The 72,089-nt window shown below is 34.2% G+C and overlaps 5 protein-coding genes across 8 annotated transcripts; 1 reads left to right on the top strand and 4 right to left on the bottom strand.

The window, feature by feature from the left end:
* Window positions 1–18,258: 18,258 nt before the first annotated feature.
* On the bottom strand, window positions 18,259–21,330 carry LOC126700622 (TMV resistance protein N-like). Its single transcript, XM_050398839.1, has 5 exons — window positions 20,353–21,330; window positions 19,953–20,237; window positions 18,765–19,844; window positions 18,530–18,688; window positions 18,259–18,435 (listed from the first exon to the last, which is right to left on the bottom strand). Exons 1-5 carry the CDS (start codon window positions 21,328–21,330, stop codon window positions 18,259–18,261), a joined length of 2,679 nt encoding a protein of 892 aa, XP_050254796.1.
* A 7,200-nt stretch (window positions 21,331–28,530) lies between these two features.
* Window positions 28,531–29,584, top strand: LOC126700620 (uncharacterized). The gene is made up of 2 exons (XM_050398838.1): window positions 28,531–28,626; window positions 28,706–29,584. The coding sequence occupies exons 1-2, from the start codon at window positions 28,531–28,533 to the stop codon at window positions 29,582–29,584; spliced, it is 975 nt and encodes a 324-aa protein (XP_050254795.1).
* A 10,292-nt stretch (window positions 29,585–39,876) lies between these two features.
* Window positions 39,877–41,118, bottom strand: LOC126700619 (uncharacterized). The gene has a single exon (XM_050398837.1). It carries the CDS (start codon window positions 41,116–41,118, stop codon window positions 39,877–39,879), a length of 1,242 nt encoding a protein of 413 aa, XP_050254794.1.
* A 4,178-nt stretch (window positions 41,119–45,296) lies between these two features.
* Window positions 45,297–46,670, bottom strand: LOC126699765 (zinc-finger homeodomain protein 2-like). The gene has a single exon (XM_050397731.1). It carries the CDS (start codon window positions 46,405–46,407, stop codon window positions 45,535–45,537), a length of 873 nt encoding a protein of 290 aa, XP_050253688.1. The 5' UTR covers window positions 46,408–46,670; the 3' UTR covers window positions 45,297–45,534.
* An 11,397-nt stretch (window positions 46,671–58,067) lies between these two features.
* Window positions 58,068–68,675, bottom strand: LOC126699081 (transcription factor IIIA). Of its 4 annotated transcripts, none has more exons than XM_050396635.1 (7): window positions 68,499–68,675; window positions 60,903–61,030; window positions 60,388–60,522; window positions 59,330–59,618; window positions 58,874–59,109; window positions 58,591–58,734; window positions 58,068–58,470 (listed from the first exon to the last, which is right to left on the bottom strand). In XM_050396635.1, the coding sequence occupies exons 1-7, from the start codon at window positions 68,515–68,517 to the stop codon at window positions 58,276–58,278; spliced, it is 1,146 nt and encodes a 381-aa protein (XP_050252592.1). In that variant the 5' UTR covers window positions 68,518–68,675; the 3' UTR covers window positions 58,068–58,275. The 4 variants fall into 4 exon arrangements, with proteins under 4 accessions (XP_050252592.1, XP_050252594.1, XP_050252595.1 ...); XM_050396637.1 differs by lacking the exon at window positions 68,499–68,675 and adding an exon at window positions 61,531–61,676; XM_050396638.1 differs by lacking the exon at window positions 68,499–68,675 and adding an exon at window positions 61,532–61,676 and having other exon boundaries at window positions 60,903–61,022.
* Window positions 68,676–72,089: the final 3,414 nt, after the last annotated feature.

The following is a 72,089-nucleotide window of genomic DNA, read 5'->3' as shown; positions in this document are numbered from 1 at the left end:
CATTGATTGACTGCATTGAATAGCTCCCTGCCTTCGTCAGTGATGATGGCTTTCTTCGTTGTTTCTGATTACCTCGTCATGGATGACTCTCCCGTCCATACTGTTATCTTCGTCAGTGGGATGTAGAGTCGTCATTCCCGTCAAAAGATAAAGCATGAAAACAAGATCTCTGGTCATCTAAAAATAGAAGTCGAAGTGGTATTGGTCATGCAATATATGAGATTGGTCTTGTTGAAGAAGAAGAAGAAGAAGAAGAAGGTGAAATTGATTGTTCATATAAACTTTTATTTTATAATCCTTCTTTTTTTTTTTTTTTTCTTCTTTCTTTTTTTTTTTTAATCTTTTGTTCTTATCAATTTTCCCCCAATTACAATTACTGTTTAATTCTTTGCTCTTAAAAACAGTTTTTTTTTTTTTTTTTTTTCCAATCCTTTGTTTTTAACATGTGATACTACGAGGCCGGCCACTGAATAAATTTCCTATAGAGATCATAGCTTACAAAGTTAAAAGGCAAAAACCAAAAGTTAGAATGCTGTTATTCAAATTTTGTAATTAATTGTAAATTGATTATCTAAAAGCAATTTTGGAGAAAATCGAGATTCCAATCATGGTCATTAATCATGGAAAGATGTACGCATTTTCTATATGTATACAAATTTAAAGCAACTCTATGTTATAGCAAGTCATTTTTCTCACACAATTCTACCTCTAGGCTTCTTCTTTTTTGGGTACATTTGAGAATTGTCGTTCTATTTTATTTTTTAATACACAATTTTTTTTCTTAAATATTTTATATGCTTTAGGTTTTTTCTTTACTTACAAATTCTTGGTTTGATCACCAAATTATAACTTAAATATCTTGGTCAAACCAAATCTAATTTCAAATTTCAATTTTATATTTGAGATACCATTTTGGCATGCTCTTCATTAGCAATGGAGAAATTGTGAGCCATCTCTCACTTCTTCTTTTTTGTGCCTTTTTTGCCACTTGCCCCGTTCTCTTTATTTTGTGTTAATCAAAGTCAGGCCATATTTAGTTTATGATTTCTTACAATTTTTTAAACAATTTTAGTTTCGTATGGAGATTTGAGTTGCGTAATGTGTAATGGATTTGAGTGATGGAGTTAGTAAAATTCTATATGGAGAGTTTTGCATTTTATTTTTGTTTATGTATCGAGTTCGTACATTATGTGTTGAACTCTGCATTTTGGTAAATTAGTAAGATGAGAATCGTATAATACTTAACACAAATCTTCAGAGTGTTTCACTTACAATATGCAAACACTTTGTTACAAGTAATTACAAATGTTGTTGTGAGATAGTCAATATATTAGATTAGAATTATAAAAGTTAACATCATATTAGAATTATAAATTTATATAATTATGCTCATTACATTAGTTATTTCTACATATTCCATAATTTTCTGACCTAATTTCATGATCAAAATCGTGCAAGTTTTACATCTTTGTTCAAGATTTAAATTAAAATTTATGAACATATATTATCTTGAATAATATTTAAAAAATATTTAAAAGAAAGTCAAAGGAATATACAACATCGAATTAGATGAAATTATCCATTATCTTATCTATTACCAAGACTTTGAATAATTGTTTGGTCTTTTGATTATTTATTATAATTTATGTTTTGATTTAGTAAAGTTTACAAATTACACATGTTTACCTTAGGTAATTCAATGCATAATTAATATTTTCTTCAAACAATAAAAACTCAAAAAGTTCAAAAAAAAATTTCAAAAAAATTTAATTAAAAAACATCTGTCAAAGCAGCTCGCCATGTGTGAACTTTTTTAAAATTCTTATTGAAAGGTTTTTCATGTTCAGCAAATGCTTGTGCATAAGTTTCTGTCTGTTTTCGCACCACAGATGGTTCCACGTCATAAAAAATAGGTAGAACTATTAGCCCCATATTTTTCCTGCAATCCATGATCTTCACAAGTTCATCCAAACACCATGTCGAGGATCCATAGTTTTTTGAGAGAAAGACAATAGCAAATAGTGAGTCTTCTATTGCTTTTAAAAGCATAGGTGAAATAGGTTCTCCTCTCTCAAATTTTTCATCATCTCTAAAGGTGTAGACACCCTTTTGATTCAAGGTAGCATATAAATGGTCTGTAAAACTGTTGCACGTATCCTCACCTCTAAAACTTAGAAATACATGATATTTCCACTAATGGGTAGAAGAAGAGGAAGAAGATGGGTTTATTGTATCCATGAAAGCCAATCTAAGTTTACGAAAAAAATCTTGAATCACAATACAGAATTATAGATACTCACCAAAATTTCATTCAATTAGATTTCAAGTAAAAATAAATAAATAAGGGGTAAAAGGAAATGATATTGAAATTAAAGAGTAAAACTAATGGTTTGTTTGGATGGAGGAGGGAAAGAAGTGGAGGGGAGTAGAGTAAAGTTGGTTAAAAATAAGTTAATTTTATGCTAAATCTATTCTACTCTACTCTACTCTCCCTCCCTCCCCCTCAATCCAAACGGACCATAAAGAGAGGAAATAACAGAGCATGTACAAGTGAGAACTTACAGATACTTATACAAAAAATTAAAAATAAAAAGTAAGAACTTACAGATTTTGGAGAATAGCAGTAATAATTGTATCATCGGTGAAGCTCTTATATTGTGTAATTGCTGGTTTAAATAGAGGAATTTACAGCGTGCAGTGCGTGAGAGAGAGAGAGAGTCTTCGGTTTATAGTCAAGTCTATAGGCCAAAATGGCCCATTAGCATTAATTTTTGAAATATTTAGCAACAGAGCACTGTTTTGGAAATAATTAGGGAAATACCACTTTTTCTGGTACTCGAGCTTGGTGAGCTCGAGTACCATGTTTTTTTAATCCACCATCGCCCCATATTCAAGGAGCCCTATAGTGGCGTTTTTAAGCCCTATAGTGTCGTTTTCGGGCCCTATAGCGGTGTTTTTAAGATCCCTACCAGGTTAAGGGGCCCTATAGTGACGTTTTCGGGCCCTATAGCGGCGTTTTCCTACAAATTTTTTTTATAAGTCCCCATAACAGGTTCAAGGGGCCCTATAGTGGCGTTTTTAAGCCCTATAGTGACGTTTTCGGGCCCTATAGCGGCGTTTTTTTTTTTGAGAAGATTTTTGACCAATGAAAAGATGGTACTTGAGCTCACCATGCTCGAGTATCAGAAAAAGTGGTATTTCCCTAATTATTTCCGAAACAGTGCTCTGTTGCTAAATATTTCAAAAATTAATGCTGATGGGCCATTTTGGCCCAAGTCTATATTTGTGTAATTGCTGGTTTAAAGTCTAGTCAAGTCTTTTTTTCCTTTTTTCTTTTTTAACTTTTGACTTACTTAACTCAATTTATTAATGTCTAGGTCTATTGTGTGGCCCTTGGTATTTAAAGTATCTTTATAGTATAAGATATAATGGAGAAAATTTCTTGAACTTTGCCTTGGAGATTCTCAAGCGGACTGAAGGTGGGATCCACATGTTGGTTCCTGCTGCTAAAGGCAAAGCTATATAAAATTCAAATGTGAGCAAAATGAAGATGAAATGAGATATTTTCTATAGTTTATTTTTTATTTACTTATCTAATTTAAACAAATTTATGCTTTGTTTTTTAAAAGAATTTATAAAACTAAAACTAAAACTAAACCGCTCTCATACACACCATCACAGGAAAGCAGGCCCGCAAAGGCCTATTTATCGAATTTTAGGATGCTCCCAATAACAAATGCTGGTGCTTCATCATGAACAAAGGCCTTAAGAATAGAGTAAACAAAGCTGACGACGTTACATTCTTGAGTAATGAATACTCATCGATTATCGGCCTAAGAGACTCAGCTAGGCATGGACATTATATTCAAGACTGGCTTGGCCAACATGACAAATCAATCATATATAGCATACATGGTACGCCAACGACCAAGCAAGCTTAATCTCTAATTAACAAGCATGTAAACCCCGCAGTACATGTTCCATATCTCCGAGCTAATCAAAATACGCAAAATCCAATATTGTCAATCAGTGAACCCAACTAATATCTACTCCAAATCTCTCTCTCTCTCTCTCTCTCTCTCTCTCTCTCTCTCTCTCTCTCTCTCTCCTTTTTAAGGCATCATTCAGTCCCATACAAGAAAACAAGCCCTCCAATAGTCCATTCATAAAAAATGAACCCAACAATTTATGAATAGTTCAAGCTTAACTCAAAAATATTTTTTTTTATGTTTTCTTATTTAGCAAATGAGTCCATAATTATGTATTTGTAAACAAACTCACAAGTACAAAACTTAATTTATGTGTGTGTATAACATTCTTATATAGACTTCATTTTAGATTGTATAATTAGTCTATTAAATGTAGTCCATTTTAATTGTAATAATTATTAAAGGTTAATATAAATCTGATTTTTATGAGTTTCTTAACGAAGATCATTCTATCTAATTAACTCAAATAATTTTTTTAGACTTTAGTATAAAAAATGGAATAAATTAAAGAGGTTTTTTTTTTTTTTTTTTAAGACATGATAAAATGTTATAACATTTTCCTAACAAATAAAGTATCAATCTATTTTTAATTTTGTGGTGTACTTTTGCGCTAAAATATCTTTAACAATTTGTTGTATCTTTAAACTTCCTCTTACAAACGTATATAACCTCCTCGCTATTTCCCTCAAATTCTCACGCAGGCTAAACTCAATGAAGGTGGGATCCACATGTTGGTTCGTGCTGCTAGCTTGCCTAAAGGCAAAGCTAAATAAAATGCACATGGGAGCAAAATGAAGGTGAAATGAGATAGATGCTAATTTGCTATATATTTTTTCCCTATTTAATTTAAACAAGTGTATAATTGTATTTTGATTAAAAATTGATAAAAAAAAAAGTTTTACATAAAATAAATAAATTGAGTAAGTCTATTTTTTTCAGCAAATAGGATAAGAATTTTCGAATGCAAAACTAAGGATAACTTTGGCGGAGTGGCTATCTACTTGTCTTCTTCCAAAGGTACTTAATTTCTATGAAGTTCTTTCGAACCTTTTCTCTTGAATGTTGAGTAAATTACAAGTTTGGCTTTTAATCTTTAGGTTATGTATTAATTAGGTTTCTAAGGTATCAATTTAATCCTAACATTTTAGTATTGGATGAAAGTAATTTTTGTCGTTAAGTGATGAATGGAAAATGGTGTCTAACTTTTGATATTGTCTACTTCTCTTCTTCCGTTTTTAGTCAAGTCAAGTTAATAAAGGGTTGGTCGAAAGTGTGACCCTTGCTTTTTAAAGTGTTTTTAGACTTTAAAAAAAAATTTTAAAAAAAAAAAAAAAAAAACTTTTGATGAGAACGTCTTTAGACTTTTTTTTTTAAATACTAAGTATTTTTAATACACATACAGGGAGAGGGGAGAAGGTTTGTTAAAGATACTTAGTATTCTCAAAAGAAAAAATAATGAATTAATCCTACATTGGAAAATGAGTGTGAGTTAAAAAGGTTTAAAGCATGTGTTGTATATCCAAGAGTTAGGCCCTTTTAGATATACACCACTATAAGTTTCTTTAGACTTAAGTATATTAAGGAGTGAATTTCTTGAACTTTATATTATAAACTCCCTGCTGTTTCCCTCGGAAATTCTCACGTGGAATGAAGGTGGGATCCATCTTTAAAAAAAAATAAAAAAAGGAATGAAGGTAGGATCCACACGTTATTGGTTCCTGCTGCTAAATAAAATGCAAATGTATGCTATTTTTTTTTTTTTTTTAAGAACTTATAAATTTTTTTACATAAAATAAATAAGGTAAAACTTAGATACAGTAACTTAAGTTCCTCTCTTAAAATGAAAACACCTAGCTACTTTAACAGAAGCATTAAACACCGTCAGGGATGGCTAATGTATTTAGGGACTTAAGGCGAAAACTAAAATTGAGGCTTTATATATATAAATATATATATATATATATATTTAAATATAACTTAAAAAATTAAATATTATTTAAATTCTATTATCTTGTTTTAGACACAAAATTTGTATTAATTAACATGAACTAGGTATAATTTTTTTTAGAAGGTTTATAGACAAAACAAAAAAACAAAGAAACAAACTGACAAAACTTTTTACACATGTTGGTTGTTGATGCGCTAATTTGATAGTGGAAAGTTTTCCAACTCAACTATTATGAAAAATGTTAAGAATTTTTTTGTGTATTGCTTTCTTTTTTCTTTTTTTTTTTGGAAAAGTGTTACTTTCACAATATTTTTTACAAAAAATCATAAGTGTTAAGTTGTTACTAGTTATAATTTGAACACATCACTAGAATTATTTTTTTGCCATCAATAACAGCCTGTAACAACATGTCACTTAAAATTTATTGCAAAAGTGTTGTGAAAAATTTTGTGAATGTAGCATTTCTTTTTTTTTTAATATAATTTTATTTATTGGCTAATATTTGGGCTTAATTAAATTAAAATTTGGGGCTTTTTTTTCTACTTGGGGCCTTAGGTGACCAGATTAATTGCTTATATAGTGAAGCCGGCACTGAACACCGTTAAAACTTAAAATACAAGATACTATACCTAAGTTTTGTCCAAATAAATAAATTGAGTAATTTATTTTGTGTGTAAATGGGGATTCAATCTCAAAATTAAGAACGATATTGGTGGTTATTTACTTGTCTTCTTTGAGGGTATAGTTTCTTTGAAGTTCTCTCGTATCTTGTTAGAAGATCCAGTCTTAGAATGTTTGTTTTGTTTTCATCTTTAAGAAAGAATCTTCTCCGAAAAAAAAATCTTTAAGAAAGAAAAACAAAACCGTTCTCACATACACCATCACAAGAAAGCAGGCCTGCAAAGGCCCATTCATCAAATTAGAAGCTGCTCCTAATAGGTAAGCCCATACAACACCTACACTTCCAGCTGCACTTCAAGACAGCGTTACTAAGCTTATTTCATCGTACCAATTGTTTAAGCCCAACATGTTACACAAAATCTATGTATCAAGGCCCTAAGAATGGAGTAAACAAAGCTGTCGTTACATTCTTGACTAATATTGAATACTCATCAGCCTAACTCAGTTCAGCTAGGGCATGGCTAGGCAGTGTTTTTAGATGCTCAAGCCTGGAAATAGAGCCTTGACCCACATGACAAAATCAATCATAGGATACATGGTACACCAATGACCAAGCATGCTCAATGTCTAACAAGCTTAATATATATTAAGCTTGAAAGTACGAGACTTTATTAATTAAGCGTGTATGTATATGTATTACATATTTCCAAATCTGTTAGACAATAATTATTAGCTTAGATTTCTAAAGGGCTAAAATTTAATTATTGTGTTTACTAAATAAGATAAGTATAAGTCAATCAAATAACTCATGAATAAATTCAACCGTATTTGAAAAGAAAACGATAGATTTCTTAGTTAGCTTGACATGATTGCGCATTAATGCGACATACACAAATAATATTGTCGCACAATATTAATTTAGCATTTGATGAACTTACATGTATATCTCATTCATTTACGGGCATGAAAAGCTAAATCCTAACCTTTTTTTTTTTTTTTTTTTTGGCAAATGCTAAGAGTGTGTTTTTTTTAATTAAAAGCCAAAAATATATTATTTGAATATAGTAAATTACAACATAGTTTATGAAAGTACAGCCTGCATAAATTGGAGGACTCGTGGTTGAGGATGTTAGAGAATGGAGACTCTTGTTTCTATCAAACTCCTAAACATGTATTTTTGTCCTCCTCCAAGATCATGAATGCATAAATCCAATTTTTATAGCTTAAATGTGCCATTTCAGAAATAACAAAGACTACAGCTACATCCTTGAAGAGAAGCGGTCTTCTTTTTTGGATGAATGAGCAATTCATTTAAAGAGAACAAACACATGTACAATCAATTCAAAATAAAACCAAACAATACAACACCAATACAAAAACGGCCTACACTACACCATAAACATTACAAAATGAAATTTCCAAATCTGCTAGTTCAAGGAGACAAGGACCATTAACTGCTACTATTCTGAAATACAGAACACCAAATACCCCCAAAGACAGCATATTCTCCTGTTTTGAACAAAATTGCAGTAACTGCTACATTCAACTCTGTTCTTCACTTCCCACCTGTTCATTTTGACCACAGCCTCTTAAAAAAACAGTCTTCCTTTGAAGCCAAATATGATACAGAGTATGCCAGTCAAGACACAAGTGATTTCTCATCATAGAACATAATCAGCTAACAATACTTTGGGTTTTAGGCAGCAACTCATTATGGTTCACCATATCCTCATCGAGAAAGAACAATCACAAAATAAGTGATCCATACTTTTAATTCTTCTTTCACAAACAACACTCTAAGCATCAAGATTAGCACATCACTAAAACATTCAATCTTTTGTAGACAATCCATTGTGAACCCTTAACCAGCCTATAAACACTTGTTTTGGAATTACTTCGGGAAACTAGATGCTAATCTTCACCATTTAACCTTGGGGCATTTCTTACTGATACAGTTCCATGCACCTGCACAAGAATGTTTTGCCATTCTCTCAGTAATCCAAATTAGCCTATCTTCACTTTCAATCCCAAATAGACTGAGCTTACTCTAGATGCTTATAACAAGCAATCTGGGGATGTATAACAAAGAAAGTGCCTCCAGTGATACGGAAAGCTATCCATTGAAAGCTACAAGTACCATCTAATTGCATCAGATTTTGTGGCAATTAGAAAGCTACAATAACATAGAAAACAAATAATGTGAAAGCCTTCAAAATGCATGGACCTGCCATAACTGAATTAGATCTTCAAATTTATTTATTTATGTATTTATTGGTTTAGTAATTTCTTATAGTAAATAGACATAAAATGCAGTAGGGAAGTTACTTGTTCTGATTCAAATTGCAGCACCAAAGTTAAAATCATGACTCTTTTTTTTTTTTTTTTTAAGAAATACAACCAATGTCTTTGCAATTATTTAATCACATTAGTCCAAGATTCAAAACTAACCCAAATTAAGCCTAGTACTTAAGCAATTAAAAAATAAAATAATGATAATTGAAATCCAACAAAACAAGAAGGGATAAGAAGATGAAAAATCATGGAGGAAAGTCCAAATAAAATAAAAGTTGAAGAAACCCAACAAGTTTCATAGCAAAACCAAAAGCAGAAGAAAATAGGTCTTTTTCCAAACTAATTCACACCCAAGTTGAGTATTAAAGAAAGAAAAGTAAAAAAAATAAGTGAACTCAATGAAGAAAGCTCAAGTGAATAAGCCAAAATTCAGTAAAAACAATTTATAGTCCAATATCTTCATGAGCACCTTGTAGGCAAACTGTCAAGAATATAATTGCATGAGTTAAGCATTTCAATTCAAAACCTCACTTACATATATTGTTAGAATATGTAAAATAGAAGTTTTCAAATTGAGACTAAGAAGGAAAGAGAGCAGAAGTAAATATTTTCATGGTTTAGCTAGACGGCCTACACGGCCTACACTTATATTGGAAAACCCTTGACTAACTACTTCTTTATTTTGTTAAATTGTATGTTAGAAAGAGTCCATCGAAGGGTATAAATAGGAATACATTAGATCTATTATGAAAATCTTAAAATCACAATAGCTAGTTGTATTGCAAAACCAAAGTATTCTACAAAAGCGTGATCTACTTGATTTTAGATATAGCCCATTGTATTCTAACATATATGTCTTCATCTCATTACATCAAACAAAGAAATATGATTCTATCAAACGAAATCCAAGAAAACGAAAATTGACAACAATGATGCATTCAGGTATGAGACCAAAAAAGAAAAGAAAAGGCACACTCACCTTTCATAGGATGGTTGTTCTGCCACTGCTTGCAACTATTTCAGGATTTGTTGACCACGAGTGAGATAGGAAAGAATGAGAAACTGCTATTGAGTGCATGTTAACATATGCGTCTTCATCTCATTACATCAAACACAGAAATATGATTCTATCATACGAAATCCAAGAAAACGAAAATGGATAACAATGATGCATTCAGGTATGAGACCAAAACAGAAAAGAAAAAGCACTCACCTTTCACAGACAGTTGTTTTGCCACTGCTTGCAACTACTTTAGGAGCCGCTGACCATGAGAAAGAGGGAAGAATGAGAAATTGCTGGTGTGTGCAAATATAGAGTTGCTGAGGCTAATATACTCAACAAAGCAAAGACAATGGTTAATTTGCATTAACTTTCCACCAAAACTAATAGAAAGTTAATAAGAATTTGGTGTAAACAACAAAAACAAAAACTAAAAACTTAAAATTTTAAAATAAAACAAGCAAGTGATTTTTATATGGTTTATTTGCATTAAATTTCCTTGTACCTTATTATCAAAAAAATTCAAAACTACTTCACTAAAATTTGGGATTTATTCTTTTAAGGAAAAATTTGTACAAGGTGGTAAAATGAAAATGGCATAGTAAGCATCTGACATTCACAGATTTAAAAAACTAGTAATGGCAATGACATTTTGACCAACAAAAAAAAAAAAAAAAATTCACAGACTATAGATGTCTTGTAAAAAATAGTGTGGACATGGAGGATTCCTTTGTATCATGGCCTACATGAAGCTACAGAGTCTATGTAACATGGACTTAACGTAATTTCTAAGCTTAAAAAATTCCAAAAACAAAAACAAAAGGTATATATGCCCAATAGGAAGCTACAGAGTCTATGTAATGATGACTTACCAGGCCCTTCATTAGAATCCTTGCAATCAGAGTTACCATGAGCTCATAAATTCTCTACCTTTCAATCCTCTTTAAGTGTGGGACATCGTTATAGCTGGCTTCACCACTTGCTCCAACCCCCTCATATTCATCACGGCTTCGCTTCAATTTCATTCCTTCTGTTGAATTGTCAAAATTATGATGAGCATCCAAATACTCATAAAGAGTGATGCAGGTACTATTACTGGATTGAGCCTATATCATCTCTTTGATATCTTCAATGTCTTGTTCGTATAGTAGACAAAACCCACATTTCTTAACCTCCAAGCAGTGGTTGAAATCCATTTGTATGAATCCATTCTAGTCAATTTGAGTCAATGCTGCTCTCTCATTCTCCTTAAACATTTGAGAGGGCACTTGAAAGATGAATGAGCAATCAAAAATAAATAAATAAAACAGATGTACAATCAATTCAAAATACAACCAAACAATACAACACCAATACAGAAACAGCCTACACTGCACCATAAACATTACAAAATGAAATTTCCAAATCTATTAGTTCAAGGAGACAAGGAAAAATAACTGCCACTATTTTGAAGTACAGGACACGAAATACCCCCAAAGACAACTCCTGTTTTAAACAAAATTGCAGTAACTGTTACATTTAACTCTGTTCTTCACTTCCCACCTGATCATTTTGATCATAGCCTCTTTAGAAAATAGTCTTCCTTGATGAATATTAGCATTCCTCTGAAGCCAAATATGAAACACAATATGCCAGTCTAGACACAAGTGATTTCTCATTGTAGAACATAATCGGCCAACAGAACTTTAGGTTTTAGGTAGCAACTCATTATGGTTCACCATATACTCATCAAGAAAAGAACAATCACAAAATAAGTGGTCCATACTTTTAATTCTTCTTTTACAAACAACACACTAAGCATCAAGATTAGCATATCACTAGCTAAAACATTCGATCTATTGTAGACAATCTGTTGTAAACCCTTAGCCAGCCTATAAACACATGTTTTGGAATTACTTTGGGAAACCAGATGATGATATTCACCATTTAACCTTGGGGCATTTCTTCCTTATACAGTTCCATGCACCTGCACAAGAATGTTATGTTGTTCTCTTAGTAATCCAAATTAGCCTATTTTCACTTTCAATCTCAAATAGACTAAGCTTACTCTAGATGTTAAACAAGCAATCTGGGGATGTATAACAAAGAAAGTGCCTCTAGTGATACGAAAAGCTGTCCAGTAAAAGCCACAAGACCATCTAATTGCATCAAATTTTGTGGCAATTAGAAGCTACTATAACATACAAAACAACTAATGTAAAAGCCTCCAGCATGTCTTCAAATTGCATGAATATGCCATAACCTTGATTTATTTATGTATTTTTTCTGCTTAATGGTTTTTTATAAATAAAAAGACATAAAATGCAGTCGATAGTTATACAGTTGGATTTAAAATGTAGCAGCAGCAATTTCTTTAGGCAATATAGCAATTATCTTTGCATCTATATAACCCCATTAGTCTGAGATTCGAAATTAACCCAAATTAAGCCAACTACTTAAACAATTAGACAAATTAAATGAAACCCAGCAAAACTGGAAGGAATGTAAAGATGAGTAATTACGAAGAAATTGGGTCACTTTCCCCACACACCAAAATAAAAACATTTCAAGAAAGTAAACCCAACAAAGAATGCTTATATAAATAAGCATAAATTCTTTTAAATGGATCACCTTCACGAGCACCTTGTAGGCAATCTGTCAAGAACAGAATTGCCTGATTTAAGCCTACCAATTCAAAACCCATTTACATACATTGTTAGAATTAGAATATGTTAAAATAGAATTTGTTTTTCAGAATTGAGAGAGAACGAAAGCAAGGACTTTCATGGTTCAGTTTGACGGCTTACATCTTTATCATGTTAGATTGGAGTCTAAATCTTCTATTACAAAGAATCCAATGAATAGTATAAATAGGAATACATTGTGCCCATTATAGAAAACTTAAAATCATGGTAGCTACAAAACCATGGACCATGGTCTACTCTATTAATGATATAGCCTATTGTATTTTAACCATGGTTTTAAAAACCGGACCGGACCGGCTGGTCCGACCGGTTCAACCGGGAACCGATCATTAATCCGGTCCGGTTATAATTAAAAACCGAAAAATAACAAAAAACCGGAATATACTGAAAACCGGATGGTTGAACCGTAAAACCGAAACCGGTATGGTTGAACCGGTTATTGGCAACTCTGTCTTTACGCTACTGACGAGAGCTTAACACTGGGACGGCGTTGCTAGGTTCTCAGCCTAACTGGGACAGCGTTGGTAGGTGGGTGGCACCATTGATTCATTGACATTTGCAAACTGGGATTGAAGGCATGAACACAAAGAGGAAGATGTTGAAACTTGAAAGCTTGAACAGAGAGGTAGAGGCTGAAAGCGTGAAACTTGAAAGCTTGAATAGAGAGAGTGTATTTAGAGTTTTCGACTTTAGAGATCGGAAAAATGAAAGAGTTAAACCTGAAGTGGGTACTAGGAACTAGGAAGACGTGATATAGAAAAAAAAAATCTTTTAATAAAATATTGGAAGACGTGGGAAACATAAAAATGACTGACAGTGGCTGACTTTTTTTTATAGTTCCAACGGCAAAAGGCTGGCTTCTTGAGTTTTGGGTTTCTAAATCCACAAGTTTCTAATTTTTTTAGTCATTTTTTACTCTTCCAGCGTGACCATCATTACCATTCCTTATTTAATGTTTTCTTGTCTTGTCTCAATCTTTTCTTTCCCTTTATTTTTTTTATAATTATATAGATAACTTATAAGTTCATTGAGTTAGGTAATTAGTTACTTTTTTATTTTATTTTTTTGGTTGAATCTAAACTAATTAGTTATTATTATCATTTATAAAGATGCATAACATATTATATGAACTTTCACCAAAAATTAAATTTTATAAACATTCAAGTAATATATATATATATATATATATATTATTAGATTCAGTCCACTACCCTACGGGTAACTTTTATATTTAATTATTCTTTCAATTATTAATAGTTAATGAATTATAGAGCATTATAGTTTACAAAGTATTTTAGTTTACATGTGTATTCATAAATTATTAATTAGTTTTAGTATAAAAAATTATTATTTATTTATATAATTTAAAAAATTATTAATTAAATTATTTATGACGTCACCAGTTTGACCATCGGTCGGACCCCGATCCGACCAGAAAACCGGTAATCAGTCTCTTTTCCGGTTCTTTCACCGTACCGGTTTTTAAAACCATGATTTAAACATATATGTTCAATCGAAAGAAATCCAAAAAAAAAAAAAAAGGAATAACAATGATGTATTCAGGTATGAGACCCCCAAAAAAAAAAAAAAGCACACTCACCTTTCAAAGACAACACTGCTTGTAACTGCTTCAGAGTCGCTCAGTGAGTGATATAGCGATGAGTGAGAAACCAATGGTGCGTGCAGTGCTTGAGTGACTGAGGCTGACATACTCAATAAAGCAAATAATTGCTCAATAAAGGGATGAAAAAAAAATGGAATATAAGGGAAGAAAAATGATCTCCATAAACTCAGCTATCTTTTCTGTTGGCCAATAAATTAATTTCCAGTTCATGTGTTTTCCATCCTACTGAACACAAGATTAAAGTTTTCCCTCAAAGTTTTCCATACATTCTTTCGGTGTGGTATTTGAATCCTCTTCGGATGTGGTACATCATTAGAGCTGCCTTCACCACTAGTTCCTACCCCATTGTTGTTACTTTATGTTGCCATCATTGAATTGTCAAAATCATGTTGAGCATTAACACCTACACCCTCGTAAGGATGATTAAAACTAATAAGACAAATAAAGCTTCTTATGTATTTTATTTATTTATTTTTTTTGTGAATTTTGAAAATCTAAATCTTGAATTTTATGTTCCTTATAATCTTAACATGGATATAAAATTTCACTCAAATAGGATGTTATTTACTATTCGATCAACAAACATATTTTTTATACACAATTTTAGATCATAAAAACTTGAAATTTTATCATTTGTTTGATGACATTGCAATTGATCTTTGATCTTCTTGAAATTTTGCAAGCATAAAAGATATAATAAGAATATTCAATCTAACGATTAGATTTTCAAATTTCACATTTAATACAAAGATATACGAGAAGTTTGTAGGGTTTCTCTTCAAACTAGTTTTGAGAGAAACTTTGTTCAAATAAGACACTGGTAGGACACATCTATTAAATAACTACTATTAAATATATATATTTTTTATATTTCTATATATTATATTATTTATTTTTTATATAATGTTAAATATATATCAAATTAAAAATAATAATGGATAATAAAATAAGGGTAATACTTAGATACAGTACTTAGGTACAGTTCTTTAAGTTCCCCTCTTAAGATTCTACTATGTGGATATTTTCTTATGGAATGAAAGTGTATTTTTTAATTAAGTAGCCACATGACAGAATCTTAAGAAGTGAACCTCTAGAACAACATCTAAAATATTGTACCTAAGTTTTGTCCATAAAACAAATTCATTACTATTAAAGATGTTCAAAAACTAGAATACAAATCAAGAATAAAGATATTTACTGATTTTCAAATGCACTATAACTATTCAAAGCATAAATTCTCACTTTGTTTTATCAAAATATATTTGATTCTTCTTGTTCTCGTGCTCTGGTTGTGTTCTGCAATTATTTTTTTAAATTTGTTCAACACTGCAAGGACGAAGCCAGACTTTAGATTTAAGGGGGGGCAAAACATATGCTAAAATAATTTCTTGACTTGTAACTAAATGAGACTATCTTATAAAAATTAATGTTCCAATAGTTCCTTTTGTTATTTATTTAATTCATTTTCACATGTTTCATTAATTTCAAATCTTATAGCTCTTCTAATTGAGAATTAAAAAGAATATGTTAACAAAAAGAAGATAAGAAAAGCCTATATATATATATATAGAAAAATTCTTAGGCTACTAAAAAAATCTTACAATTAGAGATTTTGTTAGTTTGTCTGTGGAGTGGCCATCAACCAAAGTGATGGGCTTATTTATTTTATTTCATTTTTTCTTTTTTTTCTTTTTTTTTTGGTTGGGTTCTAAGGGTAAATTTGTAAATTTTTGGGGAGAGGGGGCCAAGAGTAATTATCTTCAACCTAAATGTTAAAAAGTTCAGAAAATACAAACTATTATGATTTTAACAGATTCTGCCAGAAGACTCTTTTATAAGCATAAAATATTCGTCGCAAGTAGTGCATCTCAAATGAAGTATCTGTATTTCCTAGATTACGAGATATAGGCATTGCATGGGAACAGGGGCGGAGCTACATGTTAGGGTGGGGGGGCCATGGCCCCCCCAAAATTTTTGAAAATATTTTTATACTCTATAAAAATATTTAATATTTTAAAACTTAGCTCCCAAAAATAGGACTTGGCCCCCCCAATTATTTGAGTTAGTCCAATAATTTTCTTAAGAAAAATTGTCCAATTGGTCATAGTAGTTATAAAAAATGTATTTTTTCTCAAATTCATTTTTTGTTGTAAAATGTGTTTTTGTATCTTTTAAAGTTTTGGATCGTTCATGTCTGAACACTTATATTAAAAATGATAGACAATCAAGTAACTTATATTAAAAATGAAAATTTTAAGGATTTCACCATAGAATATGGTGAAAGATGAATTTAACTCTATAAAACATTTAATTTTAAGGATTTCACTATGAAAGATACTAAATTGTGTGTGTGTGTGTATAGATGTATGTGTTTGTGTATATGTATGGAAGTTTGTATAGACAACAAATTAGTAACACAAATTGGCCCCTCCAAACAAAAATTTCTAGCTCCGCCCCTGCATGGGAACTCAATCCCTCATGAGGAACAATGCAACTACTTTTGTTGGATTGAGCCATATATCATTTCTCTAATACCTTCAATGTCTCACTCAAATACCATACGAAACCCACATTTCTTAACGTGATTTGAGACCAAAATCAAAGCTAACCTCCACACAAACAAATCCATTGTCATCAGTTTGACTCAATTGAGCTCTCTCATCCTCAGAAAACCATTCAGGGTGAATATAGAGCAGCCAAAGGTGATCTGATTCAGTCTGAACAAATTTATGATTTAGGAATCCGAAACATCTGGAAACTCCAGATTTATTGACGGAAATATAACCACCCTTCATTACAACTTCTCCTGGATAAAAATTATGGAGTGAAAAAACAGTGCAAGCTAGCATTCCAACCCACTTATTATATGAATGAGAAGGCACTTGTATATTCACATTTTCTTCCAGATGAGTGACATGTCCAGTCACTTTAGTCCCCGCAGTCTGATGGCTAAACCATCTTGGAATTTCACTTCTTGGAATAACAATACTAATGGCAGAAGCCATAGATAAATTATAACGTGCCTTGTAGATTCCCTGAAACATACCGACCACGATGTTAGAAATATATATATATATATATATAGAGAGAGAGAGAGAGAGAGAGAGAGCTGAGCATATCCTGACAGCATTGTAAAGAACATGTCAGTCCAGCCTTGATTCTCAGCCAATCTAAAGCAATTGAAAAGATAAAGACGTGTCTGGTGTAATACATTTGGTAATGTTTCCAATGAGGTACAATCCTCCGCAAAAACATTTGCTGTGCTTGACGGAAGTTGTGGCAATGAACGAAGCCTCATGCAATTCCTCAAATAAATACAATTTAAATCAGATAGCTGAACTATACTTCTTGGAAGGCATTCAAAATTATTTCCACTTAGATTTAGATGTTGTAGAGAGGATAAGTAACCAAAAATGCAAGGGATTGTTAGAAGATTGCAATCACTCAGATCCAAAATCACTAAAGTACGCAAATCTGACAAGGCATGCAATAAAAAACTCATAGGTTGTAAGAAACTAGTAATGTATATATGGTTGATTTGCATTAAATTTCGTTCTAACTTATTATCAAAAAAATTCAAAACTAGTTAATTAAAAATTGGGATTTATTCTTTTAAGGAAAAATTTGTACAAGGTGGTAAAATGAAAATGGCATAGTAAGCTAACACTAAGCGGTTTAAGAAACTCACAGGCTATAGATGTCCTGTAAACAATGTTGTGGACAAGGAAGATTCCTTTGTATCATGGCCTGCTTTCTCTGGAGAAAAAAAAAGGGTTACCATAGGCCCAATAGGAAGCTACAGGGTCTTTGTAAGGATGACTTACCTTCATTAGAATCCTTGCGATCAGAATTAGCATGAGCCCATACATTAATTCTCTATCTTTCAATCCTTTTTGAGTGTGGGACATCGTTAGAGCTGCCTTCACCACTAGCTCCAACCCCCTCATATTCATCATGGCTTCGCTTCAATTTGATTCCTCTTGTTGAATTGTGATGATCATCCAAACCCTCGTAAGGAGTGATGCAAGTGCTATTGTTGGATTGAGCTGATAGCATTTCTCTGATGTCTTCCATGTCTTGTTCGTATACTACACGAAACCCTACTTGATGAAAACACATGTTTGGATTATCCCATCCAAATCTAACCTCCATCTGTATGAATCCATTCTCATCAATTTGATCCAATTTTGCTCTCTCATACTCACTAAACACTTGAGAGGGAATATAGGACATCCAAAGTTGATCTGATTTAATCTTAACAGATCTAAGGCGATAGCCTACATTAAAGCTTGAGACATGATGTTCATTGGATAGAATTACACAATTCAAAATATTCCCAAAATTGGGGCATGGCATAGGCAAAGCACACACAGTGATTCCAATCCACTTATTTTCGTTATGATGAGTAACTTGTGCAATGACTGTATCCCCCACACTCTGATGCGTAAACCATTTCGGAATTTCACACCCAGGAATCACAATATTAAAGACACCATCGTTGTGGAATTTTATAGATTTCTTGCAGATTTCCTGAAACATACAAACCATGATATTCAGAATTGATATATATATATATATATAGAGAGAGAGAGAGAGAGAGAGAGACCTCATGAGCTGTCAATAGCATTCCCAGCACGTTAGAAAACATGTCACTCTGACCAGCCAATTTGAAGCAATTGATGAGGAAAAGACTTGTATATATGTCATGTGATTTAAATCCATTTGGAAATGTTTCCAATGAGGTACAACCATTTGCTTCAACCTCAGAAATCGTTGATGGCAATTGTGACAATGAACGAAGTCTTGTGCAATTGTTTAAATCAATACACTTCAGTTTAGATAGTTGCACCATACTTTCAGGAAGGCAACTAAAGTGATTTTCACTTAGATATAAATTGGTTATAGAGGATAAGTTTCCAATATCATTAGGGATTTTTTGGAGATTACAGTCCCTAAGGTCCAATCTCTTTAAAGAATGCATACCTAAAAAGGAAGGCAATAACAAGCTCACAAGATTTATGCTTCTTCTTAGCATTAAATCCACGGGGAAAAGCTTATTCCATATATTAGGTGGTGGCCCTTTACATCCCCGAAGAGATAGTTCTTTAAGATTCTCTAACGTAACAACCGAGGAAGGCGGCTTTCTTAAAGTAATTCCACTTGCATTGAGCTTCTCTAGACTTTCAACATTCCATAGCTTCTCCGGTAGACCGTCAATCTTCAAGCATCCAACCAAATTAATATCTTTAAGTGACTTGAAGCTACAGATGATACTAGGAAGACACACAAGATTTTTGCAATCTCTTAAATGCAATGAATCAAGGTTAATCAAATGTTCAATTGAAGAGGGAAGTTTTGTAATTGCAGTGGCATTTAAGTGAAGTTTTGATAAGCGTTTCATATTTCCCATAAATTCTAGAATTCTCTTGATTTTTGAACAACCAGAAAGAATGAGAATTTCAAGAGACTCCATTTCAAACTTGCTTGGAAGACATCTAAGGCTTTTGCAGTTTTCTAGATCAAGAAGAGTAAGCCTTCTATGAACCATAATAGACGGGTGAACCTCACGTAACTTTATACAACCATTAAAAACTAGTTTCTCAAGATTGGGAACTTTGGTGAAGTCAGGGGTTGCAATGAGGTCTAAGGAATTGTTCAATTTAATGAACTTTAAATTGTCCAAGCACTGTTTAAATACCAAAATATATAGTAGAAGAGTTAGATTTAACAAACCTTAAAATTAATAGAAAATTAAAAACAAAGTTGTATTAGAGTACTTAAATCACAATCTTACCTTTTTATCTTTCCAAAGCCGTTCAATTTTACTATCCAACAAGTGAAGCCCAACAAGCTCATGTGGTTCAAAATTTGATGGCAAAGATTTTGAAGGATACCCACTCCAATCAAGAAGTCTTAAGTTATTAGGAAGATGTTTGGGGCCATGCTGAAGTTTAATATCATGAATCATAAGCAATTGAAGGTTAGGCATCTTTGAAAAGGCTTCAAGATTCCAATGTGCGTTTTCTAATTTATGTAGTTCACCAAATTTAAGGACAAGTCCTTGAGTTGCTTCCATTTCCTAATAATAAAGAAAAATGAATGAGTTAGTTGCAAGATATATGATTATTAGAGTTGTTCAAATTTCAACTTCTTTGAATAACACGATAAGGTATATTATCTAGACAATCTCTTACCGTATTTTTCATCAACACATTGCGAATGTCCTTGTATAGCCACAATTTTCTCCACTTTCCAGGTTCTTCGGGATAATTTCGACGAACTATGTCTTGTCCCATTTTTTGTAGTAAGTCATGCATCCAACATGTATTTCCATAATATTTTAAGAGAGACCTTTCATTGAGAACCTTTAATCCAATTTTAGGGTGAAGGCCAAGACAATCAAGTATTTCTACCATATAATCTTTTTGCTTCATATTGAAGAAACATACGATATGTAGAAATATTTCTTGTTCTGTATGCTCAAGTCCACCAAAACCTATTTCAAGTATTTCAATAATTTCTTTTTTAGGATGTTCTTTCATCATATCTAATGCATCTTCCCATTCCTCCTTACTCCTGTCATACAAAAAAGAACCCAAAACATCAATAGGTAAAGGAAGACCTTTAGCATAGTCTACAAAAGATGTGGACAAGTCTAGATAATCTTTGGGAGGATGATATTTATTGAAGGCCTTCAAACTAAAAAGATGAAGAGCCTCATAATCATTCAATTCTTGAGCCTCATATATTCCATGTACCTTATGCCTTGTCAACAAATGTTCATCTCTTGTTGTTATGATGACTCTACTACCTAAACCAAACCATTTAGAGTCCCCAACTAACTTTTCTAGCTGATTGAATTGATTTACATTATCAAGAACAAGAAGAACCTTTTTATGACATAACCTATTCTTGATCATATGAACTCCATCATAATCATCCCTTATATTCACACTATCCTCCCTCAAAATCTCACAAATAAGTTTCTGTTGTAATGGAAGTAACTCACATTTTTCAGATCCACCCCTAACATTAGCGATAAAACAACCACCTTCAAATTCATTAAAAACCTTGTCATAAACAACTCTAGCAAGAGTTGTCTTACCAATACCCCCCATCCCACAAATCCCAATAATGCGAACATCATTTGATCCTATGGCTAAAAGCGACATCAATTTCTCCACTCGAGAATCAATTCCTACTAAGCCGTTGGTATCTTTGGGGAACAACGAACTCAATTTAAGTGATATCACTTTAATAATACCTTGGATAAATTCTGACTCAGGCCTGCAAAGAAGAATGACAATTAAGCAATGTGATTTCATTTCCCCACATCCACTCCCCTGGGCCGTGCTTAAAAACAAAAAAAAAAAAAAAAAACGTGTGTGTCTATATATATATATATATTAACTATTAAAAGTTGACAGCTGATAGTTTTTGTTCAAATAGGGACTTCTAGTCGTAAAGGTCCTATAAGGGGAATAATAAGGTTGAAAGACGTTCACATTAGAATATATGTACACACCGTGTGATTGCATTTGGAAGCTGAAAGATGCATCATGCATGGTAATGTTCAATGGTAGCAAAAAGCCATTGTGTGTGAATTGAAATTTTGGGTTCCTTTTTTCAGTATAGTATCATTAATTTCAGTAATTTGAGTTTGTGAGTGTCACTTGTATGATTAAATTTCAGTAATCTGTATCTATAATAGTGGATTTTAGTTTTTATTTTATTTTATTTTATAAATTAGGTAGTTATAATGGGGAGGGGAAAATTAAACTATGGATGTTTTTGTTTGAATTATCAATGGTGTTAATTGAGTTATAAAGCTTATGACAATAATAGACTTTAGTTAGTGCTGCCCAAAGATGTAGACATGGAGTTTTTCAAGCTACCTTAACTTAACTATAATAGCCTTTAATCAAAAAAAAAAAACTATAATAGCCTTGTTTGGATATCCTAGTCTATTAATTACTTGTATGAATGCACTTATGCTATATGTAGTTGATTATTTACTTAATTATTTACTTGATTATTTACTTGTTATGCTACATGTAGTTCATAGATAGTTAGTTAAATTTATTGTTTCTATTCACACGTATCAAATACATGTGTGATAACCGTTTTCCTTATAGTGTGGAAGTTAGTTTCTTTATCTGTTACTATATAATGAAATCCTCTTGTACAATTTGATTCATTGGGTGAAATACAGATTTGATTCAAGAAATTTCTTGCTCTGTTTTCTCTCTAGCTCTTCAAGCTTTTCTCTTCTTTTCTTTCTTGGTTTTCCAAATCTTACACTTTCTATATGTATACAAATTTAAAGAACAACTCTATGTTATAGCGAGTCATTTTTCTCACACAACCTCTAGATTTTTTTTTTGGTACATTTGAGAATTATTGTTCGATTTTATTTTTTATTACACAATTTTTTTCTTAAATATTTTATATGCTTTAGGTTTTTCTTTACTTACAAACTCTTTGATTGATCACCAAATTATAACTCACATATCTTGGTCAAACCAAATCTAATTTCGAATTTCAATTTTATATTTGAGATATCATTTTGGCATGCTCTTCATTAGCAATGGAGAAATTGTGAGCCATCTCTCACTTTTTTTTTTTGTTCCTTTTTTTCCCCTTGCCCAGTTCTCTTTATTTCGTGTTAATCAAAGTTAGGCCATATTTATTTAATGATTTCTTACAAATTTTTAAACACTTTTAGTTTGCAGTGGAATGAATTTCGGTAATATCATTACCAAAATTCATTTTTTCTCCCTCCCAATCACATCACTCAACTTTCTTCTCTCTCATACTTTTTCTTACAACTTTAGCAACAGTGTTGCCAAAATTCAATCTCTCTCCTCATTGTGCTAAATAACTTTGAATAGTGCCTATAATAACAATAAACTCCGTTTTTTGCAATATTTAGCCAAAAGACTCATTTTAATGGGATGATAATATTATTTTAATGCAGTGAATGTTTTCCTAAAAAAAAAATGTAGTAAATGTTAAAACAGAATATGTGATGTATGATATATTATAAAATGATGTGTTAAAATAAATAAAGTAAAGTTTGGTATGTCAAAATAGCATTTAATTTGGCACAACGGATGCTAATGCAATGTACAGAAATAAAAAATATTCCTATATAAATTTGTGCTATTATTAACACCATATTTTCACAATAATTTCTTAATAATGCTTAATTGACAAGTTATTGATTCTCATCTTAATTCCATCACAACATCATTTTTTTTTTTTAAATCTAATAACAACTTGTCATATAAAATTTGTTGTAAAATTTTTATACAAAATGCTATGCGCGTAGCTTTAATCAAATTTGATAATTAAAACAAATAATTGCCTTTTATATATACATATTTATTGTCCTTTATGGTAATTTATACAACAAACAACAAATTTGATAAGTGCTAATCAAACACTCAATTTTTTCAAAAAAAATATTTTTTAATAGTTTTTACCAAACACTTACTTAAAAAATAAAAAATAAAAAAATAAAAATAAAAATAAAAACTTAATTTCATATCACACTATTTAAAATCGTCACTTTTTCCAACCCCCCCCCCCCAAAAAAAAAGGATCAAAATGCATATTTAACTTTAGGGTTTGTTTAAATACCGTTTATTTTACTGAAAACTGAAAACATATTTTTCTGAAAACTAAAAACTTATTACTGAAAACATTGTAGCAAAATACTTTTTAAATGGCAAAACACTATTCATATTGTGCCGTAGGTCTATGTTTTTCTTCATTTGTTTACAACAATTCCGTGGGTCCCATGCTTAAAACACGTAAACAATGCCTAACACTGCAAAATGCATTACCCAAACGCATGCTTAAACATAAAAAAGACCCCCTTGATTTGTCAGAGATTCTCACGAGGAATGAAGGTGGGATCCACACATTGGTTCCTGCTCCTAAGATCAGCAGTTTTATTTTAGCTTTCAACACAATAAAATAATACTAGTCTCTAAGCACACGCTCATGTGCGTGCTTAGAAACTCTTCTATTTTTTTGGGTAAAGTTTAATAATTTGCATCAATTATAATTTTAATATTTGATACAAACGCATAACACTCATCGCAACCCTAGATTTTTTTGTGATTGAAAAACGTAGTAATCCCAAATTATAATTGATGCAAATTTTTAAATTTACCCAAAAAGATGGTAACTTTTTACCATGGGTTTCTAAAATTAAAAAAAAAAAAAAAAAAAAAATTTAACGTGGGTTTAAAAAAAATTCAACCAATTAAAAAAATAAAGAAAGAGAAAAGTTTACACGTGAAGTTTGTTTATGAATAAGTGGGTTAATAGGAGAGTAATCCTATTTTGTAGGCAATGTTTTAGTAGGAGTTAAAAATGTATTTTTACTTTGTTGTCTTATAGTTCTGTCTCTACTTAATTTTGGACAAAAAAATTCGGTCCAAATAAGAAAAGCCCCTTAAATAATAATATAGATATATAACATAACATCATAAAATAATATATCTACTACAATAAAATAATATATACTACACATTAAAATAACATAAAAAGGTACAACAATATAAAAAAATATAAATAAATAAAAATAAAAAAAAAACAGCCCACCACCACACCAGTTAAACCACCACTTCACACAGCCCACTACCACCACCACCACTACCCACAGTCTACTCCTATTGCCACCACAACCACCAAAATCAGCTCACAACTGCCCAAGAAAATCAACCCACAAAAATAAAACCCAAGACAACATTATTAAAATAAAAAAATAAAAATAAAAACTACCTTCCAAATAACATATCGGAAACCACAAACCCAACAATCTAGAACCCATGAGCCCAAAAAAATTCCTGCCTTCACTGATCATAGCACCATTTTGCTATCCGCCTTGACTGAGCACAAAGCTTTGATGGGTCGGCAACTGGGCAAATTTTATGGGTCTGCATTGCATCTGATGGGTCAGCGGCTAGTGGTAGGGAAGATGGGTCGGCGAGAGTGGAGGAAGGCAGCGAGGCAGAGGAGATGGGTCGGCAAGTGGCAGGGGAGATTAGCGGCAGCAAGTGGCAGCGGAGATGGGTCAGCGAGTGGCAAAGGAGATTAAGCGGCAGTGAGCTCGGCGAAGGCAGGGAGGCAGAGGATGAGCTTAGCGAAGGCAGTGATGCACAGAGGATTTTCAGGGGGGGGGGGGGGGAAGAAAGAGAGGAAATGGGAAAAGAATGAAAAAATAAGGAGAAAAAGTGATTTTTTTTTTATTAACCATCAATGTGAACATAGAAATTTTATATATATATATATATATATTTTTTTTTTTTTTTTTTTTTCTTTTGCCTATGAGCTTTTGGTTGTGCAATGTAGTTGTGGAATCAAATTATTTAGCTTTAACTTCACTACTATAGCCATAAATTTATATTTAGTGATGTTAAAAAAATAACAATATAACTTTTTAGCACCACTAATACTAATGCTCTATTCCATAAAATAAAAAAATAAAAATAAAAATACTGATGCTATAAAGGCAAAGCTAAATAAAATGCAAATGTGAGCAAAATGAAGGTGCAATGAGATATTTGTTATGTAAGGACTGAAATCGGATTGGACCCAACATAGGATTGGGTTTTTAGCCCAAGAAACCCAAACAATAAATTTGTAGAGCGTGGATGAAAGAACTAGATCTACTCCAGAAGAAAAATGATAAAATTTGCTAATTTAAGGCTATTAAACACAAGTAAGATAAGAAAGTCTGTCCTCGAAGTGGCCTGAGAAGCTTATATTATATTGTCTTGTTGATCAACAAAGTTTTACAAGAGTTCACAGTCTTATCGTAAAAATTACAAGAGTTCACAGTTTTACAAGAGTTCACAGTCTTATAATATATACTACAATCTGGGTATCATCTCTACCATACACGTGTAGGTTAGATTCTGGGAACTCCTTCCTGTCCCATCCAACACCTCCCAGAACCATTAACTAGTAGCTGTAAGACTGCTTGACCACTGTTCAGGCATCACCTCCACATTAATGCGGCCAAAGAGTTGGTTGGGAGGCATTTAATGCGGAGATAGCAGCTTTTTGAAGATATTTGTTGCACTTCTCCTTTCTTACCCCTTGCCCAACGTCCAACTCTTAATTGCGATGTAATTTCAAAGAAAGTCCCTGATGATATGGCACTCTTACTGACCTCGGACCCTTGTTGCCGAGATGGCTTTTATCCTCGGACATTCGTTGGACTTATCTCATATTATCTCTACTCTTCTCTTTACTCCGTTCCCCTTATAATCTTATCTGGACATCTTCGAATGGTCTAATGTCCTTGGATTGGGCCATAGGCCCAATTAATACAACTTTAACAGTACCTCCTAATTAACTGGCCCCCACAATAGCCCCTCAAAATCTTGCTTTTCGACTCCTCGGGAGGAAAGGATGATTTTGACATCCTCAGCCCATCCTGTTTATGGTCCTATTCTGTATTCCTGACCTCCTATATGTCTTTTTACCTACTCAAGGCACGCTCCTGACGCTTTGGCGTCCAGAGCGTGCAATCATTAAATTTTGGCAGCGCCCTTATCCCCCACGTTCAACAGTAGGATGTAAATCATATGGTGGAAGATTTTTCTCGTTTTACGAGTGGGAACTTTCCCGCTCGTAATTTCTACACTGCTATAAATAGCTTTTCAAATCAATTCATTTTCCTACTTTCAACAATCACACAATCCTAGAGCTCATACACTGACCTTGTCTCCTTCTTTCATCTCCCTGTGCATCTACAAATATTAGAAATTTGTTCGAGGACCCTTTTTCAAACCTGTAAGTCTTCTTAAACCCTTTTAGCTTTCATTTTAAACTTGTTCATTTTTCTTCGAAACCTCTTAGAAAAATGGGTAAGTTCAAACGTTTGGTTGAGTCCGAGGAGGGTATGGAAAGTTTTAGAGCTAAATATAGGATCCCACCAACAGTAGGCATGAGGTACGCTGCCCAGGGAGAGTGGGTCGATGCTATGAAAACAGGAAAGGTGGTCATTCCCATGATTGCCTTCATAGAGGGAGGGATGACCATTCCCATAGGTACCATTACTAGGAATTACCTTAGGTTTTTTAGATTATCTCCCACACAGTGTGCCCCAAATATGTTTAGGGTCTTGGGGAGTATAGAAGTTTTAAATGAGAGAATGAACCTAAATCTGACCACCACGATGTGAATTGGGTATACAGTCTGCATAACCTGAAGGGACAGGGGTATTAACTTAAGTCGAGGCATCCCAAAGTAAGGTTAATCTAGTGTCTCCCAACTTCAAACTAAAACTTAAAGGATGATTTCTTAATCTTTTCTAGGGAATGGCACGATGGCCTACCCTGCCCAACTAAAGAGGGAGAACACGGTGGAGGTATAGCTGTAGATTTATGTGTCTTGGTTTGCATTTTATTTTTTCAATACTCCTAATTTAGACGAAATTTTGACTCTAATTCAATGATTTTGCAAATAGACATTCTACCAAGCCCAAGCTCAGCTTAGTTAACAAAGAGAGCTTGGATAGGATCTTGCAAGCCGAGGTGTACGTGAACGAAGCTGACGGTCAACTCCAAGCAGCCCACCTAATTCTTGGGTACACACCCCTTTCGCTCGCATTCCAAGCCCCTAAGTACGTAATCAAAGTCCACAACCCTTGGCTCCACCGTATCAGCGTTGCCTACCAAGGGTTCGTGGTTCCAGAGGGTGTCCCAATTCCTGAAGGTACTCCCCGTACTTAACCACTTTTTGTGGCCACTCCTTCAATAGGGGCATCCTCATCCCAGCTCGTTCTTAAGGAAGAGGAAGAAAGAAAAGAAGAAGAAGAAGAAGAAAAAAAAAGCCCAGAGGAGGTTGTAGATTTGTTAGACTCCTTGAACGAATTTGAGGTATTCAACCAGACTCCACCCCCCGAGGACATATTAGACGAAATGGGTGTCCAGAGAAAACCCCAGAGGAGTTTGATGGAGTTAATAGAAAATCAACCCGGAAAAAGTGCATCAGGGAAGTCCACATAGTCCCAGATTCCCCCTCCTCTTTTCAAATCTCCTCCTCTTGCTCCTCACCCACCTCAGCCTGTCAGACCTGAACCTACTGATCCAAAGAGAAAAAGGGAGCAGAAAGGGAAAGATGTGGTTGAGATTGGAAGATCTCGTCCAAACTGTGAAGACGAGGCTCTGCGAGCTGTGAAGCAACAAAAGGTCAGCCATGTATCACAACAAGGCATGGAGAGAGCAGACACTCAGCCTCCAGATTTACAGGCTTGGCTCCCAGCTCCCATGCTCGGCGATGAGCCCCTGAAATATGATGCATCGCTCAAGGACTTCAATTGAGGCATTGGGTGCCATGTTGCTTCGGCCATGGAGGAGGCCTTGTTACTTCCAAAAGATATGTCTGAGCTGAGGAATATCAGGAAGAATGAGGTCTTCCTCAATTGTAAAAGATATTTGGACATGGTATGATGTTAACCCCCCTTTTTTACTTATTATATATATACACTTTTTATTTGTTATGGTATTAACCCTTTTCTTTTAGGCTGTCCAAGCCACTTTCAGGCTTGAGGAGATAACCAATTCGTGCTACCAGCAACTGGAAGATGAAAGAAAAAGACGGATAGCAGCTATGCAAACACTCACCATTGCTGAAAATAGCAATGCCGAACTGAAGAAAAAGCTGGCTGATAAGGAGCATACCCACCAGAGTGCTGACTCGGCCTTGGAGGGCACGCAAAGGCAAGTCGAGGACCAGAGGAAGCGCCTACGCGAGACCACTGATCAACTGACTGCTTCCAGGGAACAGATGGCAGCACTCAAGAAACAATTGGAAGAAGCCCAAAGGCTTAAGGATCAGGCTGAAAAATCCAAAGCTGAGGCTGAGAAGGCAAAGATTGAGGCCGAGAAGGCTAGGGACAAGGCTGAACAAAAGGGTTACGACCTTGGAGTAGTTGAAACCAAGGAAACCCTTAGGGCAAAGGTCCCAGCTGTGTGTCGTATCTACTGTGCCCAGACTTGGGATGAAGCCCTTAACCGAGCTGGGGTTGAGGCTTCTTCTGAGCTGAGGAAATCTGAAAATATATTCTACCCCCCTGCCATACGAGCCTCAGACCTCCCTTCTACTCAAGGTGAAGTGGCTTCTATAGTTGCTGATCCGATTAAAGAAGCACAGCCTCAGGATCCTCCTTTTCCCAGTCAGCAGTGGCCGAGAAAAGAACCTGGAGCTCAACAAGAAGTACCCTTGGACAAGGCTACAGCGGTTCTAGAAGTAGGAGCAGCTTTACAGGGCCTTCAACAGGACTTGGCTTTAACTACCATGCCCGCTGAGGGAGCCTCCAAAGATAAGGAAGGAACGACTACTACGGAAGCAGATAACCCAGCTAACAAGAACTCCAAGTTTCAGATTAAATTGAAAAAATGAACCTTCCTTTGTAATATAATTATGATTTTTGTAAAGGATTTTGTTTTTTTCAGACATGTTTTAATGAAATATGCATTTTTACCCTCTCAAATTCGTTTGAGTTATTATTTGTTTCATTTTTATTTTATCTGTTTTGTTATTTTGGTTTTGAGTAGTTTTCATCTTGACTGCCATTTGTTTACAAAAGAGAAAAACAAAGTTTACACATACTTTTAATTAGTAGTCAAAATGGACGATAACCATTTAATCCATAACGCTACCTAGACATATTTTGAATATATATCTGTTCTAACAAGTTTAACCTCAAGAAAATATCCCAACATTTGATTAACCAAAGTTAAGTCCAAGGCACCTCAGAATGCTTTAAGTGATGCTCATAGGCTTATTGAGGTTTATATCTTTACTAAGTGATCACAAACCTTGTGATCCGAGAATGGGAACTAAGGGTTTATTCCCTTTAAATGCTCAAGTTCATGTTGAACTAGTATTTTAAGAGTACCAGGGTGTATTAATATCTATTGAGTCTGTTTAATGCTTCAATAGATGTCAAAGGGTATTAATTTCCACTAAGTTTGTGGTCCGATGAACCTGACATAACTTAGTTTCTATTTAATACTTCAACAGATGTCATAGGGTATTAATTTCCACTAAGTTTGTGGTCCGAGGAACCTGACACAACTTAGTTTCTGTTTAATACTTCAACAGATGTCATAGGATATTAATTTCCACTAAGTTTGTGGTCCGAAGGAACCTGACACAACTTAGTTTCTGTTTAATACTTCAACAGATGTCATAGGATATTAATTTCCACTAAGTTTGTGGTCCGAAGGAACCTGACACAACTTAGTTTCTGTTTAATACTTCAACAGATGTCATAGGGTATTAATTTTCACTAAGTTTGTGGTTCGAGGAACCTGACATAACTTAGTTTCTGTTTAATACTTCAACAGATGTCATAGGGTATGAATTTCCACTAAGTTTGTGGTCCGAGGAACCTGACACAATTTAGTTTCTGTTTAATACTTCAACAGATGTCATAGGGTATTAATTTCCACTAAGTTTGTGGTCCGAAGAAACCTGACACAACTTAGTTTCTGTTTAATACTTCAACAGATGTCATAGGGTATTAATTTCCACTAAGTTTGTGGTCCGAAGAAACCTGACACAACTTAGTTTCTATTTAATACTTCAACAGATGTCATAGGGTATTAATTTTCACTAAGTTTGTGGTCCGAGGAACCTAACATAACTTAGTTTCTGTTTAATACTTCAACAGATATCATAGGGATGAATTTCCACTAAGTTTGTGGTCCGAGGAACCTGACACAACTTAGTTTCTGTTTAATACTTCAACAGATGCCATAGGGTATTAATTTCCACTAAGTTTGTGGATGCCATAGGGTATTAATTTCCACTAAATTTGTGGTCCGAGGAACCTGACACAACTTAGTTTCTGTTTAATACTTCAACAGATGCCATAAGGTATTAATTTCCACTAAATTTGTGGTCTGAGGAACCTGACATAACTTAGTTTCTATTTAATACTTCAACAGATGTCATATAGAGTATTAATTTCCACTAAGTTTGTGGTCCGAGGAACCTAACATAACTTAGTTTCTATTTAATACTTCAATAGATGTCATAAGGTATTAATTTCCACTAAGTTTATGATCCGAGGAACCAAACATAACTTAATTTATGTTTAATACTTCAACAGATGAGGAAACACATGATATATGATCGGAATGAATTAAAGGGAAACTAAACAGGACTATTTTTATTAATAATAATACCTCTTTAGATTGTTTACATTCCAAGGGTGAAGTACAGTTTTTTCATCTAGATCCTCCAAATAGTATGAACTTATTCCTGCCACTGAAGTAATCTGATACGGTCCTTCCCCATTAGGCCCCAATTTTCCCCCAGGCTGGATTCTTGATGGTTCCAAAAACTTTCCTCAGTACTAGATCTCCTACGGCCAATGGCCTCAACTTTACATTGGTATCGTAACCTTACTTGAGCTTATGTTGGTAGTAAGCTAGTTGGACCATTGCACTCTCCCTTCACTCTTCAATCAAGTCCAGACTTTTTTCCAACAACCCATCATTACCGTTCGGGGTAAATGCATTAGTTCTCAACGTTGGGAAACCTGTTTCCAGAGGGATTATGGCCTTGGCTCCATATGTCATTGAGAAAGGGGTCTCTCCTATTGACCATCGAGGCATTGTTCGATACATCCAAAGGACATATGGTAATTCCTCCACCCATTTTCCCTTTGCTTCGTCCAACCTTTTTTTTAAGTCCATTCACTATAACCTTGTTAACAGCTTCAGCTTGCCCATTTCCTTGAGGATAGGCCGAAGTGGAATATCTATTCTTTATCCCCAAGTCAGAACAGTATTGTCTGAAGGCTTTGCTATCAAACTGAAGGCCATTATCCGAGATACAGGTATGGGAACCCTGAACCGAGTAACGATATTCTTCCAGATAAATCTTTTGACATCTACATCTCTGATATTAGCCAAAGGTTCAGCTTCGATTCACTTAGTAAAATAATTCGTGCCGACCAACAGATACTTTTTGCTTCCTAGTGCTTTAGGGAAAGGACCTACAATATCTAAACCCCATTGAGCAAAGGGCCAAGGGCTGGAAAGAGGATTAAGAACTCCTCCAGGCTGGTGAATGTTTGGAGCAAATCTCTGACACTGGTCACATTTTCTAACATATTCTTGTGCTTCTTTCTATATACCTGGCCACCAATATCCTTGAGTAATGGCCCAATGAGATAGGGATCTTCCCCCCATGTGACTTTCGCAAATTCCTTTATGTAGTTCCTCTAGGAGTGACTCTAATATCTCGGGATGTATACAAAGCAGATATAGCCCAGAAAAAGAACGTTTATACAACTTTTTGTCCTCGGACAACTAAAATCGAAGAGCTTTCCTTCGTATTTTCTCAGCTCCTGCTTTCTCCTCAGGCAATATATCCCTTTTGAGGAATAGCAATATAGGGTCCATCTAACTCGGCCCTAAATTGACTTGATAGATCTAGAGCAAATCTTTCCTCGTTGGGGTGGGGATGCATAAATCCTCGACAATTATCACTTGGGGCAAATTCCGTGCCGAGGAAGTGGCAAGAGTAGCCAAGGAATCTGCATGGGTATTTTCACCTTTGGGGATATGTGATAAGTCAAAGGATTCAAATTTCGTTTGTATACGCCTAACTTGACCCAAATATTCTTGCATTCTTGTATCTCGGGCTTCTAGTTCCCCTTTTACCTGGCCTACGATCAGTCTTGAATCTAAGAACATTTCCACTGCCTTTCCATTTTTTGGACCATCACCATTCCCATTAGCAAAGCTTCATATTCCGCTTCATTGTTTATAGCCGAGAATCCCAACCTCAAGGACTTTTCAATGGTGATCTTTTCAGGGGATACCAGAACAAGCCCCACTCCTACTCCCCACTGGTTTGCTGCTCCATCCACATATACTTTCCAGGATGAGGAGTCTTGTGCGGAGATTAGGCCAACCGATTTTTCATCCATGCCATGTTGCTTCACCTCTGCTTCTTCTGAAAGTTCAGCAAACTCGACCACTAGATCGGCGAGGACCTAGCCTTTCGTAGAGGTGCGAGGCATATATTTAATGTCGAAAGCCCCTAGAATCGTGCTCCATTTAGCAATCCTCCCAGTATAATCCGCACTCCGAAGTATGGACTTGAGCGGTAATTAAGTTAGAACCACCACGGTGTACGCCTGGAAATAATGTGGGAGTTTTCGTGTAGCATGCACTACTGCCAAGATGACCTTTTCTAGTGATAAATACTGCACCTAGGCTTCATGAAGTGACTTACTTACGTGATAGGCTGGTCTTTGGATGCCACTGTCTTCTCATATCAAAAAAAAACTTACCGCATGAGAGGCCACCGCGAGGTAGGCAAACAAGACCTCGTCCACCTTAGGACTAGACATGATGGGCGGCCGAGATAGGTACTCCTTCAGTTGCTGAAATGCTATAACACACTCCTCGGTCCATTCAAATCCTTTCCAATTATGCAATAAAAGGAAAAAGGGTCTGCACCTATCAGCTGACCTGGAGATAAATCGATTCAAAGTAGAAGTCATCCTTGTCAGTTTTTGGACCTCCTTGGGGTTCCGAGGTGCTTACAAGCCGTTAATGGCCTTAATCTGATCTGGGTTCACCTCAATTCCCCTATGAGTTACCATGTAGCCCAAGAACTTTCCGAAGCCTACACCAAATGAACACTTTGAAGCATTCAAACGTAACTTGTACTTTCTCAAAATTCCAAAAATGCTTGTAAGATCTCCCACATGCTTAGATACCACTTTGCTCCTCACAACCATATCATCGATATAGACTTCAATGTTCTTACCCAATTGTGGTTCAAACATTTTAGTCATCATCCGTTAATAAGTAGACCCTGCATTTTTCAAACCAAAGGGTATATCACTTTGTAGTGATAGTTTCCAATGGAAGTGACAAAAGCTATCTTTTCTTGATCGTCCAATGCTAACGGTATTTGGTGATATCCTTGGAAGACATCCAAAAAACTCATCCGAGAATGACCGGCCGTTGCATCCACCAACTGGTCTATCCGAGGCACAGGGAAATGGTCCTTAGGACAGGCTTTATTGAGATCCGTGAAGTTCACGCATACACGCCATTTCCCCATCTTCTTTTTCACCATCACCATGTTGGCTAATCATTGAAGATAAAAAACTTCCTTAATAGCCCCTGTCTGCTTGAGCTTGGTTACTTCATTTCTGACTACCTCGGCGTGCTCTTTTGACGGACGCCGAGGTGGCTGCCTCTTCAGGGTGATGGAAGGGTTAACATTTAGATGATGACTTCATATGCGCTCCATGCGAACACATCAACATTTTCTCTAAGGAATTCAACCAATTGCTCCCTCTCCTGTAAAGGCAGTTTAGCTCTAACCTGAAAGAATTTCTCCAGATCATCGCCAACAATTACCCTCTCCAGATCTTCACATTTCGCCTCGTCAGCTGGTCCATTGAAAGGTAACACCGGGGTTTCTGATTGCTATAAACCATTATCAGCGGTGGCCGAGGTCTCCGCCTCAGGCCGATGTTGGATAGCTGCTACCAGGCATTGTCGGGCTGCAGTCTGATTTCCTACTATCTCCAAAACCCGGTCTCCGGATGGGTACTTCATCTTCTGGTGAAGAGTAGAGGAGACGAACCCCAAGGTATGAAGCCAGGGTCTGCTCATAATGGCCGTATAGGGAGAGAAAACATCTACGACGATGAAGTCCACCTCCACCACATCCGTGTCGGTCTACACAAGTAATCTAATCTGACCTTTTGAGACAACCATTTTACCCTCAAAGCTCACCAGAGGAGAACTGTAGGCTGTTAAGTTTTCAGGTTTCAAATTTAGCCCCTTATACAAGTCAGGGTACATTATGTCAGCAGCACTGCCTTGGTCAATCATCACCCTTTTCACATCGTACCCACCAATTCTCAACGTAACCACAAGAGTATCATCATGGGGCTGTATGGTTCCAACTTTTTCCTCATTTGAAAAACCTAACACTAACGGGATGCCCATCTTGGCTCTCTTAAGCATTGAACTAGACTCCTCGGCTGGATAACGGGATACCGACATTACCCTGGAAGTACAAGAACCGGTCCCCCCCAGGGCAGCAAAAATAACGTTTATTGTGTCAAGGGGGAGTGTTAAAGAAGCATCTCCTTGAAGTTCCAAACCCACTTGGCCTCCCCGACCACTAGAATGATGCAGGAGTTGCTTTAACTCCCTTCTCAGACTAATTGGTCCAGATGGTCCCATAAGTTTCTGCAATCCTCAGTTGTGTGTCCATGATCCTGATGATAGTGGTAATAAAGGTTCTGGTTACGTATCATAGGATCTCTTGCCATCTTGTTTGGTCATTTGAAGAACGGCTCATTCTTAATCTTCTCCAGTACCTGTTGCACTGGCTCTCGAAACATAGTGTTAACCACCTGGGTGTTGGCAGATTCTGACTGCCCAGCAAAGTCTTTCCGAGGTCGGTTATTATTGTATCGGTCCGACCTGAAATCCTTCCTCTCCTGAGGGATCACCTTAGCCTTTCCTTTCCCCTGCAGTTGGTCTTCTTCTACTCTTCTGTACTTGTCAATCTAATCCATCAGTTGACATACACTGATAACAGGTTTACCAGTTAGAGATTTCCTCAAATCATGCTCGGCTGGAAGACCAGCCTTAAAAGTGCTAATGGCCACATCATTGTAATCTCCTTTTATTTCGTTAAACATCTCCCAGTATCTATCTAAATAAGCCTTCAGAGTCTCACCTTCCCGCATGGACATAGATAATAAAGATCCCAAAGGCAGAGGAACCCGCTACAAGTAATAAAGCAAGCACCAAAACCCCGGGTGAGTTTCTTAAAGGAGTCAATAGAGTTCGCCATTAAACCGTTGAACCACCTCATCGCCACTAGGCCCAAGCTAGATGGAAAGACCTTACACATCAAGGCCTCATCTTTGGAGTGAACGGCCATCCTTTAACTAAAATGGCTGACATGTTCTACTGGGTCTGTCTAACCATTATAAATGGTGAACGTGGGTTGATGAAATCGCCGAGGAAGGCTCGCATCTTCTATGTTTCGTGTGAAGGGTGACTTAGAAACTTGACTCAGCGCCTTGTTCATGGCATCGTTCCTCAAGCCTTTGCAAGGCGGGCTTTTGTATCTACATCTATGGTGGTGCTTCTCTTCGTAGGAAAAGGTCTCACTGGGCGGAGTTCTGGATCTCTGCCTATAACTAGCACCATTTGTCTCTTCAGAGAACAGTTCGGAGCTAGGCGATGAACGTCTTCGCTGAGCATGACGCAATTCCCTCCTCAACTCGTCGATTTCACGTTGCATGTCTCTGTCATTTTTTGCATGGGAAACATGGCTCTTCCCTCAAGATTGACTTTTACTGGTATGAGTTGAGTGCACACTTCCCTTACGGCCTCCTCTCTGTTCAAGGCTCCTACGCGGATTGCCATGCTGAGAACCCCTTGATTCTGCTTGATGTAGATTAACATCTACCTAGTGTGGTCCTGCTGTTGCCTGGTGTGAACCTGCCTCCTCCATCATAAACGTTGTAACCGAATCTCCATTAGAATAGATCAAGCCTTCCCACAAACGGCGTCAATTGTAAGGACTGAAATTGGATTAGACCCAACATAGGATTGGGTTTTTAGCCCAAAAAGCCCAAACAATAAATTTGTAGAGCATGGATGAAAAAACTAGATCTACTCCAGAAGAAAAACGATAAAATTTGCTAATTTAAGGCTATTAAACACAAGTAAGATAAGAAAGTCTGTCCTCGGAGTGGCCTGAGGAGCTTATATTATATTGTCTTATTAATCAACAAATTTTTACAAGAGTTCACAGGCTTATCATAAAAATTGCTTGATTTCTTCTCCCATCCCTTTTTTAGTACATCTTCCCATGTTATATACTACAATCTGGGTATCATCCCTACCATACATGTGTAGGTTAGATTCTGGGAACTCCCTCCTGTCCCATCCAACACCTCCTATAACCATCAACTAGTAGTTGTAAGGCTGCTTGACCACTGTTCAGACATTATCTCCACATTAATGTGGTCAGAGAGTTGGTTGTGAGGCATTTAATATGGAGGTAGCAGCTTTTTGAAGATATTTGTTGCCTTTCTCCTTTCTTACCCCTTGCCCAACATCCAACTCTTAGTTGTGATGTAACTTCGAAGAAAGTCCCCTTGTTGCCAAGATGACTTTTATCTAAGGGTGTCCAACTCAACCGGTGGCCCGACCCACCCGATAAATCCGACCGGACCCGGACCGACCGCCGGCCAACCGACTACTCCGGCGGTCGGTGGCGGGTTTTCTTCCTCAGAATCTAATATGGGCGGTTCGGTCTCGGATCTTCTCCCCAAAACCCAAAGAAACCCAAACCGACCAAGCTCGATAGCATTTTCCGGTGAGATTTTTTAGATCCGGATTTGGCGACATGTCGTCGTTTACGCTCAAATCTAGCTACAATCTAATGGATTTTGCTCAAATAAGGCTCAGATCCGTTGAAAATATGATGGGTTTTGCTTAAATCCTGTGAACTCCGATGGTATTTGCTCAATTTCGGTGACGATTTGGTGTATTTTTGCTCAAATCTCGTGAGTTTTGCAAAAATAGGTGACGATTTTATTTTTTTTGCTTAGATCTGGTGATTTTTACACAAATCCGGCGAAGATCCAGTGAAAAATATAGTTGCCGTCGAAATGAAATCTCCGGCAGCATCATCGTCGACTTAGACCGATCCGACCGCCAATCAAACAACTCCGATCCGACCTGACCCGTTGGTGTTTGTGGTCGGCGGCGGGTTTTCTTGCCGGAAACCTGATGTCATCGGGTCGGTTCCGGGTTGGGCACAAACTCGACCCGAACTGACCCGTGGACACCCCTACTTTTATCCTCGGACATTTGTTGGACTTATCTCATATTATCTCTACTCTTCTCTTTACTCCGTTCCCCTTATAATCTTATCTGGACATCCTCGGATGGTCTAATGTCCTCAGATTGGACCATAGGCCCACTTAGTACAGCTTTAACAGTACTTCCTGATTAACTGACCCCCACATGTTATAAAAAACAAATATAGCAAATATCTCATTTGCTATATTCATTAAAGAAAAAGAAGAGATATTTGCTATAGTTTTTTTTTTAAAATTTTATTTTAAACAAATGTATGCTTTGTTTTTTTTTTTTTTAAGGAATTGATAAATTTTTTTTGCATAAAGTAAATTAATTGAGTTTTTTTTTTTTTTTTTTTGTCCATAAATACGGATTTGAACTTAAAATTAAGCATGACTTTGGTGGTTGTCTTCTTGTCTTCTTTGAGGGCATTTTCTGCATGTGAGGTTTTCTCGAACCTTGTTGGAAGATCCATCTTAGATTGTTTATTTTGCTTTCATATTTTGAAACCTAAAAAATATAACTAAGAAAAAAAAATCAAAAGGAAGCTATAAAATCTATGTATCAAGAGTCAAGGGCTTCACTAAACTCAAATTCTGATGTTTCATCATGAACAAAGGCCTTAAGAATGGAGTAAATAAAGCTAACAAACTCAGGTAGTCATGCATGCATGCTTGGGCGGTGTTTTTACTATATTCAAGCCTGGTTTGAGCATTGACCCACATAAGAAATCAATCATACGTATATAGCATGCATGGTAAAGCTAAGAACCTTGGTGGTTGTCTACTGGTCTTCTTCCAAGGGTATTTTCTATGAAGTTCTTTCCAACCTTGTTGGAAGATTTGTCTTAAATGTTGGGTAAATTACGAGTTTGGTCCCTCTAATATTTAGGTTGTGTGTCAATTTGGTTTCTAATATTTTAAACATATTAGTTTAGTCTCTTACCTTCTGGTATTGTACGAAAATGCTAATTGCTAAAGTGATAGATGAAAAATGGCCCCTACTGACCCTACCCCTTTAGTAGAAAAATGTTTCTCTTCAAACTAATTTGGGGAAAAACCCTTCAAACCCTTTAAACTCATCCTATATTTTTTTATTAGTATAAATTTTATAAATCTAATTGTTGAATTGCATGTTTTTATTATATCTTCAATGCTTCCAAAATATTAAGAAGATAAAAAGAGTCAATAACTATGTTATTAATAAAATGTTTAAAATTCAAGTTTTTGTAATTTAAAATTATGTATAAAAAATATGTTTATTGATCAAATAGTAAATAATATTTGATTTGAATGAAATTTGACATGCATATTAAGAATATAAAAGGAAAAAAAAATCTAACAGTTAAAATTTTAAAATTCACCCCAATAAAAATATATATATAATTTTTTTTTTAAAATTTAGAGAGACGTTTTCTTTAATTTTTTTAATTTGCCTTCTTCGTTTTTAGTCAAGTCAAGAACTCTTGTTTTTTTAAACAGGAGAAATCTAGTCAAGTCAGTCAAGAACTCATTTAACATGACTAGAGTCACTTTATTAGTGGGGAAAGGCTTTTGTCCGGTGAAAATTTTCACTGGACACGGCAGGATTCGGACACGTGTCCGCAATCCAACGTGTCCAGTAAAAACTTTCACTGGACATAAACCGAACCCTTATTAGGAAATGCTTATGTTCCATGAAAATATTCACTAGACAGGGCAGGATTCGGACACGTGTCCAAGAGTGAACACGTGTTGGTCCAAAGTGTGGCCCCTGCTTTTTTTTTTTTTTTTTTTTGAGAAACCACCCCAAGAATAGGGGGGAGCAATTCATTTAATGTAAATCAGAACAATATACATTATATAAGTCCGGAGGAACATCCTCCATCCAGACTTGATAATCAGAAAAATTACAAGCCATACGAGCCAGACCATGCGCAACTCTATTCCCTTGTCTGCGAGTGTGACAGAAAGACACCCGTTGAAAGGATTTGGATAGAAGATTAATGTCATTCAGAATGTGGCCAAAGCTTGAGGACAAAAGATCTCCCTTATTGATGGCTTTAATGATGATCTCCGAGTCACCTTCAAAGATTACCTTGGAAAAATTCAGATCCTTTGCCAGGCAGATTGCACTGCGCGCTGCCAACACTTCCACTGTCTCTACCGAAGTAGGCAGGGGAATAGAATGTGTATAGGCAGCCATAACTAGACCTTGGTCGTTCCGGATAATGGCTCCCAAACCAGCAAGAGCTTTGGATGAGAAGGTGGCACCATCGAAGTTAGCCTTCATCCAACCCGGGGGAGGAGGAGACCATTTCGCTGTTTTGAATGTGGGAGGAGCACGGTGGGGAGTGGAGGAAGCAAGCTGGAATTCCTGAAGGTTTTCAAGGGCTGTGGAGTTGATTTTTTCGATTGGAAGAACCTTGTCACCCACACGGATTTGGTTCCTTCGCGCCCAAATTAGCGCTGCAGTCATGGCAAATACGTCCGAGAGGTTGTTATGATCTTGGGTTAGCTGGATGACATCCAGGAAAGAAGAGCAATTCACGGCAAGCTTAGATAACCAACTAAAATGGACTTGCCACACCGGATACAGACAGGAGCATGACCAAAGAGCATGGAAAGATGTTTCTTTTTCAAGCAAGCAGTGAGGGCAGGAGTCTTCAGTTAGGATTTTCCTTTTCCTAAGGTTCACTCTGGTGGGAAGGGTCTCCGAACCAGCTCTCCAGAGGAGATTTTTTGCTCTATTTGGAATTTTGAGGTTCCAAATGCCTCTCCAAACTTTTTTAGACAGCGACAAATCAGAGGAAGATGGCTCATCATTCAATTCACACTCTAGAAGCAATTTATACCCGGATTTGACAGAGTAAAGGCCATTAGAGTTTCTAGGCCAAAATAGCACATCCACACTTTTATCTAGGCTTAGAGGGATGGCTTTGATCAGAGCAGCTTCATGAGGCAAGAAGGAGGAGACAATCACATCTTCACGCCAGCAGCGATTATCATGATCAATCAAAACAGAAACTTTAGCATCATAACCAAGAGGGCTGTATGAGGAGATTACCTTTATCATGGCCCCTGCTTTTTAAAGAATCTTTGGACTTTAGATTTTGGTATAGTATGGACTATGGTCTATGGAGTGTTTCCCTCGGAGATCAATTCTCACGCGGACTGAAGGTGGGATCCACACGTTGGTTCCTGCTACTAAAGACAGCTAAATAATTTGCAAGTGCGAGCAAAATTAAGGCGAAATGACATATACTAGTTGCTATAGGTTTTTTTTTTTTTTTTTTTTTTTTACTTATATAATTCAAACAAATATATATGCTTTGTTTTCTAAAAGAATTTATAAATTTTTTTGTACATAAAATAAATAAATTGAGTTCAGTAATTTATTTTATGGGTAAATGGGGATTCAAATCTCAAAATTAAGAATGTCTTTGGTGGTTGTCTACTTGTCTTCTTTGAGTGTATTTTTTGTGAAGTTTTTTCAAAACATCTCTTTGAAGCCTAAAAATTAAAATTAAGAAGAAGGAAAAAAAAAAAAAAAAAAACCAAATAAACAAACAAAATCTAAACTAAACAGATCTCACATATACCATCACAAAAAAGCAGGCCCATAAAGGCCCATTCATCAAATTATGAGCTACTCCAAATAACTAATAGAGTAATAGAGGACACTACAACAGGCCCGAAAGGTAAGCCCATCCAACAACTAAACTTCCAGCAGAACTTTTCGGACTGCGTTACACTAAGCCTTGTATCTTTGTTGCAATTGTGTAAGCCCAACACGTCACACAAAAGGGCCATGAAATCTATGTATCAAGGGCTGCCTTTGACGCAAATGGTGGTGCTATCATGAACAAAGGCCTTAAGAATGGAGTAAACAAAGCTGATGATACATCGTTGAGTAATGAATACTAATCAACATAACATAGTTCAGCTAGGGCATGGCTAGGCAGTATTTATAAATGTTCAAGCCAGGATATTGAGACTTGACCCACATGACAAATCAATCATAGAATACATATATGGTACACCAATGACCAAGCATGCTCAATGTCACGACCCAAATCCATGGAATATGAATTTAGATGCATGAATAACTAGCTGATCTTGTATATCTCAATAAATGTAATTAATTTAAAAATTAAGAAAACTCCAAATAAACCATGCTCTTAATAAACCTCTTACAATATTTAAACACCACAATTTAAAAAATAATCTCCAAATACTATAAAATCTTAAGTGAAAAAATAACTAAAAATCCCATAAGGCTTCAAGCATTATTGAAGTAGCCTAAAAACTCTCACGCTCTACCTTGCACCTTATGAAGCAATCCAAAGGTTCTATTCTCCAACTAAACTTTAATCTGAAAATTGTAATTAATGGGGTGAGCCACACATCTAATAAGCAATTATGCACAATACACAACAGAATAGAGTCAAACAAAACCTGAGTATTTAGATTTCACAAATTCACTCAAAGATATCAAATATAGTTTTCCAAACATATAATGAGCCACTTAATACAAATGTAATCAAATCTTAAAATCATTAGAAAATACATACATATAATTGATCAGAGCACAATGTCACATTTACACATATCACATATTCTCACATATAATCCTATGAGTGGATACCAATAGCTAACCCTTACTGGTGAGGGGATCAACACTTATTCTCATGTACAATTCTGTGAGCGGGCTTACACATATATCTTATCAATTTTAAAAACACTTAATGAGTCACATATCACAAAAGCAAAGTTTATACAAAGTAGAATAATTTATTTAATAGTAACAATCATTCCAAATATAGAGGCTTATTGAAGATCACAATATTGAATTGAACATAAATCAAAGGATGCTTGACTCTCTTGGGGAATGAGTAGGAACTGAGGAGTTTATACAAGTATTTTACAATTCTTGAGTAAATCTGAAAATTCAATTTGCTAAAAGAAACATTTTAAATACTATTTGGAAAATAGGAATATGACTTTGAAATCACTTGGTTTTAAACAAATTTAAAGAGCAAGAACCTTTTTAGAAAACTTAAATTGAAACTGAATTCTTTTCAGAAAATAATTTAGTTTAGAAATCATCTTTTAAATGAGATTCAGACGTTCAAAACATTATTTAAAAATTTAGAGTTTCTCTTTAAAACATTATTTAAAAGCCAAAGTTTCTCTTTCAATGATGTAAAAATTCTTTTGATAAACTTTAGAAAACGTAAGTTTAAAAACATAACTTTTGAAAACTTTTGACTTTTAAAAACCTAATAAACAAAACTTGTGCATATTATGCATAATTACTTACCTCTCTTGCTAATATATCTGAACGCTATAATCTTCCGTAAGCTCTAAACAGAAGAATGCTTTAATCAGTAAGAATGAAATATAATTGTAAGAAACCTTTTCTTTCCTACTGTCCTACAAAAATCAAGTATGAAAACTACTTTCATATATAGCATTGAATTAAGCAATTTAATATTCCTTATCAAAGTCTCACTGCAACAATATTTCCCAAAACTAATCTGTACCACTAGAGTTCAAACAAATTTCTATAACCACAATTGATATTCTAGGCCACCATGAAATACTCTATAAGATCCAAATATATATATAGCATCCATAAAAAATCTCTACCCGTAGGATTTAGCAACCTATAGCATGTATTGACTACAATTTTTGAAACTTGAAACAATATTATAGATTACAATGAGGGTCAAGAATTCAGCACTACTCCAAAGTTGCGTTAACTCTAGGAACAAAACTTCTGAAAGCTTATCACCTATTCATGCATTCATATAGAATAATCATGTAAACCTATTAAAATTCATTAGGTTGGTAGGTCATTCCCATAGATCTTTGAGAGAGAGATATACCTGACCATATGAACACACGGATGCAAAACTTTGTTTCTTGTATTTTCGCAGTCTTTCTCTACCTTTCACGCAAGAAACCCTATGACTACTCTTTAGCTTTACACGTTAAATATGCTTCCTACTTGGACTGGAGTTTAAGACCCACTAAAACTTATCTTTATAGTCTCCAAGAAGCTCATAAAACTTAAATATACTTTCAAGACTTTAATTCTCAATCAACCTCAAATTAAGGTTTATTTGTTTAGATAAGTCGGAATTCTAAAAGATTCTAATAACTCTTAAACTTCTAATCCAAATTAGTTTTAATTCTCTAATCATTTTCCTTAATTGATAAGGAGACCAAAAGTTTTATATAAATAACCCGTAAAGTAACATTCTACGTTACATCTTCCTCTTTTATTTGTTAATTTATTTATTATTTTAATTGTCCATTAAATTGTATGCACTAAAATTTTAATTTTCTAACATAGTTTGTAACACTACAAAATTGTCTACTCTTATCTTACTTTGCACACATGTATAATACCTTAACTCTATAATAATAATGACGATTATGGTGATGATTATAAAATAAAATCGGGGTATTACTCAATGTCTAACAAGCATGTAAACACAGCAATACATGTTCCATATCTCAGAGGTAATCAATTGTAGGAAAAAAAATCCATTAGCAATCAGTGAAACCCAACTAATATCTACCCCAAATATAATCTATGGTGAACCACTCAAACAAAGATGCTAAACTTTCAACATCTTGTTGTATATTCTTTTTCTGGCATGCTTTGATGGTTTTCCCTTCCAACCAGCATGCTGAATAAAAACGAAACTGCTAGCTTTCTTGCTACCATAAATGCAAATGCATAAATGCTCTTTACATGAAAAAGAGGTATCAATGTCAAGTTGACATTGGCGTTATGTATATATCTTTGCATATCCTTCTCTTTCTATAACTCAAAAGTCCTTTAATTTTGTCATGCATTTTTATCTATAGTTGCTTTTGCCTTTTGTGGATTCATCACTAGATTTTAGTATGATCTTAACCTACTCTGCAATCCTCTCTTATCTATGTTATACTAATTAATTACAAACACAGATATGTGATCAACAATGATTAGTTTCTTACAAATCCAAAGCCATTCAAACTTTTGAGATAAGACTTAATCATTGACATTGTATGCCCTTTATACCCACCATGTAAAAACTCCTCTCTTTAGATTCCCTTCTCAGTTTCAGACCATGCAAACCTAAAAATATGGTCTTGTCAGTCCAATGACCCAAGTTTTCACAAAGCGCAAAACATCATAATGCCCCCATACTCAAAGCTAGAATTTCACGTATTCTACTGTTCCTAAAATGTCAGAACTGCACCAACATTGTTGAACTTAGAATCATCAAAAGTTACCAAAACCAAACCAAAACCCACAATTATTTCACTTGTACAAACCCCTAAAAACTTTTCTTCAAGAAAAAAAAGCCCATTTCACATCAGTATTCATTAGTCATTACACAAAATTAATTAAAAAGATAAAAATTAAACCCAAAAAAATAATAATAATAACATAAAAAGTCAAAATATTTATTAGTTAATTAATCACTTATACTCATGATCCAATAGGTTGTTCTTCTTCTTGTTGTGGTGGTTCCGAAGCTGAGTCATCGGGCCCTGATTCTCTACGGCGGTGAGTATTCTTGTTATTGTGCATCCACACTTTGAGCACATTGCGTTTGACACCAATTTCCGAACAGAACTGGTTGAGCGCCACGTCATCGTGCCTCTGTATCCTCCACCCAATCCTCTCAGCGAACTCTAGCATTTTCTCCCTCTGCTCCTGCGTGAACTTAGTCCTAAACCTCTTCGCACTAGTAGTATTATTAGTACTACCACTCCTCGTGATCGCCACGGGCCCCACTACTCTCTCCGGCGTCTCTGACCGTCCACGATCGTGATGATCACCACCGTTATGTTGATGATACTGATGGTGGTGGTGGTGAGGATGTCCACGTGGCACAGCAGCGGGGCCACCGTTGTACAACGCAAACATTGGTGGTGGAGAGTGCAGGTGCACGGGATGGTGATGCGGCGGCTCACCACCGAATACTTCCCTCCTGTGAAAATTGCGGTGACAGCCACATGCGGCGCACGTGAGCAAGTTCTCATGCTGCTGATCTTTAACAACGTTGTTGTTGTTGTTGATGTTGGTGCCACGTGGCATGAACTCGCCGCAGCCGTCGTTGGCGTGACCACCTAGAGAGGCCGCGTGGTTCCGCATGCACTCCTTGTACTCAACGGTAATAACGGTATTATTAACGGTCTTACTCGACGGGTTCATAACTTCCGGTTCACGATCAGCTACATCATTGTTGTTGTTGTTGTTGTTATGGTGGTTGTTGTTGTTGTTGTTCTTCTTAACGTCGTCGTTTTCGTTCTCGGACTTGGGGGTGTGGTTGTTGTAAGGTACGACGGTTAAGTCCATGAAAATAAAAGAGGGTTGAGTTGGGTTTGGTTTGGTTTGGTTTGGGTGTCTTGGTTTTTTTTAAGGTAAAATGGGATTAGATTTAGAGGAAAAAGAAAAGAGTAGGGAGTTGAGACAAAAAGTTAAGGTAGAAGAATGAGGTTTTGTGGGTTTGGTTTTGTTTTTAAGAATGGAGGAATTGTGATTCCAAAGTTGAGGTTGTCGTAGTCATCATGACGATGATAATCGTTAGGTAATTCAGTGAAGATGAGGCGTGAAATGCATTTAAGACAAGCGTCCCTAGGGAAGAACAAAGATGGAATAGAATAGGTTTGGGTCTGTTAACTTACACGTGTCGGTTTTTTTTTTTTTTTTTTTTTTGGTCTCTTCTACTTTGTTTACATTTTTCTTGTACAATCTAATAATGATTTGGTTCATGCTTATCGCTGTTTATTCTAAACTTTCTAGAGTGAGCACAGTTCGAAATTAACGTCTCTTGCTTTATTACTTTATTGGTTGAAAAATTAACTAAAACTTGCACTCTCTAGTCGTTTAAAAAGAAATTAAGAGAGTTTGTTTCATATTATGATTTATAATTTTCAAGGATTAAAAATGTATATATATAGTGTCGTGTTATTATAAATTTAAGAAACAAAGCTTTTTTTTTTCTATATAGTGAGGGATAGAAAATTGAACCTTAGACATTTTCTTTAAAAACACCAAGAGTTGTTAACAACTTAACCTGCTGAGCTACAACCCCATTGACAAATAAAAAAATAATAAATGATTTTGCATGACATGGGCATTACATATACCCTTAAATCCATAATAATTAAATTTTGATCATAAAATGGAATATCTTGTTTTCATAAACATATAGAGAAGATTTTTTTCCTGAGTAAAATTGCAAAAGATGGTAATTTGGAAACTTTGGAAAGAAAGCTGCAACAAATTCTTTTTAATAGAATTTCATTTTTTTTTTTCTTAAAGTACTAAATTTGTTAGTTCTAGATCGTTTTTGTTGTAAAGTTGAGATGTAAAAGCTTTGTTTAAAATGGATAAAATCAGTTGATCCGATATGAGTTGTTTGCTAGATACTTAACCCTGTTGTTTGAACTTTAATTGAATTTTAATCAATTTCCCAATAATTTATTCAGTCTTTCAGAGGTGATTAATCCTTGGGAATTTGGGACATTGTTATAATAAATCTTGAATTCAAATATCGTAAATATAAAAAAGCCATTAAATTGGAATGCATTTCCAACTTGAATTTCTGATGGTGTCGGCTTGGCCAAAGTTTTCCTAGCTATTCCTATGTCCTAAGTTGAATTAAGATTTCATTGTAGAAAAAGAAAACTAAAAAGAAAGAACCCAAAATTCATCAAATCTTTACCAGTCTTCAAAACCATGATTGTTTTAAAACTATTTTCAAATAGTACAATTCCATATCTGCTCAGAAGGCTGAGATATGTCTAAAACCATGATTGTGTTACAACTTATATGCACAAATTCAAGACACCATCAAGTGTTTAAAACATTATAACCGTGCACAAGATGAAAAAACATATTCGAGAAATATTTATAATAAAAAATGCATAAGTTTTGCATACATTAAGAATTTTTTTTTTTTTTAATAAATTTTAACCTTCAGCATCCAATGATTGCGTTTTACCATCTTTACCATCAAATCAAACTATTAATTGTTTTTTTTGTGTAAGTAAGAATTAATCAAACTGTAAATTTCTTCTAAGAAATTTTATCAATTGTGTGACGTTTGATGATTATTTTTTATCACTTTTTTTTTATAAAATTTTAACTTATAATATCTGCTCTTAATAATAACTCTTTATCATCAAACTAAGATATCAATCAGTTTTTAGTATAAATAGGGATTAAACCGTAAATCTCTTATTTAACTACAAAAAAACATTATCAGTTGAACTATAATCCAGATATATCCATGAAGAAAATTAACCTTCAACCGGGTGGTGTCGGCCACAAGAATTTTTAGAGTGACAAAGCCAAAAACGTGAATACTGATTACCGTAAAACACACACTGTCAGTCACAAACGACCACGTAAGAATTCCATGGAACAAAACCAGAACAGCACAAAAGAAAAGAAAAACACAAGAACGGAATATCGATCGTACTGTAAATGCAACACACACACGTGTCCGTACGCGATTGGTCCAATCACAAAAACGTCCTGCCACAGAGAGCTCGTGAAAGGTCTACGTCTCATTATCAACAAAACGTGGGACCCACCACGTGGGTTTCTGATAAAACCCGATCAGAGAGGATCGGACGGCCCAGATTGCACTTTAAGCGCTGACGAGATCTTTGCACTATATGGGGTCGCTATATAATAAAATCTAATGTATGATATTATTTTTTATATTTCATTAATGAAGTTTTTTTTTTTTTTTTTTTTCTTTCTTTCCCGCACGTCACGCTTTTCCCGCCATGTTGTGTTGGGTCCACAGAAAATTGTGACACAGTTTAAGAGAGAGATAATGAGAGAGAGCGTGGCTTCCAAGGTAACAGAAGAAAACAGAAGCCCACCACCACCGTCCAATAGAGGCTGTAGTTACTGACACTTTCTCTGCCACACGTAATAATCCCAAGGAATCCCAAATTCCATTGTTTAATCCAAAATAATATATTATAAGGTTGATTGAATTTTCCATCTAATTTCATTACGGGAAGTCTTTTGTAACCAATGAATCTAAAGTGCCGGCTCGAATACTTAATTCAAAAGTTTTAGGTTTTAGTTTCGTTGTCAGCCGTCCTCCTTGATAGGCGAGTAAGTCCTTTCTAAGGCCTCCGACTTTCCTTGATTTTGGTATGAAATAGCCTCCTCTCATCTAAGCGACCATTTCAGGTTAAGAGTTATTGTAACACTTTACATGATACTCGGTAGAAGTTAAGTGTTTCAAGTAGTACCAATTAGGTGAAAATGTTGGTATAGTTCAATCAAGACCCTAATAGTAGACGTGATATTATTCATTATTATCATATGAAATGAGATCAATGAGTTAAGTGGTTCAAGATTTCAAGTATAAACTTTTTAGTGAATATGTTGTGTCACGATAATAGTTTGACATAAAGTCGATGAGTTTATACTAAAAACTCTCTTTTTTATTTAACAAAAAAACAAAAGTAAAGGTGCATATAAACAATAGTGGGAATTGCACATAAAGTATTAACTACTCACAATTAACCACATCTACCGTATTATAAAAATGGATAGAATGAAATTGAGTGCATTCCTAATTTTTTTTTTTTTTTTTTTTTGAGAAACATAAAAGGTGACTCATGTGTGTTATCACAGCCGACCACACCTCACAGATATATCGCTTGTGGGTACTACCAGAACATAATGGTGCCTGCGACTTGGATCATTCCTAATATTATTGTTTTTAAATACTAGAGAGTTTTTTTTTTTTTTTTTTTGGAACTATTTGATTATGGAAAAGCTAGCTTATTAGTTCTGACGGGGTTGTTTTCTTGTTAAATGTTCATACTTGCTTGCCTGCTCAATGCTCCCAAGTCCCAAAAAAAAGAAGGTTCATACTTAACTGATTATGGCTGTTGATACTTGATTGTGTTTGACTTTTTACTGCTATCAAATTCAGCTCTTCAAGTGCTAAAGAGATGAAACTAATTTTAAAATGTTTGTAGCTCGAAGATTCATGCGAAAATTTTTTTATAATGGAATGACCTGCATTATTACTTATAGTTGGACAGTATGCTAGGGTTAATTTGATATTTTTTTTCATAATTTAATTAACGTGATTTAAAAAAAAAATTATTGTTAATAGTAAGTGTATACACACATCATAAAAATTTGCCTATTTCAAATATTTGTCTTCCTAAAACTTTATAATTGAAAAAGTATTTCATGTAACGAATATACATACCATCAATTTTACAACACGTGAATTTTACATGATTATAAGACCTACACTATAAAAAATAATGATGCATTTAGAAAATACATAATATAATTATTACGGCGGTTGACATTTAGGCATTCTCTTCCACACCCAAAATTCTCATAATCTTAAAAAGGAGAATGTGGACTATTTTAATATGTTTTTAGCTCAAGGATCGATGTATCTAAGGGATAGCCTTTTTTTAAAAAAAAAAAATTGTTTGGTTGCTCAATATGCTAAAAGAATTCCTTCCAAATAAAATAGTAGTAAAAGAATAATCTTGAAATGAGAAAAATACTAACATAACGACATGCTAGTTGTTAGGCATACCCAAAATCTCTCAAAAAATATTACATACATAACAAATTTTATAATTTTTTGAGTTGGTATAAATTATGCTTAATACATCATTTTCATAAGACAATAATATTATTTTTATTGTACGCCAATTATAAGATGTCATTAACAATAAAAATAAAAAAAGATTACAAACTTTATAATATCATTATATTTATTGCTCAAAATATAAGAAAACTCATAAAAACTGCCGGGATAGTCCATTTGGACCTATACCAGTGGTTTTTTGTGGCTGTAATCGCAGTTTAAAAATGCTATAACCTTTTGTAGTGTTCCTCACAAGTCTGCCGACCCTTAAGTCCTGTGAACAAAGGAAAATTTGGCTCCTACATGCAATATAGGTATTCATTAGGGGGAATGAAATTCAGAAATTATATTGATGAATAAATGAGTAAAACTTGTACGTTTTGTCTTCGTACAAAAGTAAAAGCTAATAAAATGGAGAACATATTTATTAGCTTTACAGCATACGTACAGAAGACAAAGCTGTAAAGCTTTGTGGTGTTGATAGCATAGCAGTAGGGTTTAGCATTATTTAAGAATCAACCATGCAGGATTCCAAGTCTGGGTTTCAGGAGTAGCTATAGGTTGTTGCCTGTTATTCAATACAGAACAGATACACACCTAACCCAAACCTGTGTTTGGATTTAATATATAGGTATAATTGTGGGAGATTTTGTGTTCTTAGACTTATTGTTAATAAACTTATCTATAAAAAATAAAAAAATTGTTATCCCTACTTTTATACACTAATCCAAACAAACCATCTTAACAATTGTGAAAAAATTATTATAAATTTTTTTTATCTCTAAGCATATTGAAAATTTTATGTCACAAAATCTAACAAATAATTATTCTAAGTTGATCATTAATTAATCAACTGAAAAATCCGTTCATTCCATGTGATTTTATTTTATTTATGCTCAGCCAAAATGCACATTAATTTTCCTTATTGCACTCACTTTTGGGGTTTATTGAAGCCCAAAAATTAAGCACAAAGTCTCATAGAAAGAAGAATTCTTCCCTCTTGCAATCATAGTAGCTAATATCTACATTTTTGTTAAGAATTTTATAACTCAATGAAATAGTCTAGTTTTTTTAACAAAGATATCCAAAACTCGAATACCTTTTTAACCGCATAAAATGTGTGTGTATATATATATAAATGTATTTTTTTTTTTTTTTTGTATTTTCTATATGTATGATTTTAAATTAGGGGTTGAATTTGAAAAGCTAACACTACACTATATAATATGTGTTTGCGTGTGTACTTTTTTATATTGGAGCCTAAGAAGCTACAAGAATTTTGTGCTGTAAAATATTGCTCCGACAAGCTTTGCATCTAGTTGAATTTGCACGCATCCCCATATTTATCTGGATTAATATCAACTTTATTGATTTTATTATTATTATTAGGACATAAATTCCATTCTTAACTTTGTAATTGGCTTATTTAAGCTACTTCGACTTGTGCTTAAAACAAAAGCAAGCGTATTTAATAAACAGATTTGCAAGAAATCAATTGGAGGAACAGATTTTGCAAGAAAGCTGCCATGGTAACTACCACAACTATAAATCAATTTAGGGGACCACACTTTTGTCACTACTAATTTGTTTCAATGAAAGTTTTTTTTTTTTTTTTTTCTTATGCAATAATATTTCAACTTATGAGCTATGACATCTGTTCCATGAAAATTACTCGTAATCATCAAACAAAAACATCAATTAGTTTTTTTTGTCTAAGTGATATTTGAATACTAGATTTTTTATTTGACGACAAATAACTTTACAGCTAATTGAAACCCACGTCTATACTAAAAATTTCATAACAAGTATTTGTGTGATTCACTTAGAAGCAATGTACAAATTACAAAATATCAAAAAAAGAAATGGGGTCTATCCCCAATACAAAACTTAGTGACCTTACAAAGTGCTTTATTTGTGTCTTTACGAAAACAAAGCTCATCTTACACCCACCCAGCCACCCCAAAATGCTCTTATTGTTGGAAACTTGGAAATGTTGTTACAACTTACAAAAACTTTAATTTGATTGTACTATACATATATTAAATGTACAACAACATGTTTGATAAAATATTCACCATAAAAATAGTTATCATTCATTGGTGTTGAAATGAACATAATTTTGACCCCTTAAAATCACAATGTCGGTCAATTATTACTGTCAGATTTTAAGCAATACGTATAGCTAACACTTGGACCACATCATCCATCCAGTTTGGCCAATCTTTAATTTCACCATGTCACCAGCTCAAATCGACCACAAACTCATGAGAGAGATATCTCAGGTTGGGATAGTCCAGAAGAAATGAGCATGATCTCACCTCAGCTCAACCAAAAATTGGTTAACTTTAATACTAAATACTTTTTCAGATCCATACTAGCAGTTACAAGTTACAACCATTATCTAAAATTAACCACAACAATCAAAGATTCAAGAAAGCAAATAACCATAAAGCACAATAAAAACTCTCTATATACGAAAATCAAATCATTCATTCAAGTTATCAAAATCCGCTTACACTAAAAATTAATTATTGTCTTGTTTAATAATAAAGAGAAATCATCATTAACCGAACAATATCATAACTTAAAATTTTATCAGATCTATAAAAAACAAAGTTATCAAAAAATAAATAACATATTTCTTTTTAAAAAGAAATATCCACTAACTAAAACATTGGAGGTTTTGTGACCGACACCATACCAATGTCTTTCTTTTTTTTCTTTCTTTTTTTCTTTTTTTCTTTTTTGGTGAACAGATTTTTATTGTTTATGTCACTCATACAGTCAACTAATTTATCGATTTGATATGGCCAAGAAAAAGTCCATAATTACAATAACAATTTGGGCTAACTAATCTTATTTTTAATTTTGATTAATAATCACTTGTTGATTACACAATAGTATAGTTTGAAACTTTGACATCTCTTCCACCATCACAATTCACTCATAGTCTATAAAGCCGGTTATCAATTAGCAAACAGGATCTAAGCACAGGAGGCAAATTATTATAGTTTGACATATATAGTAGTTAGTGGTCATTCGCAAAAATCTCCTGCATTATTGGCTTTTTTATAACATAATTTTCAAAGATGAATCATTACAAGCGTAGTCCATAATTCACTGAAACAGTGGTCTTGTTGACATCTTTAAATTACTGTGTTATTGTGAAATGATTGCCAAGGGAAATCTTCTTCTATTTTCATCTTTTATCTTGGTTTCCAGTTTGCAATTTTCCTAAGAAAGGTGAAAGTGCTTCTATGACGTTAATCCACAATCAATATCATCAAAGCCCTATTATGTGAACCACGTTGCATTAATTGACAATGATCAATTTAGCACAAAAAAATTTACAAACTAAAGTGATAATTAATATAATTTTTGTCCCTTCAACAACATAATAAATAAATGTCTTTTTTTATTTTTTGTTTTCAAAGGGTTTCTATTATTTTTTAATAATTGATGATATATCCACTGATTCAACTTGCAAGATTTATATAATAAAATCTATAATATCTTTAACATCAATTTTTTCATATACACGATAAATATATGAATATGAAATCATCGCTTATATAAGAAAGCGCATAATGACAAGTGATCTTTTATAGTTAACACCTATTATGTAAGAAAATTTGAAGTGTTACAAAGCAAACATCTCTAATAACCTTGTTTTTTACTTACCAGATAAAATTAGTTGGGAAAACAATAAAAAACGGAACTAGATTATAAATTAGATGTCAATTAGTAAACAAATGATAACATAAGTAATAACCATGACATCTTCGAAAACCAATAATCTTATAATTAAGTTAAGTAATACTTCTTTTTACTGTAAAAAATATAGAGTTTTATATTTTGTTTTTGTTTTGAGATAACAGATTTGGGTTTTAAATATTTATAAATACTGATTTTTGTGATCAAAGCTATTTTATATTTTTTTATATAAAAATAAATAAACAAATAAAAACATGTAAAAACAAGTTCCATTTCAATCAAGCATCAAATTAAGATTTGATATAGATACTATCATTCTTATCAAGAAAGAGATAGATACTGTATATGATTCATACCTAACATGTGAAAAGTGAAAAACATATATACCATAGCAATTAAAAAACAAGGGGAAAAGAAATATGAAAAGCTATGAAGAACAATCTTCTTGATTCTTGAATAATGATAATTCAGTGGTCCTCAAAGCATGTCAGCCTACCCCGCCTGACGGTGCAGAAGCAAGGACCCACTGGAATGGTTTAGTTTAAATGCAGTGACCTAGACCTAAATTGATTGATTCTACTAGAATGTTTAGCTTCTAAAGCAATCTATATTTTTGGCTATGTTGGGAGATATAGGCTTTTTCTTTAAGAGGTCTCTAGGCATGTTGACTTGATATAACACTATCATTATCATTAGTTCTTAGTTACGTCAAATTGGTGGAGACATAAGTCTTTGTCTTTGCTTCCAGAACTTGACTTAATATAACACATTTGAATTTAGAATACAATGTGAAAAGGAAAGTTTCCAATGTAACATTTACATTTTGGAAACTTTATTACTTAACATTTAATAATATCATGCTACTCCAATAGTGGAGCCAAGCCATGAAATACATTAACTATAAATTAAAACTTTATTAGTTCATACAATATTAAAGATGCGTAATTTTGAGATTCAAGTAATAGTCTAGTGTTTACTTTAAAAAAAAAAAGTGATAGTCCAATGATAATGAGATCATTTATAGTAATTTATATATGTGATTTAAGCTCTGCTCTCCCTCTCCCACTATCTATCTATCTCAAAAAATAGAAGCATAATATTTTTGAGTGACAATATATTATTTCTTCCACTTCAATATGACAATTCGATCGATTTTTAATTGTAATTTGATTTCTTTTCAACCTGAAATTTAACACATATTTTTAAACAATTGTTTGCATCAATTTGTATCACAAATACTGTCTGCATCAATTTGTATTTAGAACTTAGACACTTCAAATAGAGAAGAATAATGGTAAAACTGAAGGAGCATATAACAAACCAATACCAACTATTCTATAAGGGAAGCAATTTTTTTTTGGATAATTTAAAGATAAAGCATTATGTTAAGGCAATTTTATTTTAACTTCATGGTAAAATAATTAGGCCTTGTTTGGTTTGTCACTCACTCATATCCCAACACTCATAACTCAAATTTCCTCACTCAAACTCATATCCCAATATCTCACAACTCTAACTCAATAAAACCCATAACTCACTCTCATGCTCAGTTGGCTAAAGATTTTCTCAGCTATCTCAAATTCAAAAACCCACCTTTCTGTCACTCACTAGGTCCCACATAGCATTGATTGCACTGCAAAAGCACTACAACAGCAACAGACTACCCGCATGTAATACCTCTCTCCTCTTCACGCCCTTCCCACAAAATCTCATCACCTTCTCTCTCCATTCTCTCCACAACTCCTCTGTTATCTGCAACTTCTCCTCACCCAAACCATTGACCTTCTCCTCTACGAAACTAGAGCAAAAGATTTTCGGATGGATTACAAGAATGCTTTTGGACCAGGTTGTGCTTGTGCTGTTGGTTTGGGAGAAGGGAAAAGGGAAAGTGATGAAGAAGAGTATAGTTTAGTGGTTGGGAAAGTAATGAGGAAAAATATCCATTACTCACAAAAGCCTGCGGTGATGGGACGAGACACTGCTATGGGACCCATGTTTGTTGGAAATAAACAAAACTGCCACTAATAACTCAAAACTCTTAACTTGAAAATAACCTCACCGTGTTTCCAAAATTGCTCACCCATCACTCAAAATTATGAGATATCATCACTGAATTAATGGTTTGGAAATTCATCCAAACAAGCATGCTACCTGTGGGCCTCACCGATTTTGGGTTATGAGTTAACAAAACTGAGATTCGTTAACTCAATTCAAGAAAATCCAAACAAGGCCTTGATGTCCAAAGTCTGGAATTCCAAAATTCCATGACAAAGTATTCAAAGTTTTTAAAATGTTTTTGACCATTCATATTAACAACTAATATGTAGTGAATTCAAAACTCTATCTATATCAAAAACCAATTAATCTTGACCATATATGAAACCTAAAAGCACTTGGACCCTGAAGGCGTAAAAGCAGAGATAAAGAGAATCATGTGGGCAAACTTTTGTGAAACACACATTAGGCGGATTAGATTAGCAATGGCCCATTTTGTGTTTTCAAATCATTACTGACAGTGACGAACCAGAGAAGAAAAGCAATGAATAATACTGAGAATAGATTCATACAATGCATGTACATCGGCTTCCTTTAGCAACAAACTAAGGAAACATCCAACTAACATAAATTAGATTATAGAAACGGTAAATCTAAACCACATAATATGCTGAAGATCCAACAAGAACTCCATGTGGACCAAGTACATGTTGAAAAACGTTTGGCACAACTACCATTGCAGGGTTGTCTCACACAACAAGACATGCAGACCAAGAGTTAAAGGTCTAGAACCTCGACTCTCAATCACTACCTGAGTTGGAAAACGACTTATCTTTATGACCCTTTGTGCTAGTTGCTACTGACAGTAGGACAGGCCACACTATCTTGGTCCACTAGGACAATCCCGCCTGATCCTTCTTTCAGCGAGACATTCATCACAATCCCCCACAAGGGGTGTGGTGCTTTCTTCCAAAGTCTTGCTGAGGACTTCTCGACCTAGGGCAAGCTGTTGGTCTTCTTTGCACAAATAGCACTTCTTATTGGTAAGTAACACGCTTCTTATCAATAAGCAACAAGCGTCTTAAACCCACAACCTCACTCTCCATCTATTATTATTATTATTATTATTATTATTATTTTGACGTAGAATAACTTTGCTCAGATTAGTTGCAAATCGCAAAGCATACTAAACAATTGACCTCATTGTTACTTAATCAAACTCCTATGGGCAACTAACCCTAATCCAAACTAAGCAGATTATCCTCGTCTATAATGAGAGTGCGCTATAGCTCATTGTCAATCTTCACATGCATGCCAAAGGAAACATCTATTTAATGAAAACCAAAAACCATGATACTAGTAGCAGCAAATCCATCTGCATTGGTTCTTTCTTAGCTCTGTACTTTCCCAGCAGAGCAACTAAGGAAAAGGAAAAAGAAAAACACATCTTCCAATTTTCTTTGCTGGGCCATATGCAATTATGTATTGTTATGGGCTCCATTAATTTTCCAGCCTCAGATTTAAAGCTAAACAATTTTTTATTGAGTCCTTTCATAGTCTTGCAAATAATTCTCTTTGTTAAAACACTTTCAATAGAGCAGAAACTTCTTCCCCCCAAAAGAAAAAAAGAAAAGAAAAAGAACAAAGTCTGTTGATGGAACCGAATGCTACATTTATATTTCATTAACTAGGGTAATACACTGATAAGGGAACCCATAAAGAATAAAATTAATTCTGACAATTGAGGAAAAGACCCAGATTGTAAATGGCTGCTAATAACCTATATATACATATCATCCTTCTAAAGACCCAAACTTCTATATATTTAAAGTGGGAGACCCCGTTCATATTGTGTGAAACTATAGGCTATGATTTACAGCTCGTTGCCTCTCTGAGTGCAACCAACCAAGGTAGTCAGACTCTTCGTCTGATTGACTTGGTGGAGTTGGTGGAGTAATCCTCTTCCGGATCAGCATTTCTACGGTTGGGCACTTTCTCTTCCGGCCACCCCTAATCCTGGATTGAAATTGCTCGTCTGACTCTTCAAAATCACCCTGAACCCGAAGCAGTATGATCACAGTCATGAACTTCATTTTCTAACTTTGTCATTAAAGGATGCCTACCCAGATTAATAATAAAGATAGTGTCAAATGATCCAAGCATAAAATACTTACGGTTGTATGAACATGGCACCCTGTCTTCTCATGCTTGTCTCTCACATGCTTGTGTGCAAATCTCATGCCACAACCAGAAAAGCTACAGGCAAAAGGTTTAATATCAAGGTGCACAGCCTTGATATGCTGATGGAGATTTGATTTCTGAAAACATATAACCAAGTGAGCAAACATCACCCAAAAAGGCAAATAAATTTGTTTTGACATGAGTAATATACTAATCTAAACATTTAGCAAAGCAAGTGAAAAAAAGGAAACTCTTAAAAAAAGTGCAGTATCTTACAGTTGAAAATGTGTGAAGACAACCGTCGTAGTGGCACTTGACTCTCTCCAGTGAAACTGTGTCTTCATGTATTTGTAGATGCCGCTTAATGTTCCTTCTTAGTTGCTTGGTTCCACATATCTCACAAGTAATATGTTGGTGGCAGGACTGGATGTGGGCCTTAAGACATTCTTCGTTTGAAAAATATTTCATGCAGCCAGGTTCGCAGCAGAGTGCCTCCACTGAGTCTAATTTAACTGCATCAGTAATTGCATTTGTCAGAGCTTGCAACAGATAAAATTTCCAAAATTTACTAAGAATACATTTTTTTCTCATTTAAAGAACAATGTTACTAGATCATCTACAACACCAACTAAAGAACTATGTTACTGGATCATCTACAATATAAACTAAAGAAGACAAAGAAATATCCAAAAACAAAATTAAAAGTAGGAGTTGGAAAGCAGAGAAACTTGCCATGGGATTCCTCATGCTTTCGCAGTTTTGATGCAAATTTGAAAACCTTTCCACACCCTATTTCCTGGCAGACAAATTTCTTCGGGGATTCAGCATTAATCGGAGGGCAATCTTTGCTATGGAATTCTTTCACATGCCGTGTCATGTTGCCTTGGTAAGAAAATTCATGGCCACAATTCTCAATTGGACACTTAAAGAGTTTTCCTTGGTGCTGAAGCAGATGCCGAGTCAAGTGGTCCTTTCTTCTATAGCTGGCGTGGCAATCATCAACTGGACAAGTGTACAGCCTCTGCAACAAAGTCAAAAGTATCAAATACGTGTACACTGGAAAATATTATTAACAACTATATCTACATATACACGAACAAGAAGCCTTCAAACCTCAACTTGGAACATCGCGTGATTGAGGCTCGCTTGATGGAGCTTCTCAGGAGGTCTCCCCACCTGATACTAGTCCATTCAAGTCAGAAGATGCAGCCTCACGCATTTTGGAGTTCTTTTGTATGGGATCCAATGCTTCACACTTTCAAATTTCAACATCCATGAGTTTTTTTTTTTTCTCAAATAATTAGCAATCCCTGCAAAATAATTCACCTTCAATTGACACCAAAACTAAATAAATGTCAAGGACACAAACGGCCATAGACACAATTAGCAATTAGGAAATAAAGCAGAAACATTTGAGCAATGTCTTCAAACATGCACACCCACCACTTGTAAACCCCACATTTGCTAGGAGGTAACTGGCAGCTTACAATTCAAATGTACCACTCATGAATTTCAACCATGTATGTTCTACAAAAATTTAAATTCTCAGCTAAAAGTGCAAATAAGTTTCCAGAACAAAATCCACCACATAAGGTTATACTTTAAAACAGAACAACCATTTATATATATCAGCTAAATTTTGTACACAAAGCAACTCACAGTCTATTAAGACATTTGAACTTGTGGACCAACATAGTTACACAGAAATCTTGTGCCCAAATCAAAATAGCTCATAAGCATCAAACCCCAACACATAATCATGTCAAATAAGCCACGTAAAAGAAAGATACCTCAACCGAATGACTTTGCATGTGTTGCTTCAAATACGCAGGTTTTGTGAATGTCACACCACATTCTTGACACGTATTGGACTTTTTTCCTTCTTTTTCCTCTTCCCCATTAACCTGATTCTTTTCCATCTCTTCCTGAACAAAAGGAAAACACTAAAAACTAAGTAAGAAATTCAATAAAACAGATTTACAATCACATATCTTCCTCTAAAGGTTGTCACATAAGAAAATCCCACATTTTACATGTCATTGTACTAAGATTTTTTTTTTTTTTTTTTTTTTAAATTTGGTTTTTAGAGTTACAAACAGTGCTATGATAAAACTATCCAACACCAACAAATTTGTGATTAATTAAAATTGGGTTTAATCTTCTCTAAACAAATTCTAATTCAATTAAGGCTTGTTCTTTTCTATAATTCTCTAATTTGACATGTTATTTATTAATACGCATTGATCATATAAGTACCTTATAAAACAATTAATCAAAATTCACTACTATAAAGAGAGATGCAGACCTTGTGGTGAGTGAGCATATGAGAAGTAATAAGAGACTTCTTGGACCTGCAAATGCCACAGTACTCACAGTAATAACGCCTTATGTCTCTGAATATTGGCTTCTCAATCTCACCCATCTCATCCATCTCTGCCATTCAAACGTGAACATATTAAATATATTAACTTTATCCCTTTTTTACCTTTTGCAATAAAGTAAAAAAAAAAAAAAAAAAAAAACCCTCAACCCAGCTGAGCTTGTAAATTTTAATCTGAACCCAGGGCCGGCCCTTCCTTTAGGCGAGTTAGGCAACTGCCTAAGGCCCCCAAGTCCCAAAATTTTAGAAAAGAACCAACCGGGTAGTAGAGGATTTAGTTTCAAATGAATTACAAAAATAATCTGGCACATCCTTTTAACCAAAAAAACAAAAATTTTGGTAAATCCTATTAAACATTGGTTCTAAACAAAATCATTGACCAAAAATCAACCAGATAAACTACAAATCCGGTCTAAGAGATTAACCACAAATCAAAACAAATAAATCCTATTAAACATTGGTTCTAAACAAAATCATTGACCAGATAAACTACAAATCCGGTCTAAGAGATTAACCACAAAACAATCACAAATCAAAACCCTAAAAATTTTACCTTTCTCTCTAGTCTCTGCTCTCCGCCTCTCTCTAGTCTCCAGTCTCCACTGTTCAGTCTGTCCTCAGCCTCTCTCTGATTCTCTGCTCTCCGCCTCTCTCAAGTCTCAACTGCTCACCTCACCTCAGGAATCAGGTATAAAATTATAAATATTTGGGCCATTTTTTTTTGTTAAGAACTTAAGGTAACTTTGTTTATTTGGGCCCTCCCAGGATGGTTTTGTAACTTTGTTTATCACTTATCAGTTTATCATTATGGCTGCCTGGACCCTCCCTGGATTGGGCGTTAAGTTTGGGCCTTCAAGTTTTTTCTTTTTTTTTTTAAAAGCCTGCATTTTTTTTTTTTTTTTTTTGGTTATAGATAGGATTTGTTTTGTGTTTTTTTTTTTTTGTGGGTGGGTCTTATTAATAAATCTTGTGTCAGTGTTATGGCTGTGCTTAAATTTTTGTTATGTTTGTACTTAATTTTTTTTTAATTTATGCAGGTTGAGATTACTAAAAACTTGTTATTATTTAGTAAAACTACAACAATACTTTTTATATAAATCAGGTTCTATTTCTCATTTGCTCTACACTTAAAAGTTATTTTTTATTTTAGTCTTTATAAATATATTGTTTGATTAGAAATGTATACTAGAAAATATGCATCTGGATATGAAAAACTTAAAAAAAAAAATTAATTAATTAATTGAGTTTCAAAAAGGATCAATGCATAAATTTGTTATTAGTAATAAACAAAATATAACACAAAATTTAGATGAAAATATCACAAATGAGCAAGAAATTCACCAAAATAATTTAGAAGAAAATGATGTTCAATTTTGCAATACAACAAATCTTGATAATGAACTTCAAAATAATTTAGAAGAAAATGAAAATAATGATGAAAAATATAATATAAAAATATTAAATAAACATTAAGTTAATTAATATATAAGTATAAAAAAGACCTCATTTTTAGTTCTCGCCTTAGGCCCCAAAATGTCTAGGGCCGCCCCTGTTTCCCTCTCATCCTCTCTCTGCCTCAACCCACATCACATCGTGCTCCATGACTGACCACCAAACTCTCCTTCTAAACCTCTATGGCCAGAGCTTTTCAAGCTCATCACCTCCAACCACACACCACTGTCGAAACCCAGCCAAAATCAAATCACGACCACCACCACGGCCAAAACCCAGCCAAAATCAAATCGCAACAAAAACCCAGAAGCCCACCAAATCACAAATCAAATCACACCCACCGAAATCAAAGCACAAAACCCACAAAACAACCAAAATTACAAAATGAAAACACTGAAAGTGAACCCAACGTTAAAAAAACATATATTGGTTTTGTTATTATATTTTAGAAGAAGAATCATCTTGTTAAACTAATTTTATATCCAAATTAATCAAACACATACCACAAGCAAGAATGATAGACTGAAAGCAAAGTAAAAAAAAAATGGTATTTCCCAGAAAAGTGTTTTCAGAAAATAGAAAGGGTAAGCAAAATATAAAAATTATTTGCTTCATAATCTCAAATAAATAAATAAATAACCAAAAATCACACACCATAATCCGGTGAAACCTCGTGAGCAACAATTTCACCTAAGAGGATCGTCTGAGTTGAGAGGAAGAAATTTTCATAGTCTTTAGCTTGGCAGCACAATCTTCAATTTCCTTTCTTGACGTGGTTTTCGCTCGCTCCTCTCCTGTTAGCCTAGGTGACGTATAAAGAGAAATAAAAGGAAGAAGAACAAAGCACCGCGTAAAAAAGAAGAAAAGAAAAATGGTGAGAGAAGAAAGACGGACCGAGATCAAGTGTACTGTCGTAGGTATTTTTTTACATTTCTTACTCTCTTTTTTTTAACTTTTTAACTCTCCTTTAATATATTTTATTTAATGGTTGAAATTGAAAGTTGTTTTTTCAACTTTTAATCTCAGCCATTAATTACAATTGCATCAAGGTATTGCACCTGAATTTGAAAAGGACTTATGTTACACAGACACGAACACGGGAATACGGAAATTTTTGAAAAATAAGGACACGACACAGCGGCGACACGACGGTTAAATAATTAATTAAATTTTATATTTAGGCACATTTTTTAATATTTTTAGACATAAAATACATTTATGTCTAGAATTCAAATTATGTAAAAACTACAAATAAGTAAACTAACACCCAAAGTAGTACAATAATACACATAAAATGTTTAGAGTACAAACCATAAAAGGATAACAAGTTCAACATCAAACTAAAAACATAAAAGGATAACAAGTTTTAAACTTTCAAGATTATCACAGAACAACAACATCATCGTCATCAACATAGTCATTATTCTCAACAATACTTGTCTTCATCTCTGGCTCATCTAGTGTGAGATAAGCAATCTCAAACAACTCAGGTCCTCCAAATGGTTCATCCCAATTATCTCCACCAATGTCCCACTTCTTAGATTCTCCTATAGTGTACTCGAGTCTCCTCCTTGAAAGAAGTCGAAGATTAAAATGAACAAACACTAAATCTTCAGCACGTTTAGGAGTAATTCTATTCCTCCTCATACAATGGATGAAACCATATGTACTCCAATTCCTCTCAGCACATGATGATGAGCAAGGCTGTTCAAGAAGCTTTAGAGCTAAAGTTTAAAGCAGTGGTAAACTAGACCCATAAGTTGACCACCAAAGCATTGGATCGAATTTCCACCTATCCTCCATGTTATCCTTATCATAAGTCTTAAATGTTGAAAACAAACCAAACTCCATAATAGCATTCTGCCAATCATCAAGATCAGGAAAGATCCTTTTAAGGCACTTGTTTCTCTCCATTGAAATTTCAGCATCCTTATATGGCGCAACACGACCTCTGACTTTCTCAATCCATTGACCAGTATAATACCTAGTTAAAAGCAAATAAATAAGTACAACTAATGAGTTTAGTTTATTTATTTGGAAATGCCTAAAGAATATAAACGAAAAGATTAAAGAGATAGAAAAATTACTTCGGATTCAAGGAGTGGGCTAGGCAATGAAGTGGTGTGCAATTTTTAGTCCACCGTTCAATGAGTATATTGTATACCACATCATAGAAAGGAGACTCCTCATAGTCTTCCTTGCCTTCATGCCGGTATATTTCTTTCTTCACATTTTCTATCATGGAATCCCACGTTTCATACACCTTATGGAGAATAGGTGCATCCGTGTCAGCCACCCGAAGCATCTCATAAATAGGTTCTGTGAATCTCAGAATATATGCAACCTTGTCCCACCACAAATCATTCAAAACATAATGCCTCACAGTTTGAACTTTTCCTACATCATCTTCTCTATATGACATCCATTCCTCACTAACGACCATATTTCAAAGATTTTGTTTTACTTGAAACAATCTTTTAAGCATGAGGATTATTGAAGCAAATCGTGTTTCAACAACAGCAAGTAACTTCAAAGGGGAATATGAATTAAAAATTACTAATCTCATAGAATGATTTGTGATGAAAATACGAATGAAAGTTGCCTCATCTGAAACTTGTGTAATCCAGTTACATTCATTATATGCAACCTCATTCTACAAAGAGTACTTAGGTGCACATATATTCTTCAAAGCCAAATTGAGGGTATGCACAACACAAGGTGACCAAAATATATGAGGATATTCAGCTTCAACAATAGATCCTGCAGCCTTCATAACAGACGCATTATCAGTAATAATTTGGACAACATGTTGATGCCCAACCTCACCAATGACCTTTAGAAGCAAGTCAGCAATGAAGTGCTTGTCTTTGTACTCTTTGGTACCATCAATGGATTTGATAAAAAGTGGCCCTTTCTGTGATGTAGTCATAAAATTGATAAGTGGCATTTTTTGTACATCTGTCCACCCATCACTTACAATGCTTAAACTATTTTCTTTCCAAGTGTCTTTAATTGACCTCAACAACTTCTCAATATGTGCCCTCTCTTTTTGTAACAAAATTCTTAATTTATTGTAACCCGGAGGAATATAACCCACTAAATTATTATTAGCTGCAAACTTGATCATCTCAATCCAATACGGGTTCTTAGCAAAGTGAAAGGGTAAACCAGCAGAATAAAATGTCCTAGCAATAAGAAAATCTAATTGCTTTTGACATTGATTGTTAAAAGCCTTCTCCAAAGGAGAATTCACAACCCCTTTTTTTTTTTGGAAAAATGGGATGACTTGTAGCTGTACTACTCTCCCTACTGCCCAAATTAAGACTAGTAGGAGAATCAGTTGGTAAAGACACTAGCTTAGGCTTCTTCAATCTACGCGAAGATTCCTCAAACGCATCTTCTAATTTCTGCATTTCCTCATGATACTCATCTCCAATCTTGGCACATACTTGTATTCCAAACTTAGGCAGTTTTAACAAGTGTGCCTTCACCTTTGAATAAGACCCCTTGAAAGTTTTTTCACAATAATTATATTTGAAAGAAACATTCCCACCACCAACACTTGCTTTTTCTAACCTAGTAACATATTTCCATAAAAGAGCAGCAGCTATCTCAGCTGATGATTTCTCACTTTCATTTTCAGTATTTATTTTAGTAAAATCACCTACAATAGTTAACTTCAATAAATAAATAAAACTATAGTAGGACACATAAAAACAAATTTATAAATTATAAGTTATAACTAATTAAAAAAAAAAAAAAAAAAAGGACAGAGGGCACCCACAGGCCACAATAGCAGTTAAAAAAAAAAAACAAACAAAATGCGTTATAAATAAGTAAGTAACAGTACACCCACCCATTCACCAAAATTAACATCTGAAAGAAAGAAAGAAAAAGAAAAAAGAAACAGAGAGAGAACAAAGAAGAGAATCAGACCTGTTGTCCGCACCGAGAGAAATAGAGATCGGAAGGAACAGAGGGCACGACATCGACGTCGGAGCTTGCCGATCAGCCCGATCTAACTCCGGCGAGGGATAGAAGGCAACGACAGCGACAGAGGGAAGGTGGGTTGACTGTTGAGAAGAACTTGAGAGTTGAGATGTGTGGTTTCAACTTTCAATTTTTAGACTCTAAACATGCTTTATTGTTTTAGGGTTATCACAGAATCAACGGTATTGGTAAGTCCACCTGTCAAAATCTGTGATTTTTTTTTTTTTTTTTTTTTACTGCTGGTGTGTTGGTCGCGTCAGAACACGCTCGGCGTCGTGTCGAAAAAAAAAAAAAAAAAAAAAAAAAAAAAAAAAAAAAAAAGACACCACCGAACACCAGAATCTGGCGCGTCATCCTCATTCCGGTGTCCGACACGTGTCGGACATCGACATGACGCCAAAAATGGCATGTCGGTGCAACCTAGAAAAAGACAAAGAGACCTACACATACACATACATAAGCACGCATAAATACATACACATACATACATAAACATATACATATATACATACATACACATACACATAAATATACATATACATAAACATAAACACACATACACATAAACACGTATAAACTCACATAAACGTAAACATACACACACATAAACTTAAATATAAACATAAACACACATAAAGGCTCGGTTTAGCACACCAAAGTAACTAACGAAATTATTTGAGAATTGGTGTTAGTTTGCAATTTTTTCCAGTTTATATGAGGGTTTAATTAATCGAGCCTTTATGTGTGTTTATGTCTATGTATATTTATGTTTATGTATGTGTGCTTATGTTTGTTTGTTTTTGTTTATGTGTGTTTATGTGTATGTTTGTTTGTGTTTGTTTGTTTTTGTGTTTGTTTGTATTTGTGTTCATGTATGTTTATGTGTATGTGCGTTTATGTTTATGTTTATATTTATGTTTATAAATATAAACATACATAAACACACACACATACATAAACATGCATAAACATAAATGAATATAAACATAAACATATATGCACATACACATATAAATACACATAAATATACATACACATAAACATAAACACGTATAAACTCACATAAACATAAACATACACACACATAAACTTAAATATAAACATAAACACACATAAAGGCTCGATTTAGCACACCAAAATAACTAACGAAATTGTTTAAAGATTGGTGTTAGTTTGCAATTTTTTCCAGTCTATATGAGGGTTTAATTTTTCTCAGTCTGTATCTGTGTTTATGTCTATGTATGTTTATGTTTATGCGTGTGTATTTATATTTGTTTGTTTTTATTTATTTTTGTTTATGCATGTTTATGTGTATGTGTGTTTATGTTTGTTTGTTTTTTTGTATATTTATGTATGTTTATGTGTATGTGTGTTTATGTTTATATTTATGTTTATAAATATAAACATACACACATACATAAAACATGCATAAACATAAATGAACATAAATATAAACACACATGCACATACACATAAATATAAACATACACTTACACACACATAAACATATACATACACATACACACTCATACACATACACATACATAAACATACACACATACATAAACATAATGAACATAAACATAAACACACATGCACATGCACATGCACATACACATACACATAAACATACACATACACACACATAAACATACACATACACATACACACTCATAGACACACATACATAGACACACATACACATACACATACACATACATTTTTAGTTCTCGCCTTAGGCCCCAAAATGTCTAGGGCCGCCCCTGGCTGAACCCAATTGTTTTTAAGCTCAAATGGGTCGTTGAGTACATGAACATGCTACAAATCTGTACTTTTGTTCTTATTATTATTTATTTTTTTGCAGTAATGAAATAACAAGTACATAAATTTAATTTCTTAAAAAAAAAAGGGAACTCAACCCAATTGAGATTAAGAAATTTTAAGCGGAACCCATTTGATTTAAAGCTCAGATGGATTAAGTTACGTCTTCCTAGTTCCCACTTTCTGATAAAAATATGTGTTTTTTATGTTTGTGTGTGTGTGTTTAGAGAGAGAGAGAGAGAGAGAGAGAGAGAGTACCTAATAACAGATCGGACATAGTTGGAGTGCCAAGCGAAGCCGAATTTTGTGAGCGGTATTGGTTGTTGTGGTTATAGATTGAGGGTTTAAGAATTGAGATATTGGTGGTGGTGCCAAATGTGAGAGGCGGTGAGTCAACGAGAGATCTGGTGTTATGTTGAACAAACAGAAAAAATCACAACCCTAGAAAGCATACTGCTTTGCTTGGGCTTTGTGGGCTTTTCTTCCGGGCCTTTTGCTTTCGAACTCCAAACTTAGAATTAAGGGTTTTTTTTTTTCTTTTTTTTTGGGGTGGGAGAACTAACAAACTTTTTTTTTTTTTTTTTTTTTTTTCTTGAGTAAAAAAAACAAATGTACCATTAACCCCACGTCATGTAACGGTAAAAATAATGTCTCGTATACCACTAGAGCTTTAACGAAGGTTTACACGTAAGTCATGAAAAAATATATATAATTTATATAAATGATTATGTGTGTGGAATTAGTCTAATTTAAGAATGTTATAAATTATTGTATCAAAAAAAGAATGTTATAAATTGTCACTGTATCCCTAACTTTATTTGTAGGTTTATTATACATTAATAGTAGAAGTGGGGGATTTTGAATTTTTCTTTTTCCATTGAAGATACCATTAAGCTACAAGCTCTTAGGGTCCGTTTGGGAGTTTATAAAGGAATGGAATGAAATTTAAAAATCCTGTTTGGATGTTATAAAATAATTGAATGGAAAGTAAGTAACACCACTTGGAAGTGACATTGGAAGGAATGGAATTGAATCATTTTATAATAACATTACTATTATACCCCTTATTTTAAAGAACATAAAAAATAATCAATGAGAACTTATAATTACTTTGAAATGTTTAGTATTTGGTGGATGATGTGAAACTAGTTAGTCACAATTGGATCTGTGTTAGATTATTGAATTACAATATAGTTTTGTCAAGGTGAATAGATTGCATCACGCTAATTAATAATTTAACAGGTAAAGATAATGACATGAAAAATTGACAATAGCACAATTTCTTTATTTCAATTTGCAAATTTTTTTTAGGGGCTGCTAGTTTTAGATTGGATCTTTTTTGGTTGGTGTGCTTTACAATGGATTTGATAATTTAATACATCTCAATCTCCCAATTTCTTTAAAGAAAAAAGAAAATTTTATTGTAGTTAAAAAACAAGTTATGTATATTTCTATATTATAAAGCAATTCACGCATCACATATTTATTCTCAACAAAATAAATATTGTCTAACAATGCAAACAAATATCTTTTAAAAAAAAAAACTCCAGTAATGAGTCTTGCCAAAACAAAACAAAATAACATAATCCATTCCAAAACTAAGGTTAGCCAAAAAATCCCACATTTTTTTAATTTTTAGGCCTAGACATCAGTGTCAATAAGACACATTTGCGCTCATGATCTGGGTAACCAGAGAACATCGTCTTATATGTTGGATTTTCCATCAAAAATATGTAGGTCTCAGTCTTTGATATTGGATCTAAGTCCAATACGCCCAAAGCTGCGTGAACTTCTGCTCCATATGACTTTGAAAAGCACTTTGTCATAACTTCAGTCGCCCTATCAATTGCCTTTGATACATTATCAAATGATTGGGAAATTACATTCCCGAGTTCGTCATCTTCTACCAGTCGTCTTTTCTTTCTTTTAGAAGACATTGCATCTTGTGATGACACTTGAAAACGTACAACATTAATTTCTGGTGACCTCTGATCATCTTCCACTTCAAAGTTCTCCAAAGAAACTTCATTTTGAGATATCAAATTATCAATCTCATCAATAGTGGTCGATGCAGCATACCTAACACGTTTCTCCTTTGCAATTTCAGCATGATTACCTTTTGCTCTATCTTTAGCCCAAAGTTATGCCATCTTAGAGTAGTTGGGTATAGGTGTTGTCATCCACTTTTTGGCTACAGGTTTAGACTGTTACAAACCAAGACAAATGGCTAAACAACAGATATAATTATGTAATACAAAATTAAACTCACAAAAAATTATAATTTACCGCTATGAGTAGCTCTCAAACTTCTGGTTCAGCTGTCCACATATTTAAATAATCATTCCATCAAAAACCACTCAATCCATCTTTAAATATGTCATAGCATTCATAAAAATTCTTCTTCAATGTCTTTTGTCGTTTTTTCACCTTATCCTTGTTAATCTCCATGTCAAATTTTTCAACCAACTATTTCACTATGTCATCATATGCCTTAGAAGTAAAAGTTCCATTAACTCTACCACCTATGATCATCTGATGTAAAAAAGTATCCACTAAAGCATCATCCATAACACTACTCCATTGAACTTCTTTGCTTGAATCTCTACCATTGTACTATTTCATTATGTCATCATATGCCTTAGAGGTAAAAGTTCAATTAACTCTACCACCTATGATCACTTAATGTAAAAAAGCATCCACTAAAGCATCATCCATAACACTACTCCACTGTACTTTTTTGCTTAGATCTCCACCATTCTTCTTTGATATATTACCCATGCTATAATTAATAGGACAAAAAACACATATAAAATATTGTGTATATATTAATATTAATTATTAAAAGATAGAGAGCAATATCAAAATGAAAAGAAAAATTTGCATAATATTTAGGTCTAAATAATTGAAACATAGCATAGTCTTAAACGATATGACAACAATAAACCCAAAAACTATCACGTTTGGACATAATTTTGCCACATGGCTAATGCTATAGAATCTCTTATAATATCTCCTTACCTAGCATCCTCATTGTCTTCTCTTGGAGTAGGGGCCACACGTTCAAGATGAGAATGCAAAACCTCTTCATCAACTTCTGCAATAAAACTTTCATCAGGATCGACACCCATTAAATAATTATGAAGTATACAACATGCTAAAATGATTTCATTTTGGGTGTCAACACAATAATTAGGCTCTATAGTTACTTGCTATGATAGGAAACCTCTTTTTAAGTACACCAAATACTTTTTCAATAGCAATGCGCAATGACATATGTCGCAAATTAAACAATTCTTTAGGATTTTCAAGGGGATGAACAGAGTACTCTTTTAAATGATAACGCACTCCCCTATAAGGTGCAATCAGACGACTTCTATTCATGTATCTCGCATCAACAAGATAATATTTACCTAATAAACAATAACAACCATTAATTATATACTACAAATTTTTTAATTATAAAGAATACACCCTAATACGTATTTGAATTAAATTTACCTTGTGGGATTTTCAAGTTATCGTTTCTAGTTAAAGCACTCTTTATTATTCTTGAATCTGAAGCAGTTCCTTCCCAATCTAGTAATACGTATGTGAATTTTAAATCAAATGAGCATGCCGCTAACACATTTTGTGTTGTGTAACCCTTCCTACCTCGATATCTTGGTGCATCCTCATTAGAAACTTTGACACGAACATGTGTTCCATCAAGTGCCCCAATACAAACCTGATATTAACATTATCTCTCAAAAACATTTACCTTAAAATATATTTGTACTAAACTACTATCAAATATAAATTATATGCATGATATATTTACCTTAAAATATGCGTTGAACCTACTACTTTGTA

This window comes from Quercus robur, chromosome 9 (assembly GCF_932294415.1).
Source record: "Quercus robur chromosome 9, dhQueRobu3.1, whole genome shotgun sequence".
Lineage (NCBI taxonomy): Eukaryota > Viridiplantae > Streptophyta > Magnoliopsida > Fagales > Fagaceae > Quercus > Quercus robur.
The sequence above is the reverse complement of the archived record's forward strand: the minus strand, read 5'-3'. Positions and strand labels throughout refer to the sequence as shown.

Excerpts from the sequence above, each read along its gene's own strand:
- LOC126700622 (XM_050398839.1), bottom strand. The coding sequence starts at position 21,330 with ATGTCGCTTTTAGCCATAGGATCAAATGATGTTCGCATTATTGGGATT. Across the intron at positions 18,689-18,764 it reads TGCTATTGACAGCTCATGAG|GAAATCTGCAAGAAATCTAT; the intron begins GTCTCTCTCTCT and ends TGTATGTTTCAG. Across the intron at positions 18,436-18,529 it reads ATAAGTGGATTGGAATCACT|GCTATCGCCTTAGATCTGTT; the intron begins GTGTGTGCTTTG and ends GCTTTAATGTAG.
- LOC126700620 (XM_050398838.1), top strand. The coding sequence starts at position 28,531 with ATGGAGGAGGCCTTGTTACTTCCAAAAGATATGTCTGAGCTGAGGAAT. Across the intron at positions 28,627-28,705 it reads GTAAAAGATATTTGGACATG|GCTGTCCAAGCCACTTTCAG; the intron begins GTATGATGTTAA and ends CTTTTCTTTTAG.
- LOC126700619 (XM_050398837.1), bottom strand. The coding sequence starts at position 41,118 with ATGATAAAGGTAATCTCCTCATACAGCCCTCTTGGTTATGATGCTAAA.
- LOC126699765 (XM_050397731.1), bottom strand. The coding sequence starts at position 46,407 with ATGGACTTAACCGTCGTACCTTACAACAACCACACCCCCAAGTCCGAG.
- LOC126699081 (XM_050396635.1), bottom strand. Across the intron at positions 60,523-60,902 it reads ATATGCTCACTCACCACAAG|GAAGAGATGGAAAAGAATCA; the intron begins GTCTGCATCTCT and ends CCTTTTGTTCAG. Across the intron at positions 59,110-59,329 it reads AAAGCATGAGGAATCCCATG|TTAAATTAGACTCAGTGGAG; the intron begins GCAAGTTTCTCT and ends TTACTGATGCAG.